Source organism: Anomaloglossus baeobatrachus, chromosome 12, assembly GCF_048569485.1.
Source record: "Anomaloglossus baeobatrachus isolate aAnoBae1 chromosome 12, aAnoBae1.hap1, whole genome shotgun sequence".
NCBI lineage: Eukaryota > Metazoa > Chordata > Amphibia > Anura > Aromobatidae > Anomaloglossus > Anomaloglossus baeobatrachus.
In genome coordinates, this window is record NC_134364.1 from 99,931,136 (window position 1) to 100,002,857 (window position 71,722).

The window sequence follows — 71,722 nt, forward strand, 5'->3', positions numbered from 1 at the left end:
CCCCTCACCGGGCCCCGGGACAACCAACCCCCTACCCACGGAGGGGAGAACCAACATCCAAGCTGCTCCCCGTCATCGCTCCCGGGATCCCCGTCCAGAGCAGCGGTGGTGTCACCAATCTCACCACAACCGTGGGTGGCGTCACGGACAATATCCCTAAACCCAAACCACCCCCCTTTCACTCACGGGCGAGGAACGCCGCTCGAGTCCCCGGGATCTGCCCACCGCTCGAGCCACCACCGAGCAGCAGCAGCAGCAGCAGCTGGACCCGAGCAGTGGGTGAGCGCAGCGTCCCCTCCTCCGCCCGCGGCAACTTGGCGTTACAAACAGGATCTTACCGCTCTGCCGTCTGGTAGAGGTGCGCCTTGTGACCGCCGGAGGTGTCCGGCCGAAAAATTGGAGAAGCCGCCATTTTGGGCGCGAAAAGTCCCCGCTCGAGCGTCTGCTCGAGTAGTAGAGGCGCGAAAGCCGAAACCCCGCCCCGATAGAGGAGGAGCCGGAAAAAGACTAAGGGGGACGGATGGCGTCTGGCCGCATTTAGCTCGCGGATATAAAAGCAGGGACGCCAAAACTCTGCAGCGATACTGGGTTCCTGGAAAACCTCATTGCCGAGATGCACAGTCCAACCACCAACAGTGAAGCCCTCGTGCCCGGCACAGCGGCGTGGGTGAGGGACCGGACCGCCCCGCTGAGTGACCGTCTGCAGGCCCGCATGCAGCTCCTCCTGGAGGAGTGGGAGACCGACATGGCGGACGTGGTGGCTGCTATGCAGAGACGCGAGGTGGAGGAGGATTTGGAGGAGCGGGTAAGAGACCCACGCCCCTGTAGTCCTGAGGGATCGGCCACTGCGGCTGGGGGGCCCGGCCTGCACCCGCTCACCCTGCCTCTTCCCCCGCTACCCGTGTTAGCCGCTGCTGCCCCACCACTAGGCCCGCTACCCGTCCAACCGGTAGCGATACCCTGCCAATCTGCCCCGGCGGACCGACCGGCTGCAGACACCCAGGGTCGCCCTGAACCGCTCCGATGGGAGCCGCCAAGACCACAGTCCCTTGACGAAGATGTATCAGAAGCCCTGGCAAGGATAGCACCAGGTGCTGTGCCCGAGCCCGGGACCGTGGCGTGGATGAAGGCCAGAGTAATTGAATTCAACCAACGCCAACAAAATCAGATATACCTCATGATGGAGCAGTGGACCAGGGAGGTGGAGATGCTGGTTGCGACTGCCCCGATGTATGGGATGGAAGCCGATGTGATGGAGCCGACAGGTAACCCACGTCCCCATGTCCTATAAGGACCAGCCACTGCGGCTGGGGGGCCCGGCCCGGTCTCGGCCCTCGTATCGTCCCTACCATTACTTATGGGGCGCCTCAGCGTTAACCAACCTGCCCTGCTACCCTGTGCTACGACAGAAGGATCTGATGTGCTGGGTGCTGGAAGCCTGGAGGCTGCGGCAGCTGGCGGAAACCCGCCTGGCACAGAAACAAGTGACAGTGACTCCAGCTCCGGCGCCGAGCCCACCTCTGAATTCGAAAAGGCGAGTGAGCGTCTCCACTACGAGGGAGAGCCGGTGGTTTATTACATCCCGCGCACCGGTGGGAACGGATACCGGGCACCCCTCTCCCAGTAGGCCTGTCACTGCATGTTCGATATGTTGGTGGCAGAGGATGAGGCCACCTCAGTGGAAAGTGAGCAGTGAAAGTCAGCGGAGCTCCGCTGCAAGTTGTCCCCGTTGGGACCACCAGTTTGAAAGTTTTGTGAAAGATAAGCAAATTAACCAAAGATTTGACTTGATTTACTACTTTGATTGAACCGGTCGTTGCCGGCAACTGTTGTCCCCGTGGGGACTGTATGCAAACCAATGCGTAGAAACTGCTACGGACAAGCCCGAGAACTAGAAGGGAAACCACGAACTTGTGGTATGTAAATAAAAATGTTGTTGGCTTGAAACCGTGACCGCCTCCGGAGAGGCTGATTTGGGAGGATGGGCCTGGAGGAAAGGGATGGCCCGGGCCCGCCACTACCGTAACCAGTGGCGATCCTCTGGGGGTTCAGGGGTTCCCCATGGACGTGGGTCCACTGAAAGGGACAGAATCCGCTCGGGCAACTTGGTGCTGGACTGGGGTCAAGGGGTGCTGCCCATTTCCTTAGGGGCAGCATCAGGGCCAGGTTGCTTGGGTGGGAGAGAGCGGAAGTTTTACCGTTTTATCTTTTCAGTTAAAATAAAACCGGTGATGGACGGGCAGCCCGCGGACGGTCTGCATTTTACTAAGGGGGAATGTGGCGCCCTGGACAAGCCAGGTCATCACAGAACTACACCAACACACCCCATACCCCGGTTAGGCACACCAAAGCCAAGCACAAAATCCTTGTTGCCTTCCTCCAGGAGCTGATGTCCACACCAGGGGGTGGGCCAGGCGGTTGGTCCCGCCCACCGAGGAGTTCACAGTCCTGGAGGCGGGAAAAGGAAGAGAGAGTAGAGATTAGAGTTTTGAAGTGAGAGGAAGTGAAGTGGTAGTGGACAGACTGAAGTCGGTCCGGGTGTGTGGCCCGGACGGTACAGCAAGGTTGGCAGACGGTGGTGACCGCCTGCAGGAGAGGCCGATTAGAGTGAGCTGTAAGGACCGTGGACGGGCGGTGGCCCGGCAGTACCGGACCGGTGAACAAAGAGAAGCCAGCACCATCCGGCAGGGCTTACGGACCCCGACAAGGCTAGGAGTCGCCGTTGAAATTGTCAAATCCATTAGCAAAGGGAACCTCCGGGGTTTCCCAGCAGCCAAGACCCGATTGAAGGCGACAGCTCAAACCGTAAAGGGAAACACAGTCACCGCCAAGGCTACAGTTCCCAGGGCCAGAGCCTGCGGGCAAAAGGGGCTCCTTCAGCACCCATCCAAGCTGGGGAGCCGGTTACCGGTGGGAACCCATTGGAACCGTACACACTACACAGGTGCATGGAAAGGCAGTCACCATCAACCTGCCGGGAGGAGAAACACCGCAGCCGTCTGTGGGACCCGTCCATCCAGCCGTTTGTTTTACCGGAGAATTTGCATTCATCATTGGCTGAGTGAGTACCACCGTGCCGTGCGGCACAGCGCTGCCCCCGCGACCCTGCACCTCATCAGGCCCCGTAGCCCGCCTGCCATCCATCCCTACCTCCCCTCACCGGGCCCCGGGACAACCAACCCCCTACCCACGGAGGGGAGAACCAACATCCAAGCTGCTCCCCGTCATCGCTCCCGGGATCCCCGTCCAGAGCAGCGGTGGTGTCACCAATCTCACCACAACCGTGGGTGGCGTCACGGACAATATCCCTAAACCCAAACCACCCCCCTTTCACTCACGGGCGAGGAACGCCGCTCGAGTCCCTGGGATCCGGCCCACCGCTCGAGCCACCACCGAGCAGCAGCAGCCGGACCCGAGCAGTGGGTGAGCGCAGCGTCCCCTCCTCCGCCCGCGACATATCTATAAGGCCATCACCACCAATGGTTCACAAGTCTTGTCCCTCACAGTCATCGTTATCACCGTCACCCCTGATTCGGCCTCAGATTGGACATGGACTCAACTCCCCACTCTTGGGTATAAAATTTACTGCTTCATTTTTAGTTTTAATATTTTTTTTAATATTAAACGAAAATAGGTATACAGAAATCAACTATACATGAGCTAAATCCTGAGCTATATCCAACTGTACCAGTAGGTGGCCTCCTCCTGTAGCAATAGCTGGATATATGGATATTGCGCAGGGTGAGGATCACATGGATATTACGAAATGCCGGCCCGTACTGTACAGTGGGAGTAAGGACTGGTTGTTTATAAGTATGATGGTTGGGTGTGATTTATCCCTGACAACGCAATATTATTAGTAATTGGTATATTTTATTGTGTTTAACAGCATGGAAATATTACTGTATGTTACCTGAGATGTTACATAGGACTGCAGGTTACATCTACTTCATTATCTGTACTCAGGGAGCTATCATTGTGTTATCTGTGGTGTTACATAGGACTACAGGTGACATCTACTACACTATCTGTACTCAGAGAGATATCACTGTGTTATCTGTGGTTTTACATAGGACTGCAGATGACATTTACTACATTATCTGTACTCAAATAAAGTTGGCAGTCCTGCGTCAGATTGCAGGAATGGCTATTTTTTCCGTCTTCCTAGTTCTCTCTGAAGTTAATTCTGAAAAGTTGCCAGGTCTGCCATTAATCAAGTGATTACCGATGACGTGGACACGGCTGTGGATTATTACTTACCTGCCTGCACTTTACTAACAGTATTTGCAGCTAAACAGTATTGCTACGAGGGTTTATTGGTGTTTCTCACTTTTCACCACTGGCATTTGGTGGTCTTCTGTTACATAGGACTACAGTTGACATCTGCTTTCTTTGTACTCAGGAAGTCATCACTGTGTTATCTGTGATTTTTACATAGGACTGCAGGTGACATCTACTACATTATCTGTACTCAGGGAGTTACTACTGTGTTATCTGTGGGGCTACATAGGACTGCAGGTGACATCTACTACATTATCTTTACTCAGTGGGTTATCGTTGTGTTATCTGTGGTGTTACATAGGACTGCAGGTGACATCTAATACATTATCTGTACTCAGACTACAGGAATGGCTATTTTTGCGGTCTTCGTAGTTCTCTCTGAAGTCAGTTCTGAAAAGTTGCCAGGTCTGCCATTAATCAAGTGATTACCGATGACGTGGGCTCACTAGGCAAAACACCGGGCTTAGACTCTGGCTGGGGTAAATTGGCGCACGCATGCGCACTAGCTGCCTCTCCACACTTAGACGTGGTGGAAGGAGCAGCCAACTGGACGACCCGAGGCACGGCCAAGAACGGCAGCCGCTGCCTGGGCGCAACAGGAATCGCAGCAGGCTGCTTGCGGCTATGGCGGCGCCGGTTCGTAACAGTACCCCTCCTCTAGCGGCCCTCCCACTCGAATGGTCTATAGTCGCCACAGATACCACTGAGCGACGGGCGGAAGATGGAGACATGCAGTGGAAGCTACAAGACTCGCTCCACCGCGTAATCACCCCAGACGACCAGTCGATATGTGGGGAATGCCGCTTCAACCAAGGAATACCCAGCAGAATATCATCTGCACCCTTAGGGAGAACCAGAAATGAAATGGTCTCCCTATGCCCAGATGACATGGCAAGGGTAATGGGCACTGTCCGCTGGTGAATTACCTTGGGCAACAAGGACCCATCCACCACACGGACTCTCACTGGCCTTGGCATTTGCACCAGTGGGATGACATGCCGCCGGGCAAAAGAGGAGGAGATGAAACTATCCCCAGCACCTGTGTCCACACTTGCCCTTGTGGACCATGTTGACCCCTTAAAGGAAATGGACGCGGGAAACGTCACCCTAATGGATGACGCAGAGTCCAGTCTACCTCCAGCTATGGTCACCAATCGCGGTCGCATAATGACCATACTGCCCACAAGCGAAACAGGAAATGCCCTTGCGAGTCGAAGACCTAGCAACACCAACCCTAGCGATGTCCATAGGGACAGAGATGTCCTCTAAGGGAGGTGCAGTAGGAGAGACCACTACAGTGGCTGAACGACCCTCTGACCTGCGCTCCAGCTGACGTTCGGAGGTCCGCAGGTCAATGCGGGTAGCCAGAGTCATGAGGCCCTCAAGGGTAGTTGGTACCTCACGCAACGCTAATGCGTCCTTCACGTGCGAGGCTAATCCCCTCCAGAACAGTGGAATGAGAGTCCTCTCTGACCACCCCAGTTCTGCAGCAAGTGTCCTGAAACTCACAGCATATTGACTTGAGGAGGTACGCCCCTGCTCCAAAGTCAGTAGCTGTAGGGCCAAGTCGTGAGTGACCTGAGACCCCAGGAACACTTGTCGCAAGGACTCCAAAAACTCCTTAGAGTCCTGTAGTACGGGGTCATTCCTCTCCCACAATGGTGTAGCCCACTCCAGTGCTCTATCAGAGAGCAAGGAGATGATAAACACCACCTTCCACCTCTCTGTAGGAAACTGTGCAGCCAACAGCTCTAGATGGACTGAGCACTGGTTCACGAATCCCCTACATGCCTTGCTGTTTCCCGTAAACTTGTTGGGCAGCGAGAGGTGAGGGAGGGTTGGAGTAGGCTTGGTGACGGACACCATTGCAGCCGCTTGAGCCACCACATCATCCATATCAGCAGCAAGAGCAGACTTCTCCAGAGACCTCACTCTGGCATCAAGCTTCAGCATGAACTGACGTAGCTGCTCCATCTCCGCCATGCCAGCCAGACCCTGGCGCAGTCTTACTGTTACGGGGGGACTGGCAGATTAGGACCAGGGGTATATATCCCAATCGCCAGTCAGGGCCCACCGTGCTCCAGATGGTAATGGAGCTGCTGGCACCCTGTGGGTTAGGCGGAGACTATAGAGCTGGATGGCTCTGAGATAACTCAAGGAACCGGTCACGTGTGTAGGGACACGTCAGACCAGGCGACAACCCAGTTAGCGTTTCGGTGGAGTGGACGCTACTCCGATCACGTGTGTAACAACATGTCAGGCCGGATGGTAACCAGTTAGCGTTGACCGAGAAGACCGCTGCGACAGCGCCCTGTCGGCCACGTGTGTAAGACACGTCAGGCCGAGCGGTCCTCCGATTAGCGTTTCTGGCCACCACTTGACTGGCCACGTGTGTAAAGGACACGTCAGACCAGGTAGTTACACCAGCAGCATTTGACTGGGAAGCCGAGGAGGATAATAGGGTTCACACACCCAATCCAGGAACACCCTGTTAACTTCACAGGGGTTGTGGGGTGCGCTGTCCGTGCACGTAGGGGGCACAACCGGACAGGTGGCGCAGCAGGTACACTGTCCGTGTGCGTAGAGGGCACTCTCGGACAGGTGACGCAACAGGTATTCTGTCCGTGTGCGTAGGAGGCACAACTGAACAGGTGATGCAGCAGCCGCAGCCCAGTTAACGCCACTGGACTGCTCTAGCACAACAGGAACGGTAGCAAGGAAGCAAGGCGCCTGACCCTCATGTGCTGAGCCACGAATCTTGGCGTGACAGGCACCGTTCGCCTAGCCCTACCTACCGCTTCCAACAAGGCTTATGCCACCAAGAACTTTAAATGAAGACTGCACACCTCCATGTTGTCTCCAGCCCCTTTTATAACCTGGGTCCGCCCCAAACCCAGGGTGGAACCACCAATGTCCAATAGCAGAGTGCCATGTCATCAGTGACGTCACATGCGACCTATCCGGAACCGCCACGTCATTGATGACCTCATGGCAGCCACGCCCCAAACACTTCACCAGTCATCATCTGACGACCAATATTGAGGTGCCAGATCATAGGGGCGGGCCTCTGCGAGCCAGTCCGGAGTTGCCACGTCATCAGGACACCTGACACCCTCTGCCCTATCAGGGCCTGCCACCTCACGGACATGCTCAGTGAGGTCCTTACTGGACCTAGCCTCTGATGCACTAAGTGCCTGAGCAGTAGAGAGAAAAAGAAAATGTGCATAAAGTGGGATCACCAATATAGCAAAAAATATCATTTATTAAATTAGACACAAAACAAAACCATGGACAACATTAAAAACATTTAAAAAGCATAAGCTCATATATTAACACATATTTGGTGCCAAGATATAAGACACCAAACACGCCCCACACTCTCCGCCGGCCAAAACCACCAATATATACTAATAGTGAAGGCGTACACTTGCGAGACGATATTATAAATACAAACAGGGGATTGAGACAGAAAGTACAGATGCCCAGACAAAAAAGACCAACTGTCAATGCATAGCAATAAAGCACCTGAGTGACCTGGGCCACAGAAATCACCTGAAATAAACTTGTTAAGCCAGAAGGCAAGTGCAAACGCCAGTAAAGATAATGGTAGGAGGCCACAAAATGAAGGAGGGGGTGGGGTGGTGATCCCACGCGTATCGCTACAGCAAAGTGTAGCTTCCTCAGGGAAAAGTGAGGAAAGCCATGGTTAGCGTGTCTTAAGTACATGTCGTAATTAGAACAAAGATTGCTTACCAGCATGTAATTAGAGAACTGTGGAGATTTTTGCATACAGGCCGGGGTATACCGATGGACGCCGCCATATTCGCCACCTGATCTAGTCAGGTGGACTCATGACGTGAGGGTACCCTCTACCGCGCAGGCGCCGGAGCCATAGTAACCATGAGCGTGGAGCGTCACATACGCATGCGCAATGCTACAGACCAAGGGAGCACACGTCATAGATCACATGACCGTGTGCTGTATGTGTATCCTTACGGCAAGTGTGAGGCCCCGCAGGTGTTGTATCAGTGCATACCTTCAGGGACTCCACGTAGCTGGTGCTGGTCACAGGTAGGGAATCTTCAGTTTTGATCGTGACGCCACTCTCAGATTTGCGGTCAGAGGGGACCGCCACTGCAGATTAGGAGGCACCTGGGGCTGATGGTGGGTGCAGTCGGGTGTAGTAGCCTCCTGAGAGTGAGGCAAGCCCCAGGGCCCTTTGTAAAGCTGTAGTACCACAAGTCGCAGAATGACCACACACAGGCAGAGTGTCTTTCAGGGTTTTTACTCACTTCAGGTGGCAGGGTGAGTAACCCGGGCGTAGCTGGGATGAACCAGGTGGGAACCAGGTATCCTTCCGGCTGACTGTATGAGGGTGACTACAAACTCGCCTTCCTTAGCCCTTGGTGGTTTGGGGTGACCCCGACTTTGAGTCCCTATGGGGGTCACCCAGGGAAGATGCTCCAAGCCTCTCTCCCCTTCTTGTTTTGCCGTGTGCTTGTTCCCCGGGCCAGGCCACTCCAGCCTCTTGCCTCCTGTGACCTATGGGCCCTACTTGCGGTTACGTGGCTGCGGCTTTTGGTTGTTGTAGTGTGGGCTGTAAGAGCCCCACACCGGCAGGTTTAGCAGGGAAAGGTGAATCTATCCTCGCTTCGGGATCTGCCGCCCGGTTGGGCCTGGTGCTCTCTAGAAGTCTCCTTACTTCCCACTCCGTGCACTCTCTAGCTGAAGCTGGCTTTCAGGCAGCACTTCTAGTTGACCGTTCTCCCCCGTCTGTAGTCACTGCGCGGGCGCTGTTAGACAGCATCAGCCCCACAGGTCTGCTCCTCACTGAGCCCTCTGGAGTTCTGCTCTAACTGACTCACTGCTCCTCCTCTCCTGTTCTTGCCTACGCCACCTAGCAACCAGATTCTCCACCACACCCCTTGAGAGGAGATGGAGGCTTTTTAACCCCCTACCACTATTCCAGTGGAGGTATAGGCTTTGCCCCCTCCTGGGATCCCCAGGGGTCCTCTCATGGGTACATGTGTGAGACCTGATCACTATGCGCCTGTGTTCCACACCCCTGTCAGCCTTCTGGATTACCTGTATTGTACTGTCCCCAGCATGGGTGCAGTACTCAGTGGTGCCTGACCAGGTCAGGGGCGCCACATTCCCCCTTAGTTATCACCAGCACGTCCTCGGGCTGCAAGACAACATTTTAAAATGCATAAAACATTAAAACATGTAAAACATTTAAAAGCACCAGATATCAGACATCACCACCCTCCACCCACAAGTCCGTTAACCCACCCAAAACCCTCTCACGTTGGCCGCGGCTTCAGCCACTTCTGGCAGGATGTAGAGGCGGCTTTCATGGGCTGGTGGTTTCAGGGTATACCTGGCCTGGTGGATCCGCGCCGTCAGCCTCTTCTGGCAGGATGCAGAGGCGGCCTCCACAGTTGGTGCTGACCAGGTACCCTCTTTGTGGTGGTGAGCCAAGGCCCCATAAACAGGCGTGCTCTCTGGTCGCAGGTGAGCCAAGGCCCTTTTCTACGGACGGGCCCCCCTGGTTGCAGACGAGCCAAGCCCCTAAACAGGCTGGCCCTGGTGGTGGTGCCACTGGTGTAACTATTTACACTGCGAGAGTTTGTGGCTATAGCAAGTTCATAGCCTTAAGTTTATTTCTCACAATAGTTTTTGTGGGCACATTACTTGAACTTGAACGTTGCAAACAAAACTTTTCAAAACTTTAACTTCTGTACTTCTTTTCTGTACTTTACTTTACTCCTCTTTTTCACTAGGGCGAGGGCACGTTGGGCACTGGCACCTGTGACTTTCCTGCTCTTTGTCTCTTTCTTCATCTGTGGTTGCCTCATCTATAGGTTCTGTGTCTTTCCTTTCTTGGTCTGCATCTGATTCCTTTTCTGTATCTGTTTCTTTATCTCTGTCTTGTCTTTCTTGTCTTTCTTGTCTTTCTTGTCTTTCTTGTCTTTCTTGTCTTTCTTGTCTTTCTTGTCTTTCTTGTCTTTCTTGTTGCAGGGGATGGCTGTAAGGTTTGTTGGGACATAGCGTTACGTCCAGAGCATACAATCCTCTTTCGCCTTGATGCAGGGTGAACTGAACGGAATCTCCCATCTTTAGATTTCTGCAAGGGTGTCCTCTTGGCAGATGAGCGTTCACATCTCTGCGGTTTACAAATATCCCTTCTTTTATTCCTGGTGCTACAATGAAGCCATAACCACTTTTCAAGTTGAAATCTTCCACTACGCCATAACACAAGGGTCCTCTAGCCTGGGCTTTGGACTCTCTCAACAAACGCTTCTCCTTTAGGTCTCTGGCGGTGACTGCTCTCTGTTCAGGAGACTGTGGTGCTGGAGCAAACTGTGTTCTTCTGCGCCGTGTCTTGCGGGCTGGATCCATGCTTGTGGGCTCCCAGGTGAAGCTCTTAGGCAGCTCTTCTTCTGCAGAGGGGGTCAGGTCCTCCTCGTCCCAGCGGGAGTATGGCAGCATTTCCGGCTCTGAATACACAACTGCTACTGGTGGCACTGGAGTCGGAGTCAACCCTTCTGCTTCCTGGCCTCCTCTCCCCCTTAGTTCTTCCTGGCACTCCAGCTGTGGCAGTGCCGGGGATGGATGCTCTTCAGCCGGCCCAGGTGAGGGACTCTTTGGTGTAGCTGCTGCAGGAGTTAGCAGGAGACTCTTTGGGGTATGCGGAGGGGGTATGTATTGGCTCACCAACCATTGTGGAAATTTGACCTCCAGGTCAGCCTTCAGCTGCCAATATGCAGGGTCTTCACCCACCGTGGGCTGCCTATCAGGGACCTCTGTGGACCGGGGAGCGGTATCTGCTCTGGCCTTACAGGCCGGGGTAAATGCTGAGGTAGTCTTTTCTTGGCGGGCCGCGCCTGGCATGGCGGCGGCCTGGTCTTGGCGGGCCGCGCCTGGCATGGCGGCGGCCTGGTCTCGGCGGGCCGCGCCCTGTTTGGCGGCGGCCTGGTCTTGGCGGGCCGCGCCCGGGATGGCGGCGGCCTGGATCAGTGTCGCTGTTGCAGGAGGCTCTGTGCAGGCTGGGCTGGACGTCGCTGCAGCAGTCTGGGCTTGGCGGGCCGCGCCCTGTATGGCGGCGGCCTGGTCTTGGCGGGCCGCGCCCAGGATGGCGGCGGCCTGGTCCTGGCGGGCCGGGCAGGGCATCGCTGCAGGGACTGGGTCTTGGTGGGCCGAGCAGGGCATCGCTGCAGCCGCTGGGGCTTGGAGGGCCGCACCTGGCGTGGCTGCGGCCTGCTTCAGCGTCGCCGCACCGGACGCCTCTTCAGGGACCGCGGACGTGGCAGCAGGGGTCGGGGCACTTGCGCGGGCCGGGGCATCATTCGACTCACCCGTTGTTGGTAGCACTGGGGTCTGCGTCGTCGCCGTCCCGCCTGACACCCGGCGCGCAGCTCTCCCTTCATAGGCCCGAACCGCCGCGGTCATCTCCTGCAGTTCCATCCGTTCCTCCCGAATCTGCTCCACGACCCGGGTCTCCAGCCGGTTGCAAAACTGGGCCAGCTCTCGGTACCACCAGGCAGCGGAGCCTGGTTCTGGGTTCCTGCGGTCAGACGCCATTTCTTCTGCGCCGTCTTCTGCACGGTCTCCCAGCAGTGGACTCTTCGCTGCCTCCTGTAACAAGCTGTCCAGTTTCTGCTCTGCCTCTTTCAGCAGCTCCTCTCCCAGCAGCAGGCTTGTGGCTCCCTTTCTGTTCCGCCGTTTCTCGACGCTTCCACTCTCATAGCTGGCTAGGTCAGAACTCTGCAGGGGATCTCTGGGTAGCCACACCTCTTCGTGGGCGGTAACTTCTTCCAGCGCGGGCTGCTGTTGTTTTTCAGCGCGCTTTTCATGGTGGCAATATGGCGGCGCTTCCAATTTTTCAAGCGGACCGCCCAGGCACATGGTCACCTGTCTGAACAGGTCTAGTCCTTATCCTGTTCGTGACGCCAGATGTGAAGCCCCGCAGGTGTTGTGTCGGTGTCGGTGCGTTACCTTCAGGGACTCCACGTTGCTGGTGCTGGTCACAGGTAGGGAATCTTCAGTTTTGATCGTGACGCCACTCTCAGATTTGCGGTCAGAGGGGACCGCCACTGCAGATTAGGAGGCACCTGGGGCTGATGGTGGGTGCAGTCGGGTGTAGTAGCCTCCTGAGAGTGAGGCAAGCCCCAGGGCCCTTTGTAAAGCTGTAGTACCACAAGTCGCAGAATGACCACACACAGGCAGAGTGTCTTTCAGGGTTTTTACTCACTTCAGGTGGCAGGGTGAGTAACCCGGGCGTAGCTGGGATGAACCAGGTGGGAACCAGGTATCCTTCCGGCTGACTGTATGAGGGTGACTACAAACTCGCCTTCCTTAGCCCTTGGTGGTTTGGGGTGACCCCGACTTTGAGTCCCTATGGGGGTCACCCAGGGAAGATGCTCCAAGCCTCTCTCCCCTTCTTGTTTTGCCGTGTGCTTGTTCCCCGGGCCAGGCCACTCCAGCCTCTTGCCTCCTGTGACCTATGGGCCCTACTTGCGGTTACGTGGCTGCGGCTTTTGGTTGTTGTGGTGTGGGCTGTAAGAGCCCCACACCGGCAGGTTTAGCAGGGAAAGGTGAATCTATCCTCGCTTCGGGATCTGCCGCCCGGTTGGGCCTGGTGCTCTCTAGAAGTCTCCTTACTTCCCACTCCGTGCACTCTCTAGCTGAAGCTGGCTTTCAGGCAGCACTTCTAGTTGACCGTTCTCCCCCGTCTGTAGTCACTGCGCGGGCGCTGTTAGACAGCATCAGCCCCACAGGTCTGCTCCTCACTGAGCCCTCTGGAGTTCTGCTCTAACTGACTCACTGCTCCTCCTCTCCTGTTCTTGCCTACGCCACCTAGCAACCAGATTCTCCACCACACCCCTTGAGAGGAGATGGAGGCTTTTTAACCCCCTACCACTATTCCAGTGGAGGTATAGGCTTTGCCCCCTCCTGGGATCCCCAGGGGTCCTCTCATGGGTACATGTGTGAGACCTGATCACTATGCGCCTGTGTTCCACACCCCTGTCAGCCTTCTGGATTACCTGTATTGTACTGTCCCCAGCATGGGTGCAGTACTCAGTGGTGCCTGACCAGGTCAGGGGCGCCACACAAGCGCGCTGTGCTAGCACAAAAAGCCCAGTGCAAATGTCTATATAGACACAAGAACACATATGGACGCAAAATATAGCGCTACCCATGCCATGACCCAACATTATACAAATAAGTCTCCATGCAACACATGCACAGAGTTAGTGACACCCATCATACCAGAGTGACCAAAGGTATAAACTCTGGAAGCAAGGTGTAATGTAAGACATGGCATTATTTTATACTTTTTATGACAAACAAGAGAATGCAGATATGATAGCGATAGCAGTCACCAGAGATGCAGATTCTAGAGGCAAGTGTGACGTTTGAATACAGCATATTTTAGATCAGGGCAGAAAGGACCTGCAATTTATAGTAACAGTGACACAGATAGAACTAATCAAATCACAAAAAAGTGACAAATAGTTATATTTGTCACCTATAAGTGATGTCAAAAAAGCCAAATGACAAATATTCAAAGATGTCCCAAGAACATACATAGCCGTGAGTGTAGAGCCCCCATGAAGGGCAATACCAACCCCGGACACCAGCGGGCAAACCTATTGAATAGTTGTTCAAATGGAACTCCTAACATAAAACAAGCATAGTTATATCTTTGTTTTTCCGTTTTCCCCCCCCCCCCCCGTTTTTTTCTCCCCAACCTGCAGGGGTTATAAACCCCAATGTGTAGTTATGCGAAAAAAGTCACAAAAAGATAACATAGCAATAAGTATAGAGCTCCCATAAAAAGGTAAGCCCAACAAAAAGGACCCAAGGGGCATCTTTGCAAAATACTGAAGCATACCGAGCTCATATACACATATGCATACACATAGCGCATGATCTAACAAAAAAAAAAAAAAAAAAAAAAAAAAAAATGCAAAAAGGAGTCTCTGTAGAGGAAAAAATCCCTTCTTGATGGGACAGGGAACACACACTTTCACAGGAGAAAATAAGGGGAGGTCAAAAAGAAAGACATTGACAGTCCATAAGTCACAGGTTGCTGGATACGTGACATAGCCAAGATAGAAGAATGGATAGGTCCGTTGAGACATCCGATTCCGTCATTTAGGACATTAGGAAGCATTCCCACACCAGACATGATGTCCTCAAGAGATGGAAAGAAAATCTTCTTCGTTCAGTTTCATCGAGGAGGATCCGGCACACCGAAGGCTATATACATAGGAAGATGTGCATATGTATATAGGTATACCTACAATCAAGGAAAAAGCCACACGTGAGCGGGCAAAAAAAGAGAAACCACAGGAACCCCCGGGTGGTGAGGGGAGGGAGGGAGGAAAGGGATGGAGGAAAAGGGAGGGGGGGGGGGGGAGGGAAGGGGAAGGGGAGAGGGGACCCCTGGGGGGAACCGGATGGCTGAAAATCCAGCCGATGTTAAATTAACTGGCAAAATTTCAGTCAACCATGAGTTCGAAAGGATAACATCCCCCAGGGTATCCAAAACTAATAGACTAGCCCTCATTTCTTGTAGAAGCCACTGAACAACATTTCCTCATTGAGGCCGTTTGGGGAAAGACTCCGAAGTTGATAGATCCACCTGGCCTCCCTTCTCAGTAATTCGTCAGACATTTTTCCCCCCCGAATACTAAGGGGGACAGATTCCAGCACCAATATCCGGACCTTACAAAAAGAGCCATTATGCAAATCAAGGAAATGTTTAGCCACGGAAGTAATGGGCTTACCTTGAGCCTGGTCTCTCTTGGCCCGTCCGATATCTGAGAAATGGTGCTGAATCCGTCGCCGAAGCTCCTGTGTGTACCTATTTTGTAGGCAATTGGTCTTTAAACTTATGTACCATCAACCCGGTATTATTGATACCTTACCTGTGGAGGACAGACAAACGTTCCGAGATTTGTTGGAGCTTTTGGAAGAAAGCAGTGGACCAGGAGGTAAGAAGTTGCCTTTTACATCAAGATTGCCCTCCCAGGCCACACCCTCTTTCTCTTTGTTCCCGGCAGTACAAATCTTTTTTGAGACAGTATGTCGGGATATACAGGGTCTAAAGACTGTACCTTTTCAGCAAAACAATCTTACTGCCGTTGAACAAAGAGCCCTGTCTAGACTTAGAAAAAACACCTCATTCATTATCCGTGAGGCTGATAAAGGGGGAAATGTAGTGCTGTGGCCCATTGAACTTTATACCAAAGAGGCTAGTAGACAACTTGGCAACCGAGTCTTCTATACCATTCTCCCTTCAGACCCCACGGATTTGTTTAAGGCCAAATTGGACAGGTTTTTGGGTCACGCCTTTGATCTGGGCATCATCTCTAAACGGGAGAGGGACTTTCTTACCACACGTTTCCCCAAGATCCCTACGTTTTATATGCTCCCCAAGGTCCACAAATCGTTGGTGGACCCGCCAGGGAGGCCCATAGTATCGGGCATAGGGGGCTTATACGAACGTCCATGCGAGTATTTGGATTTCTATCTACAACCGTATGTGTTTACCCTTGACTCTTATATCAGGGATTCATCGCATTTGATTACCCAATTGGAGCAAGTCGATCTGCAAGATGGTACCCTACTGATCACCATGGACATCGAATCCCTGTACACGTGCATCGATCACGACCTGGGCCTACAAGCGGTTACCTACTTTTTGAATCGTCGCTCGACAGGTGATAGAAAACACGATTCCTTTTTGATAGATTTATTACAACTTGTCTTACGTAACAGCTTCTTCGTTTTTGATCGTGTTTTTTACAAACAGGCGTCCGGGACCGCGATGGGCGCCCGCTGTGCCCCTTCGTACGCCAACCTATTTTTAGGTTGGTGGGAGGAGACACACGTAGCGCCCACCGCGTTGTTCCGGGGGCATGTGTCACACTGGTTTAGATACATCGACGATGTTCTTTTCTTCTGGGTAGGTGATCGGGCATTGTGTGAGGATTTCATTGCCCAGTTGAATGATAATCCGTGGCATATCAAATTGTCCTCTAACATCTCTATCACATCGGTAGATTTTCTCGACTTGAAGATCACGTTGGAGAACAATCGTATTACGACTTCCCTGTTTCGGAAACAGACTGCAACCAACAGTGTGCTACACTACACCTCGTTCCATCCTAAACATGTGCGTGACGGAATACCCAAGGGTCAATTTCTGCGGGTTCGCCGCAACTGTTCTGAAATAACGACATTTAGGAATGAAGCACAGGACTTGACTACACGGTTCCTCAAGAGAGGGTATCCCCGTAAAGTAGTTTCTAGAGCCTTTCAACACTCGGCCAATATTCCACGACCTGACACCTTCCGTGGTCGCCAAAAGACAGAGATGAGCACCATAAACCTTGTGACAGCCTATAACAACCAGTGGGAGGAAGTACGACGTGTTTTGGCAAACAACTGGAATATTCTCCTCAGTGAACCCAGGTTGGTCCCCTTTATCAATACTCGTCCGAAAGTGATCGCCAAACGCGCAAAGAACCTAAAGGACCTCCTCTCCACGAGTCATTTTAAGAGACCTACTGTCCCTTTGGGTCGAGGGGAGAGACTGGTCGGTTCTTTTCCTTGTGGGGACTGTTCTATATGTCCCTTTCTTGTTGCTGATAGGTCTGTCCACATTTCTATCTTTCCAGGGACCATCACGACTAGGGTTTATGCCAACTGTCGCACCAAAAATGTTGTGTACCTTTTGATGTGTGATTGTCCCAAACCGTATGTCGGACAGACCACACAGGAGCTTCGGCGACGGATTCAGCACCATTTCTCAGATATCGGACGGGCCAAGAGAGACCAGGCTCAAGGTAAGCCCATTACTTCCGTGGCTAAACATTTCCTTGATTTGCATAATGGCTCTTTTTGTAAGGTCCGGATATTGGTGCTGGAATCTGTCCCCCTTAGTATTCGGGGGGGAAAAATGTCTGACGAATTACTGAGAAGGGAGGCCAGGTGGATCTATCAACTTCGGAGTCTTTCCCCAAACGGCCTCAATGAGGAAATGTTGTTCAGTGGCTTCTACAAGAAATGAGGGCTAGTCTATTAGTTTTGGATACCCTGGGGGATGTTATCCTTTCGAACTCATGGTTGACTGAAATTTTGCCAGTTAATTTAACATCGGCTGGATTTTCAGCCATCCGGTTCCCCCCAGGGGTCCCCTCTCCCCTTCCCCTTCCCTCCCCCCCCCCCCCCTCCCTTTTCCTCCATCCCTTTCCTCCCTCCCTCCCCTCACCACCCGGGGGTTCCTGTGGTTTCTCTTTTTTTGCCCGCTCACGTGTGGCTTTTTCCTTGATTGTAGGTATACCTATATACATATGCACATCTTCCTATGTATATAGCCTTCGGTGTGCCGGATCCTCCTCGATGAAACTGAACGAAGAAGATTTTCTTTCCATCTCTTGAGGACATCATGTCTGGTGTGGGAATGCTTCCTAATGTCCTAAATGACGGAATCGGATGTCTCAACGGACCTATCCATTCTTCTATCTTGGCTATGTCACGTATCCAGCAACCTGTGACTTATGGACTGTCAATGTCTTTCTTTTTGACCTCCCCTTATTTTCTCCTGTGAAAGTGTGTGTTCCCTGTCCCATCAAGAAGGGATTTTTTCCTCTACAGAGACTCCTTTTTGCATTTTTTTTTTTTTTTTTTGTTAGATCATGCGCTATGTGTATGCATATGTGTATATGAGCTCGGTATGCTTCAGTATTTTGCAAAGATGCCCCTTGGGTCCTTTTTGTTGGGCTTACCTTTTTATGGGAGCTCTATACTTATTGCTATGTTATCTTTTTGTGACTTTTTTCGCATAACTACACATTGGGGTTTATAACCCCTGCAGGTTGGGGAGAAAAAAACGGGGGGGGGGAAAAAACGGAAAAACAAAGATATAACTATGCTTGTTTTATGTTAGGAGTTCCATTTGAACAACTATTCAATAGGTTTGCCCTCTGGTGTCCGGGGTTGGTATTGCCCTTCATGGGGGCTCTACACTCACGGCTATGTATGTTCTTGGGACATCTTTGAATATTTGTCATTTGGCTTTTTTGACATCACTTATAGGTGACAAATATAACTATTTGTCACTTTTTTGTGATTTGATTAGTTCTATCTGTGTCACTGTTACTATAAATTGCAGGTCCTTTCTGCCCTGATCTAAAATATGCTGTATTCAAACGTCACACTTGCCTCTAGAATCTGCATCTCTGGTGACTGCTATCGCTATCATATCTGCATTCTCTTGTTTGTCATAAAAAGTATAAAATAATGCCATGTCTTACATTACACCTTGCTTCCAGAGTTTATACCTTTGGTCACTCTGGTATGATGGGTGTCACTAACTCTGTGCATGTGTTGCATGGAGACTTATTTGTATAATGTTGGGTCATGGCATGGGTAGCGCTATATTTTGCGTCCATATGTGTTCTTGTGTCTATATAGACATTTGCACTGGGCTTTTTGTGCTAGCACAGCGCGCTTGCCGTAAGGATACACATACAGCACACGGTCATGTGATCTATGACGTGTGCTCCCTTGGTCTGTAGCATTGCGCATGCGTATGTGACGCTCCACGCTCATGGTTACTATGGCTCCGGCGCCTGCGCGGTAGAGGGTACCCTCACGTCATGAGTCCACCTGACTAGATCAGGTGGCGAATATGGCGGCGTCCATCGGTATACCCCGGCCTGTATGCAAAAATCTCCACAGTTCTCTAATTACATGCTGGTAAGCAATCTTTGTTCTAATTACGACATGTACTTAAGACACGCTAACCATGGCTTTCCTCACTTTTCCCTGAGGAAGCTACACTTTGCTGTAGCGATACGCGTGGGATCACCACCCCACCCCCTCCTTCATTTTGTGGCCTCCTACCATTATCTTTACTGGCGTTTGCACTTGCCTTCTGGCTTAACAAGTTTATTTCAGGTGATTTCTGTGGCCCAGGTCACTCAGGTGCTTTATTGCTATGCATTGACAGTTGGTCTTTTTTGTCTGGGCATCTGTACTTTCTGTCTCAATCCCCTGTTTGTATTTATAATATCGTCTCGCAAGTGTACGCCTTCACTATTAGTATATATTGGTGGTTTTGGCCGGCGGAGAGTGTGGGGCGTGTTTGGTGTCTTATATCTTGGCACCAAATATGTGTTAATATATGAGCTTATGCTTTTTAAATGTTTTTAATGTTGTCCATGGTTTTGTTTTGTGTCTAATTTAATAAATGATATTTTTTGCTATATTGGTGATCCCACTTTATGCACATTTTCTTTTTCTCTCTACTGACCTAGTTTTCTAAAATGTGCTAGTGGTGTTTTGATCCCTCTGCTTTGATTCATACATGTTATTTACAGTTGGTGCCCTCCCACACTCCAGTGTTTACTCTAAGTGCCTGAGCATGCTCAGTAGCCTGAACAACAGGCTCAGAAAGCAGACTATCAGTTTGAGCATGCTCAGTAGGCACATCCCAGAACTTAGACACAGCACGAAGTCCAAGTACCTGTGCAAAGAGGCTGTTAGGGTTAATTGTGGGAGCATGCTCAGTAGCCTGAACTGAGGACTTAGTCTCAGACATAACACAATCAGGCTCAGCATGCTCAATAGACAAAAAACACCGGGCTTAGACTCTGGCTGGGGTAAATCGGTGCACGCATGCGCACTAGCCGCCTCTCCACACTTAGACGTGGTGGAAGGAGCCAACTGGACGACCCGAGGCACGGCCAAGAACGGCAGCCGCTGCCTGGGCGCAACAGGAACCGCAGCAGGCTGCTTGCGGCTATGGCGGTGCCGGTTCGTAACAATCTGTGTTATGTATCAGTAAGACCATCACCACCTCACCACCAGCGTCTGGCTTCCAAGTCCTGTCCCTCACAGTCATCATTATGTCGTCATCCATGATCCGCCTGACAGCTCTGAGGGGTCATGGTGGACTGAGCTCCTCGTTCTTGAGTATAAAATTGACAGCTTCGTTTTTGATTTTAATATATTTTTTTATATATTTTAGAAGCTAAAATTAAAATAGCTATACAGATAACTATAAGTGAGCTAAATTCGGCGTTATATCCAATGGTACCACTAGGGGGCCACCTCCTATAATGAGAGCTGGAGATATGAAGATTTCGCAGGGTTAGGATCACATGGATATTACAAAATGCCGGACCATATACCGTGTTTCCCCGAAAGTAGGACCCCCCCGAAAGTAAGGCAGGGTGGGGGTTTCGGGGGGGTCCGCCAATGTAGGGCACCCCCCGATTGTAAGGCAGGGTAGCGGGGGGGGCCGGGGAATGTAAGGCCGCCTATGGGTGGTGGTCGCGGCGTAATGTAAGGCCGCATATGGGTGGGGGTCCCTGGGGAAAGTACAGGAACTTACCGCTGCCGCTGTTCCCTCGCTCCATCCAGGCCTTCTCCAGTCTCGTGCCACCCGTGGTCCGCCTCCGGTGAATGGCCCCCGCAAGGCTCCCTGCTGGCCATCAGCTCGAGCTGTGATTGGCCAGTCAGCCGGCTCGCAGCTGATTGGCCCTCAGCTCGAGCTGCGATTGGCCAGTCAGCCGGCTCGCAGCTGATTGGCCCTCAGCTCGAGCTGCGATTGGCCAGTCAGCCGGCTCGCAGCTGATTGGCCCTCAGCTCGAGCTGCGATTGGCCAGTCAGCCGGCTCGCAGCTGATTGGCCGAAATCAGCCGCGACGTCACCGCCTGCAGGCTCGCTCCGATTTCGGTAAGTTCCGAAACTCTGTGTGTGTGTGTGTGTGTGTGTGTGTGTGTGTACGGTATGTGTATGGGTGCCGTATGGGGCTGTATGTGTCAGTGTGTGTGTGTGTGTGTGTACGGTACCGGTACGATATGTGTGTGGGTGCCGTGTGGAGCTGTACCGGTACCGTATGTGTCAGTGTGTGTGGTGGCAGAGTGGGGGGCAGAACCACTGTATGGGGAGGCTGCAGGGGGGAGGATGGGGTGGATGCCGGATCTCAAACAATGGGGAGGCTGCAGGGGGGAGGAAGGGGTGGATGCCGGATCTCAAACAATGGGGAGGCTGCAGGGGGGAGGAAGGGGTGGATGCCGGATCTCAAACAATGGGGAGGCTGCAGGGGGGAGGAAGGGGTGGATGCCGGATCTCAAACAATGGGGAGGCTGCAGGGGGGAGGATTGTCATTTTTTTTCCAATGTAAGGCCTCCCCCGAAAGTAAGGCAGGGTGGGACTTTTGGGGGTAAAATTAATGTAAGACAGGGCCTTACTTTCGGGGAACCACGGTAGTAGGTGTAAAGACTAGTCGTTTATTCGTGACATCTACTACATTATCTGTACTCAGGGAGTTATCACTGTGTTATCTGTGGTGTTACATAGGACTGCAGAATGATTGATTGCTCTCAGTGAGAGAAACAAAATTAAAATTTTGTAGTTGTGATACCTTTTAATGGCTAACTAAAATAAAATAAATGTTATAAAGCAAGCTTTCGAGACATCTCAGGTCTCTTCCTCAGGCATGGTATGACAAAATAGGACTGCAGGTGACATCTACTACATTATCTGTACTCAGAAAGTCATCAATGTGTTATCTGTTGTGTTACATAGGACTGCAGGTGACATCTACTACACTATCTGTACTCAGAGAGATATCACTGTGTTATCTGTTGTGTTACATAGGACTGCAGGTGACATCTACTACACTATCTGTACTCAGAGAGATATCACTGTTATCTGTCGTGTTACGTAGGGCTGCAGGTGACATCTACTGCATTATCTGTACTCAGAAAGTTACTACTGTGATATCTGTGCTGTTACATAGGACTGCAGGTGACATCTACTATATTATCACTTTGCAGTACCCACGGGGCAAGGGTTTAACTTTACTCGTCGCTGGGTCGGTGATGTCGGGTCTGGGATGTCACGGGTGGCCCTGCCCGGCTTCGTGGCCCTGAGGTGTACAATAAAAAGGGTTAAAAAATGGAGGATGGGTGATGGGAGTTGTCTTGTGACGCCACCTGAGGTATACGGCCAGGGATTAGCCGCCTCTGCGGTTGCTGTCCTCTGGGGCGGATAGTGTCACAGCTAGGATAGTTCAGCTTCCCGCAGGTGAAGCTAGGCCCCAGGGAGGATGATGGAGGTGGTAGTGGCCGCTGGCGCTGAAGCACGAAGCGATGGCACTGGCAATGAAGGAGTAACACAGCAAATGCAGTTCCAGGTCTTTTACTCACAGTTCGTGGGCTGCCCGGAGGCACCGGTCTCTGCTGCGATTGAGCTCCAGACGATCCTTTGTAAGTCAAAGGTCAGAACCGGTGCGGTAGTCTGTGGGCCCTTCCTCTTTGCGCTTTTTAGTGTGGATCCCCGTGCCCTGAAGTGCTTGGGGACCCCGGTGTAGTGTTACAGTTCCTGTCCCATGTGCAGGTGGCGCGGATCCGCTGTGGGGCCTGACTGCAATCACGACTCCGGACCCAATGTGCCACTGTGCTCCAGGACCTTGAGGTGGCCAAAGGAACATGGAATCCCCCTGTCAGGCAGGTTCTGGTGGTCCAACATAGAGTACGTTCCCCCTAGGGATCTGCACCCTGAACAGCGCCGGTTCCAAGGAAACAATGAAACTCGGAAAAACCCGTTGTTATGGTAACCACCTTTAGCCCAGTTTCAGAGGGAAAGCACCTGAGCTGTGTGTGTGTGTGTTGTGTAAGTGAAAACCAGTGGTTAACCTCTTCCTTACCCGGGATGAGTATTGCACCTTAAGTCAGATGCAATACCCTGTGGCGACTGAGCCTCAGGGGCGCCACATGTACTCAAAGAGATATCACTGTGTTATCTGTGGTGTTACATAGGACTGCAGATGACATCTACTATATTATCTGTACTCAGAGATATCACTGTGTTATCTGTGGTGTTACATAGGACTGCAGGTCACAGCTACACTATCTGTACTCGGAGAGTTATCACTGTGTTATCTATGGTGTTACATAGGAATGTAGGTCACATCTATGTGACGCCCCTGGACTATCAGGTCGTCTCAAGGTACTGCCCAAGCTGCCCTCCCGTGCAGTATTCCGCCTCCCTCTTGGTTCTGGGTCCCTAACTAAATGGTGTTGCCTCAAACAGCAAATCAGATCTTAGATACACCCTGCACCAGACACACCAGTGGACGGCTTGAGTGGAATAGAGACGCCCACCTGGGGGGTCAGGGAGGGGAGGAGTGTAGTCAGTAAGTGTGGAGTAGAGCTAGAGAGTAGAAGGAGGCTGGTTGGGAAGTAGCCCTCGAGCTGTGAGGGCTCTAGGTTGCAGACGATGGTCTGGGCCTAGAGGAGTCGGACCCCGGTCGCAGGGGATTGTGGCGAGGTGCTCGGACCTGTTGAGGAGGACAGCCAGCAGCCTAGCACTATCACCAGTCCGGGACCGAAGGCACGACGGCGTACACGGACTCTGGGTCGGGGAGTAGCTTCAGGCAACCCGACAATTCACCTGAGGAGAACTGAGCCTTTATGATCTATTCCCACCCACTCCAGAATCGGGGCATTAGCGCAACGAGGGGAATAGGACTTTCCAAATCCAAAACGGTCCAGAAAATCCCAAACGTGAGCCCTGAGAGCAAGCTCCCACACTTAGCCACAGTGGGGAGCGAGGCCCGGCTAGTTCCATGCTACCGGGCCATCAAGTTAAAGTCAAACTAAGTGCCAGGAGGCAGGTCACGGATCATCAGGCAGCACCATTGGGGACGGGACCAGGACGAGCTCCCCTTAGTGGCAGCGGTACCCAGAGACTTGGTTTACCCGGTTGTCAGTGTTTACTTATGAACTGAGTGAGTACGAGAGTGACCCCTGCACCCCACGGCATCCCACACTGAGTTCCGGGGCATCCCACCTACCCGTGGAGGGTTACAACACCTTACTGCCCCACTTCATCACCCCGGGTACTCCCAATGGCAGCGGCGGTATTCCCTAAATTACCGAACTCCACGGGTGGCGTCACGAACTACATACCGACTCCACTGTAAACATCCCCCTTATATTTGAGTGGCCGTACGAGCCCCGGTGACCCTCGAGCCACAGCGAACCCGGATCCGAGCAGCTCGGCTGCTTCCACGGGGGTGGCACATCTACACTATCTTTACTCGGAGAGTTATCACTGTGTTATCTGTGATGTTACATAGGACTGCAGGTGACATATACTACATTATCTGTACTCGGAGAGTTATCACTATGTTATCTGTGGTGTTACATGGGACTGCAGGTGACATCTACTACATTATTTTTGCTCAAATAAAGTTGGCAGTCCTGCGTCAGACTACAGGAATGGCTATTTTTGCCGTCTTCCTAGTTCTCAATGAAGTCAGTTCTGAAAAGTTGCCAGGTCTGCCATTAATCAAGTGATTACCGATGACGTGGACGCGGCTGTGGATTATTACTTACCTGCCTGCACTTTACTAACTTTATTTGCAGCTAAACAGTGTTGCTACGGGTTAATTGGTGTTTCTCCCTTTTTACCGGTGGCATTTGGTGGTCTCCTGTCAGCTACGGGGGCAGAACATTTGGGACAATTGGCACAGATTGGATAAAACAGTAGAAAAGGGAAACAGTAGTGTTTCCAGGCTATAACGCACGGCAGGGAGAACAGTATTGTCCCATCACCTCCGGCCACATCACCCAGCACTTCCGTCCAACATTTAAAGAGACAGAAAACTATACAAATGACACTTGTTTCCCTATTACTAATGTGGCGCCCTGGCCTAGCCAGGTCGTCACAGATAACACACAAACACCCCCACCCCCATTAGACAGGGACACCAGCCAAACACAAAACCCTTGTTGCCTCCCTCCAGTGTCTGATGTCCACACCAGATGGGGCGGAGCCAAGCGGTTGGCCCCACCCAACGAGGAGTTCACAGGCCTGGAGGCGGGAAAAGTGTCAGTTAGAAGTTAGGAGTTAGAGTGAGGAGGTTGAAGTGAGAGGAGCAAGCACTTGGGTGTCTGGGTTGTGGCCCAGGCACTGACAGCAAGGTTGGCAGACGGTGGTGGCCGTCTGCAGGAGTGGTGAAGCAACGCGGAACCGTAGGCTTGGAGCCGCCGATAATAGTCAAATCCGAATGTGACCGGAACCCCAGGGGTTTCCTAACAACCAAAGACCCGATAGAAGGCAACCACCCACACCGTGAGGGTATACAGCTACCGCCTAAGGCTAGAGACCCAAGGGCCAGCGCCTGCGGGCAAACGGGCTCCTCCAGTATCCATACACCGGGGAGCGGACTACCGTTGGGGATCCATAGTAGTCAAACAAATACATCAAGGTGCAGGGAAAGACAGCCGCCATTACCTGTCTGGGGAGAGACACTGCAGCCGGCTGCGGGACCCGTCCATCCAGCCGTTTGGTTTACCGAGGACTTTGTGTATCTCTTCCTGAGTGAGTACACCCGTGCCATCTGGCACCGCGCCGCGCTGTCCCTGCAACCCTGCACCTCACCAACCCTGCCTCCCCGTCACATCACCGGGCCCCGGGACCACCGACCCCTACCCACAGAGGGGGAAACAACATCCCTACCATCGCTCCCGGGATCCCCGTCACCAGCAGCGGTGGTGCCCATCTTCACCACGACCCGTGGGTGGCGTCACGGACTAAATCCCCCAAACCAACCACCCCTTTCACTGACGGGCGAGGAGTGCCGCTCGAGTCCCCGGATCTGGCCCACCGCTCGAGCCACCGAGCAGCCGCAGCAGCGCCGGACTCGAGCGTTAGCGAGCGTGCGGCAGTGGCGCCCTCCCCGCCCGCGACACTAAACATATCATACAAAGAAGCCATATAGTAAACACAAAGCAAACATCAACATAAGCACTCCCATCATGGAAGTGATACCGTATGGGAAGCCAGTTTAGCTGCACAGAGACCCATCCAGGAGTGTGGTCCCAACATATCAAGTACAGCACACATCCTGTACGGTAACATGTAGACAGAGAGGAGAGGCCCTCGTCATCTGAATTCATCCTCATATGAAGACACAATCATTCCTAGCATCTGAATGTGCCTAAGAGCTAGTGTGGTGCCCCTGAGGCTTCAGTCGCCAGAGAGTATTGCATCTGTCTTAAGGTGTAATGCTTATCCTGGGTAAGAGAGGGTTAACCGCTGGTGCTTGGAGCTTACACAATACACTTACATAAACACCCAGTTAGTGAGCCAGCACTTACATTACTCAGGAAGCCAGGCTAAAAAATTCCAGGGCTGGATGAATCATCAAAAAGGTGGGGGCTGCCTGGGAAGTGAGTGAACACACTTAGTTTCACTTTAGAAGTAGTTTTACCGGAGAACAGTTTGGCCACAGAAAAGAGCAGACAGCCTTAGGAAAGCAGCATTTAGCAGACTGGTCTTGGAACGAGAGGCTGGAGGAATTAGTCCCAGGACCAGGGTCCATGACACCACACTGAGTTTGCACAGGACAGACTGGGAGAAGCAGGAGACAACCAAGTGGAGCTGTGAGACAGAGGAGCAACTCGGTAGCTGGAGGGTGAGCCCCCAGCAGCTCCTTCGGGACCAGAGCCCTCGGTTAGGGGAACCTTCATGGACTCTAACAAATCTGCAGGGAAAGGGGATTTCACGTCCCATTTCCCACCACCAAAAGTCCTAGGGCACAGCAGCAGATAGAGACAGGAATCACGGTCACAGTCGGGTCCATAACCAGTTTCGCGCTGCCTGTGTACAGGATGGCAACTAAAGCCAAGGACACTAGGGTCCCTAAGCAGCTTCACGCCATGGGGATCCACACTACAGGACACAAGGAGGAAGGTCTCACACGCTTCACTACACTAGTGGTGACCTCTGCTTCATCCGGGATTGCCCATCACGGCAATGACCGGTATTCTGCGGGCGCAGCACACGAACTGTGAGTAAAAACACCTGGAACCGCAGCTCCTGTGTGAGATTCTGATTTGCCGGTGCCGCCTCCCCGTGCTTTGGCACCAATAACCCATCCCATGTCACCATCGTCCCCCCTGGGGCTCACTTCACCTATGGGGAGCTGGACTATCTGAGCTGCGGTAACATCAGCCCCGGAGGAGAGCAACATCTCAAAGCGGCGGCTAATCCCTGGTCACGCACCATGGGTGGCGCTGTAAAGCAAATCCCCATTTCCCCCTTTTTGACTATCTTTTTGCCTGTAGCTAATGGGGCCACGGAGCCAGGTCAGGCCATTCACAGCAACCCCACAAAACCACTGGCCCGGTGACGAGTTATGCCATGCAGGTGCCGTGGGGTGCTACACTAGCATCTGAATGTGATTAATAGCTTTTAGTTTTCTTGCAGCAATGGTTGCCCAGGATCCAAACTTACAACCTCTAAAAGGATCTCAAGCAGTAATTCAATAGCTACAATGTTACGTATGAGAGAATTTTCTCTGCCTAAAGATCAAAATTGTATTATTCTTCTTTACAAGCAAAATGTACTGGTAGATATTTGTAAAGAAAAGCTGCAATTTAAATGCCTTCCTTCTATACCATTCCTGTTGTTACTCTTGTGTTGCGCTGCACTCTGAGTGGCTGTACACTCTGGTGTGATATTAATATGAATGACCAGCTATGGGTCACCCAGACTGAGTTAGTGTAGCTGGTGAACAACACAAAGACAGTTGTATCTACGCAGCAATATACAGTTTTGTGAACAAATGTTTGCCCCCTTCCTGATTTCTTATTCTTTTGCATATTAGTCCTGTTGCCCAGGATCCAAATTTACAACCTCTAAAAGGATCTCTAGCAGTAATCCAATAGCTGCAGTGTTAAATATAAGAGAATGTTCTATTCCTAAAGATCTAAATTGCATTCTTCTTCTTTACAGGCAAAATGTACTGGTACATATTTGTACAGAAAAGCTATAAAGTATAGCGGGCTTTACACACAGTGACATCGCTAGCGATGTCACTGGTGAAAGCACCTGCCCCGTCGATTGTGCATCACGGGCAAATTGCTGCCCGTGGCGCACAATATCGCTAAGACCCGTCACACGTACTTATCTGCCTAGCAACGTCGCTGAGGCCGGCAAACCGCCTCCTTTCTAAGGGGGCGGTTCATTTGGCGTCACAGCGGCGTCACTAAGCGGCCGCCCAATAGTAGCGGAGGGGCGGAGATGAGTGGGCAGAACATCCCGCCCACCTCCTTCCTTCCTCATTGTGGGCGACTGCAGGTACGGTGAGGTTCCTCGTTCCTGCGGTGTCACAGATAGCGATGTTTGCGGCCGCAGGAACAACGAACAACCTGCGTCCTGCAACAGCAACGATAATCGGGATTAGAACGATGTGTCAACGATTAGGTGAGTAATTTTGATCGCTAACAGTCGTTTGTGCGTTTCACACGCAACGACTTTGCTAACGAGACCGGATGTGCGTCACGAATTCCGTGACCCCAACGACATCTCGTTAGCGATGTCGTTGCGTGTAAAGCCCGCTTAAATGTCATATTTTTTTTTCCTACAAAGTTACAAAAAATAATGGGACACTATACAATTTTTTTAAATAAACAGTATAAATCAGTAAATATCATGGACATATTCGGTATTCTTCTAATCATACCAACCCTTACCTTACAGTCCTCATATTACATATGATTGGTAAATGGCCTAATTAAAAATGCTGCAATATATTTTTTCCTCTATTTACACATTGTAGTTGGATGGTTGTCTTTCAAGTGGACCATTGTCCCCGTAATGTGGGAGAAATTCCTACAGGCTGCGAGATTGAATTGTTGTAGAGGTATCGCCAAGTCACTGTAAATACAGAGAAAGATTCGGATAAGATCCATTTGGAGACCTGAACCAAGTGGAGAACAAAGCCTCCCTGCAATGAGAGTGGAGAGCGATTCTTCCAACGTCAAGAATAGAGAGGTCCATGTAGAAATAAGACCTGAGGACAGAGTGATTACGATTGGTGGGCTGGAAAAACTAAAATCGATCATACAGATTGACAAAAGTTGGTAGAACCAGCCAATTTGGACAAGATCAGTGGACCATCTAATGTGTATCGGTGCCTCCCGACAGATTAGATATTAGGAAATAAGGATCAGATGGTTGGAATTTAATTGCCTTATGGTTTTGTTCTCTTGAAGATAAGCAGGGAGTTTGTGTGTCTGGTTGGGGAGAGAAGTTGACTGACAGACAAATGAACAACAGTTACAGTGCCTTGCAAAAGTATTCGGCCCCTCTGAATTTTTCAACTTTTCCCCACATTTCAAGCTTCAAACAAAGATAAAAAAATTAAATTTTATGGTGAAGAATCAACAAACAAAACTTCAATTGTGAAGTTGAACGAAATGTATTGCTTATTTTAAACTTTTATAAAAAATAATAAACTGAAAATTGGGGCGTGCAATATTATTCATCCCCTTTAAGTTAATACTTTGTAGCACCACCTTTTGCTGCGATTACAGCTGCAGTCTCTTGGGGTATGTGTCTATCAGTTTTGCACATCGAGAGACTGAAATTCTCGCCAATTCTTCCTTTGTAAACAGCTGGAGCTGAGTGAGGTTGGATGGAGGCGTTTGTGAACAGCAGTTTTCAGCTCTTTCCACAGATTCTCGATTGGGTTCAGATCTGGACTGTGACTTGGCCATTCTAACACCTAGATACCTTTATTTGTGAACCATTCCATTGTAGATTTTGCTTTATGTTTTGGATCATTGTCTTGTTGGAAGACAAATCTCCGTCCCAGTCTTGGGTCTTTTGCAGACTCCAACAGGTTTTCTTCAAGAATGGTCCTGTATTTGGCTCCATCCATCTTCCCATCAATTTTAACCATCTTCCCTGTCCCTGCTGAAGAAAAGCAGGTGCAAACCATGATGCTGCCACCACCATGTTTGACAGTGGGGATGGTGTGTTCAGGGTGATGAGCTGTGTTGCTTTTATAACAAACATATCGTTTGGCATTGTGCCCAAACAGTTCGATTTTGGTTTCATCTGACCAGAGCACCTTCTTCCACATGTTTGGTATCTCCCAGGTGGCTTGTGACAAACTTTAAATTACACTTTTTATGGATATCTTTGAGAAATGGCTTTCTTCTTGACACTCTTCCATGAAGGCCAGATTTGTGCAGTATACGACTGATTGTTGTCCTATGGACAGACTCTCCCACCTCAGCTGTAGATCTCTGCAGTTCATCCAGAGTGATCATGAGCCTCTTGACTCCATCTCCGATCAGTCTTCTCCTTGTTTGAGATTAAATTTTTGAGGGACGGCCGGGTCTTGGTAGATTTGCAGTGGTATGATACTCCTTTCCGAATATGATATGATACAAATCCGGCTTTAAACTTCTCCACAACAGTATCACGGACCTGCCTGTTGTGTTCCTTGGTCTTCATGATTCTCGCTGTGCTTTAAACAGAACCCTGAGGCTATCACAGAGCAGGTGCATTTATACGGAGACTTGATTACACACAGGTGGCTTATATTTATCATCATCAGTCATTTAGGACAACATTGGATCATTCAAAGATCCTCAATGAACTTCTGGAGTGAGTTTGCTGCACTGAAAGTAAAGGGGATGAATAATATTGCACGCCCCAATTTTCAGGTTATTCTTTTTTAAAAAAGTTTAAAATAAGCAACAAATTTCGTTCAACTTCACAATTGTGTCCCACTTGTTGTTGATTCTTCACCAGAACATTACAATTTTTATCTTTATATTTGAAGCCTGAAATGTGGGAAAAGGTTGAAAAATTCAAGGGGGTTGAATACGCAAGGCACTGTATCTAATTGTGTCTTATTTTGAAGAGACCTCTGGCGAGTCTGGGACCAGAAGGTCACAACGCCTTATTATGTGCATGCCTACAACTAGTATTTGAGTGACTCTACTTTCATTTAGTACTGTAGGATTTAGGACTCTTCCCTATGTGGTTGTCCTTTGTAGCCTTAATTTCAGGTGCAGCTCTTTTATGACTACTCCCCTTGCATATAAAATGTAACATATCTTACATCTGGTGTGGGATTCTCAATCTATGCTGACAACTTTGGAAGCAGCCTGTCTCTGGAAGAAGCTGAGGAGTTGTGACTATGGCAGCTGTATTGTTTATCTGCATTGGAGAAGCTTGGAGTGCTTTCCTTTTTTGTGTCTACTTTCCCCATGTCTGACTCCCTTACCTTGTGTTGTATTATAGAAGTGGTGAAACTAGTGTTCTTGCCAGCCATCTCACTAGCCAGGGTGAGTTAAGGACAAGTGAAAGCCTAGACATGTGACAGCGACGGGGGGAAGGACCCGTATATGGATGTTAGGGTACAGACTCAAGTGAGCTGCAGAAGGTGTACCCTCTCCCTTTCGCCAGGCCCTTCTTATGATACCGTTCCCACTGTTAACCTTATGTTGCACTGCATATTGAGTGGCTGTACGCTCTGGCATGACACTAATATGAATGACCAGCTTTAGGCTTTGGGTCACCCAGAATGAGTTGGTATACTTGGTGTACACCACAAAGCCAGTATACGGTTGTCTGCGGATCACTATAGGGTCCCCCTTTGTGGCCCCATACCATAATTTATCCCCTTTGTGCCCCCATACAATTATTATGTCCCTCTTTGTGGCCCCATACCATAATGTGTCCCTTTTTCTGCCCCCATACAATAATTATACCCACATTGTTGCCCCATTCCATAATTATGTCCCCTTTTGTGCCCACCATACAATAATTATGTCCCCCTTTGTGGGCCCCATACCATAATTATGATCTACTTTGTGGCCCCAAACTATAATTATGTCCCCCTTTGTGCCACCATACAATAATTATGCCATCTTTGTGGCTTAATATAATAATTATGTCCCCCTTTGTGCCACCATACAATAATTATGCCATCTTTGTGGCTTAATATAATAATTATGTCTCACTTTGTGCCCCCATACAATAATTATGCCATCTTTGTGGCTTAATATAAGAATTATGTTCCCCTTTGTGCCCCCATACAATAATTATGTCCCTCTTTGTGGCCCCATACCATAATTTTTCCCCTTTGTGGTCCCTCCATACCATAATTATGTTCCCCATTGCAGCCCTATACAAAAATGTATCACTCTTTGTGACCTCATACAATATCTATGCCCCTCTTTGCTGCCCTATAAATAAGTATATCCATCTTTGGGCACCATACAATAATGGTCTCTGTGCCCTTACACAATGATCATGGTGCTCTTTGTACTCTCATATAATTAATATTTATGTCCCCCTTTATGGCCCCATACAATAATAATGCTCCCTTTACAACCCTATACCATAATAATAATGACCCCCCCCCCTTGACTTCATACACAAGTAATTTTCCCTTTCTGCCGTAACAGACTACCGATGACCCCCCCGTGTGCCCTGCTATAGTATCTTCTTTAATTTAGCAAATTAATTCACACTTCCCTCATCATGACATCATCATGCGGCCTATAACTTCTTCCGTGTATTCTTGAGCCGTAGTTGGCCTGAGGCCTTAATCTGTGGCTAACCAATGCTAATGGCGGTGCAGGGAGCCAAGGAATCTCTTCTTCATATTTTTTGGGGCGACTCTAAGGGAAGTATATTCTGTTTTGGGGGCTCTGGGGCATAATAGTTTGTGGGGGAACTGTGGGGACATTAACCCCTTCACGCCTAGGCGATTTTCCGTTTTGTTTTTTTTTGCTCTTCTTCTTCAGAGAACTGTAATTTTTTTTATTTTTACGTTAATCTTGCCAAAGAAGGGCTTGTATTTTGTAGGATAAGTTGTACTTTTAAACAAAACCATAAGTTTTATCATATAGTGTACTGGAAAACGCCATTCCAAGTGCGGAAAAATTGCAAAACGTGCGATTACATGATGGTTTTTGGAGTATGTTATTCACCGTGTTCACCATATGGTAAAACCGATGTATCAGTGTGATGCCTCAGGTCGGTGCGAGTTCGTAGACACCAAACAAGTATAGGTTTACTTTTATCTAAGGGGTTAAAAAAAAATTAAAAACCTTGTCCAAAAAACATGGTGCACGTTTTGCGCCATTTTCTGCAAACTGTAGCATACTCATTTTTTGTGATATGAGTTCAGTGATGGCTTATTTTGTGTGTCTCGAGCTGACGTTTTTAACAGTACCATTTTTTCGCACATGCTACGTTTTGATCGCCTGCTATTGCATTTTGTGCAAAATTTGCGGAGACCAAAAAACATTGTTTTTGCATTTGGAATTTTTTTGCCGCTACTCCGTTTACCGATTTAATTACCGTTTACCAGTATAATTAATTTTTCATAGATCGGGCATTTCTGATTGCGGCGATACCAAATGAGTGTATATTTTTATTTTTTTAACCCTTTAATTTCAATGAGGAGAATAAGGATCAGCAGTCTGATCGCTCATTCAGTTCTCCTGATCAGAGCAGCTTTGCTCTGATCAGAATAAATGCTGCGTTCCTGTTCCAGCTACTGCTCTGCCGGCTGCAACAGGAACTACATCATGATAGCGACAGGAGTCATCACATGACCCTGTGCTACCATGTCAACCATTGGTTTCCTGTGATCACATCACGGGCTTCCGATGGTGGCAGGGAGAGACGCGTTCCCTGCTGCAGCACTTTAAATCATCCTGTCACATTTTGACAGCGCGATTTAAGGGGTTTAACAGGCTTAGGTGGATCGCGGATTCACCTGCGAGGCACACATGTCTGTTGTACAAATCAGCAGACATGTGCGAGGATCACCACCGGCTGACTCACCGCAGCAGCCAGCAGTGATCACCCCTGCATGATTTAGGACGTCCTAGGTCATAAAAGGATTAAACTGTGTGAGGGGAAAATGTGCTGGTTGAGCTTCAGCATTCCCACCTCAGCCATACAGTGCTGGCCAAAAGTATTGGCACCCCCGCAATTCTGTCAGATAATACTCAGTTTCTTCTTGAAAATGATTGCAATCACAAATTCTTTGGTATTATTATCTTCATTTAATTTGTCTTCAATGAAAAAAAAAAATTGTCATAAAGCCAAATTGGATATAATTACACACCAAACATAACAAGGGGGTGGACAAAAGTATTGGCACTGTTTGAAAAAATCATGTGATGCTTCTCTAATTTGTGTAATTAACAGCACCTGTAACTTACCTGTGGCACCTAACAGGTGCTGGCAATAATAAATCCCACTTGCAGCCAGTTGACATGGATTAAAGTTTACTCAACCTCTGTCCTGTGTCCTTGTGTGCACCACATTGAGCATGGAGAAAAGAAAGAAGACCAAAGAACTGTCTGAGGACTTGAGAATCCAAATTGTGAGGAAGCATGAACAATCTCAAGGCTACAAGTCCATCTGCAAAGACCTGAAAGTTCCTGTGTCTACGGTGCGCAGTGTCATCAAGAACTTTAAAGCCCATGGCACTGTGGCTAACCTCCCTAGATGTGGAAGGAAAAGAAAAATTGACTAGAGATTTCCACGTCAGATTGTGCGGATGGTGGATAAAGAACCTCGACTAACATCCAAACAAGTTCAAACTGCCCTGCAGTCTGAGGGTACAACAGTGTCAAGTAGGATTATCCGTCAGCGTGTGAATGAAAAGGGACTGTATGGTAGGATACCCAGGAAGACCTCACTTCTTACCCCGAGACATAAAAAAGCCAGGCTGGAGTTTGCCAAAACTTACCTGAGAAAGCCTAAAACGTTTTGGAAGAATGTTCTCTGGTCAGATGAGACAAATGTAGAGCTTTTTGGGAAAAGCCATCAACATAGAGTTTACAGGAAAAAAAAAGAGGCATTCAAAGACAAGAACACAATCCCTACAGTCAAACATGGCGGAGGTTCCCTGATGATTTGTGGTTGCTTTGCTGCCTCTGGCACTGGACTGCTTGACCGTGTGCATGGCATTATGAAGTCTGAAGACTACCAACAAATTTTGCAGCATAATGTAGGGTGCAGTGTGAGAAAGATGGGTCTTCCTCAGAGGTCATGGGTCTTCCAGCAGGACAATGACCCAAAACACACTTCAAAAAGCACTAGAAAATGGTTTGATAGAAAGCACTGGAGACTACTAAAGTGGCCAGTAATGAGTCCAGACCTGAATCCCATAGAACACCTGTGGAGAGATCTCAAAATGGCAGTTTGGAGAAGGCCCCCTTCAAATCTCAGGGACCTGGAGCAGTTTGCCAAAGAAGAATGGTCTAAAATTCCTGCAGAGCATTGTAAGAAACTCATTGATGGTTACCGGAAGCGGTTGTGCGCAGTTATTTTGGCTAAAGGTTGTGCAACCAAGTATTAGGCTAAGGGTGCCAATACTTTTGTCTGGCCCATTTTTGGAGTTTTGTGTGAAATGATCAATGATTTGATTTTTGTTTCATTCTCTTTTGTGTTTTTTTCATTGCAAGCAAAATAAATGAAGATAATATTACCAAAGAATTTGTGATTGCAATCATTTTCAAGAAGAAACTGAGTATTATCTGACAGAATTACAGGGGTGCCAATACTTTTGGCCAGCACTGTATCTCTGAGAACTGAATATCTTGTACTTCTGGGCTTCCAGGGAGGCTGCATTTCTGGAATTTGACAGTGTTGGATGATAATGGTTTCCTGGTTGCTTCACGCTTGATTCTTCTCAAATCTTTGTCAGTTATTGTTCTCCTTTATTTCTCAACACGTTTTTGCCACCCTGTTGACTATAAAACTTGGATGGCTCTGTGATCACGCACCATTATCTTAGCAATTTAAAAAATGCTGCCTTCCTCTGTAAGACTAAAATTTGTGACTTTTCAGAGCCAGTTAAATCTCTTTTTTGGCCCATTTTGCCTGAGGAAAACAAGCTGCCTAATAATTCCATCTCAAAGCTGTGTAGCTTAAATCTGCATAAAAATAATGATATGGTATCACGCTACAAGATGGAGAGGAGAGAGGGGCATAAACCCACTGCTGCCTGAACCAGGCTTTCCTTGGAGGGGCATGAGTAAGTACCTACCCAGTCTTCACCAGAGCCTCTGATGGTGAGGTTGGACTTGTCTGATGATAGGCACCAGGTACCACTCCAGGGAAGCTCCTAGTTGTTGTGCTCCACCAAGGGGCTGGTCGGCACATGACGTGATGTGAAGAAGGATGAACTGCCACTAGGGAAGAATAGGGAGGGACAACCCCTGACATTTTTCCAAAGCTCCCTGACATTCCTAGACGGGTTCTTTCACCCCGTATGGTGATCACGTTCCTATCCCTGTCTTTCCCTGAGAACAATCCTGTTTATTGCGAAGGGAAGCGGGAACACTAATCCCGCTCTAGGATAAAGACACAAAGGGGAAAATATAGACAAGGATAAAAGAAACAGCAATCGCACAAAGAACACCAGACAACAGGAAAGAGTAAAGGGAAAGGATAAGTGAAACAAACTAAAAAGGGATAAAAGGTAGGGAAGACACCAAACAAACTTCCAAGCAGCAATCTCCAGATACGGCTCCTTAAACAACTTGTTTGTGTGACGCCCTGGCAAAACCAGATTGTCACAGAGGCTGCACAAATCTTCCAGGTGCAGGACTCCATCCTCCATGGCATACCAACACAAACCCACAACCAGGTACATGACACCAGCCAGCAAAGCCTAGTCACCCCCACGACAATAGGGACACACCAGTGGGCGGGACCAGGCAAATGGGAGCGCCCACCTAGGGGTCCTGATGTGTTCTGGGAGAGAACAAGACGGTTGTGTTCTGACAGTTGAAGTGAGAGGAGTGTGGAGTGACAGCGGAGTCAGGGGTTGGGGCCCCTGGACTACTGGACTACTGACTAGGTGGCAGAAGGCAAGCAGGACCACAGCCGACGGAGATCCAGTAGCGGGAGACCTTAAGTGGACCGGGCAGGGTTGTAGCCCGCCGGTGCAAACAGCGGGAATCCGGTCCAGAGGCCATGCACAGTCGGGGTGCCTGGACCCTAGGACAAGGAAGGTTTCAAGCCCCTTGTCAATTAGCCAACCGGGGACAAGATTCCACCTCTTGTCACACCAGCAATCCCAGAGAGCGAAACTGAAACGGATAGGGTTTCCGCCAGAACCCACAGAGATCCCACGGGTCAGATTTCGCGGGTCACAGCTCCCAACATACAAAGTTTCTGGGAGTGGACTTCCCCATTCCAAGTGGAGTCGTCCTGTTGAAGACACAAACACTGAGTGCAGGAGGAAGGGACCCCTGTTTGCTGTACCAGGGTGTGGAACCCGAATACACCCGCCAGAGGTTACCGGTCACTGGCAATTTGGTTTACTATTGGACTCTGTGTGAAATTCTTTGGAACTGTGAGTGCGCCATCCTGGCTCAGTCCAGCCTTGCATGACACTCTCTGCAGCATCCTTTTACCGCACACCTGGGCCCTGGGACAACATCTCCCCTACCCGTGGAGGGGATATCATCCTGCTGCCCCACTCTATCAGCCCCGAGCGTCCCATATCCAGGCAGCGGCGGTGCTACCAGCTCTAACTGCAACCCATGGGTGGCGTCACTGACAAACTTTCCCCCCTGTATATATACCCATCCTACGGTTGTGAGGATGGACGGCCGCACGAGCCCGGGTTCGGCTACCACTCGAGCCACAGTATCAAACCCGGATACGAGCAGCCTTTGCAGTGGTCCAGCCCCCGTCCGCAACATTTGTGCACAGCTCACACCTCCACACCAAGACCAAGGTTTAGTCAGCTATCACTGGCAACAACCCAAGCTGAAGGAAGAGTACTTACAGCAGAGTGAAGTGGACAAATCAGAGCAGCTGAGGTAACTCAGGAAGGAAAGCCTAAGGAGACCGAAAGAACTGCTTAACCCCTGCAGCACCGGACCAAAGAAAATATGCACAGCGAGCTGGAAATCAAAGCAAATCCAACCAGTCCAACTGTGCTTGTGTTATTCTGACATCTGAAACATAGGAGACCACTCTCTATTGTGGTACCCCAGTGACATATGGTCGAAATACTCACTTGCCTAATAATTGTGCACACGGTGTATAATATATTTTAGACTTATTTATATGTAAAATTTAAATGAAATAATAAGAATATTTGATTTTAAAAGATTTTAATGACACAAATTACTTTATAGAGTTAAGTGTTAATTCTTCTGTGAGTGAATCAGATACATTTCGCTGAATTTCAAGGACTCTAAATTTCTCCACGATGGCCAAGACACATATGACCTCCAGTACAGATGTTCTGGTGCTGCGTGCCAAGCGCCATTCAGATTTGCCAATCCGCAGGCGTTAAACCACCAGCCTGCTTCGTATAGTTGACTGCAGCTCTGAAACTTTATGTCAGTAAGGCCACACCTTTGGTTACACTTGTCGTGGTAATTATCCCAAGTGCTGAAATAGCTGCCATGCTGGTTATGTCTGGGAATTTTTGCAGATCCAAGGAAAGCATCTCCTACAATGGAAAATATGGGATATGTTCTTCATACTTGACAATGTTTTTTGCCTTATAAAATATGGTTTTCACAATTTTTACCGATTAATCCGCTCACCTGCTGTACCCGAATAATTTTTTGCCGACAATTTATAGAAATTATTAGCATTTCCAATTGTAAAGGATCCGTATTCGGCATAGGCTTCAGCCCCAGAAAAGTCCCCCAGGCTGATGCGCAGTTTGCAGGGTCTGTCTGTCTGGTGCGTCATGGCACGAATGTGCTTGAGTCCAAGCCAGTGTTCACCTTAAACAATAAAAAAGTCAATTTGTTGAGTAATTTGCCATAATTTTAACTCCTTACCGAGACATACCAGCTCCCCGTTTTTAATGCGGGCTCAGGAACTGAGCAGATGACAGCTCCATTCAGCCTGACGTATCAAAATATAAAATTAACCCAATTAGTAAGTGGTGTAAATCAAAAAGCCTGATTTGTGTTTTTTGGCAACAATGCCCAAAAACCCCCAAAAACTACTGAAAATAAATACTATACAGGAAAATATCTTTTTGTACGAATTTCCTTTTTTTCCCCCTTTTGAAGTAAGAAAAAACTAAGCATGCTTGGTATCATTCATAAAATGAATGATGTCCTTCAAAAATGCAACTAGTTCAGTATAAAAAAACAGCCTTCATATGCTAAGTGGAGAGGAAAATAAAAGAAGTTGGAAAAAGAAGAGAAAAAGCAAAGGGGAGTTATCACAGTCAATATAAAATATTCGGCCGATAAGACGTCAGAGCGCACTGCTTTCAGTGCTCAAGTAGATTGAAAATGGGAGTGATAGTCTTAAGGGTGCTTTACACGCTGCGACATCGCTAACGATATATCGTCGGGGTCACCTCGTTAGTGACGCACATCACAGCGTGTGACACCAAGGAGCGACGATCAACGAGTGCAAAAACGTGAAAAATCGTTGTTTGTTGACACGTAGCTCCTTTTCCAAATATCGTTGCTGCTGCAGGTACGATGTTGTTCGTCCTTAATGCGGCAGCGCACATCGCTATGCGTGACACCGCAAGAAAGACGAACATCTCCTTACCTGCGTCCACCAACAATGAGGAAGGAAGGAGTTGGGCAGCATGTTCCGGCCGCTCATCTCCGCCCCTCCTCTGCTATTGGACGGCTGCCGTGTGACGTCGCTGTGACGCCGCACGAACCGCCCCCTTAAAAAGGAGGCGGGTCGCCAGCCAGAGCGACGTCGCAGGGAAGGTAAGTCCGTGTGATGGGTGTTAGCGATGTTATGCGCCACGGGCAGCGATTTGCCCGTGATGCACAACCGACGGGGGCGGGTATGCTCGCTAGCGATATCGGTACTGATATCGCAGCGTGTAAAGTACCCTTACGTCTTTGAGTAATACAGTGGAACCTTGGTTTACGAGAACAATTCGTTCTGGGAGTGTGCTTGTAAACCAAGTTACTCATCTAGCAAGGCAAAATTTCCCATAGGAAATAATGCAAGCTCAGACAAATCGTTCCACAACTTGTTCAATGTCCCATCCTGGTCGCCTATTGTGCCATTCCACACACACACAAACACACACACACACACATTATGCTCACCTTACCTTCCATTCCATCGCTGGCCTCCTGATTCTTGTAGTCCGCAGGTACAGGATGTGTATCGGGTAACCATCGCGACCAACGCCGGAGCATCCGCTGCCAGCGCACTGACGTCAAAGGCATGAGCCGCTTGCCTCTGATTGGTTAAGCGTGCTGCCTTTGTGAAGCAGCTGACAGCGGAAGTTCCTCTACCCGATACACATCATGTACCTGCAGATAACAAGAACCAGGAGGCTGGCGATGGAAATGAAAGTAAGGTGAGCATAATATGTATGTGTGCATGCGTGTTTGTGTGTGTTTGTGCATGTTTGTGTGCTTTTGTGTGGACGTCAAGAGCGGGTCAGAACGCGGTAAAAGTACGGAACCGGAAGTGTGTGCGGTGAGTATTTGCTCGTACAGCAAAGCTTGCTCGTAAACTGAGTTACAAATTTACAGCAAGCTTTGCTCATATAGCGAAATACTAGCACAACAAGTTACTCGTAAACCAAGGTTCCACTGTAATCCAAAGATTACTCAGTATGATACATAGGGAAATGCTGTAGCTGCATAATCTGTGAATTCCATAGTCTAACATATAGACCACTCACAAAAAGTTAGGGATGTTTGGTTTTCGAGTGAAATGTCAGGATGATCCTAAAATGCCCTCTAACTTTTCAGGTGAACTTAATGTGACCTTCTCAAAACTTTTGGATTCACATGTCCAACTGTTCAATGTTTCAGGACTTTTTTGCATAACTTGTTCTCTAACAAGGAGCTTAATGGCAAAATTCACAACAGGTGTTTGACCCATGAAGCACCCAATACATTTCAGGGATTCAATTAGAATTGATGTTAAACAGTCCTTTTCATCACGCTGTTCACATTTTCACATCAGGAGACCAAGTCTAAACCAACAATTGATCAGCTTTGCGAGGCTTCAAGCAGGATTTTATCAGACGCAAGTGGCCACTGAGCTTAGAGTGTCACAGAATGTGATCAGCAGGTTGTATAGAGACACAGAGAGACTGGAAGAGTCACAGAAAGGCATAGAATTGGACATCTTTTGGCCACATCTCACACTGATGACTGCTTCATAATGAACAATGCCCTGCAGAACCAGATGATAAATGGCACACAACTGCAAGTATAAGGTGGCCATAAAATAACCTAAGGTGTTTGGAGCCATGTGCAGACTGAACCAGTGGACAGAATTGGCTGAAAATTAATATGTATGCTATTCAAGGCTTGGGGAAACGGAAGGCATCTTAAAAAAAAAAATTACTAGCTTACTTGTTCAATATGGCTGCCATCATGCATGGTGATCATGTTCATCCTATGCAGAACATGCTCGACGCTTGCATGTAAAATGTCTGGTGGGATGCTGTGCACTTCCAAAATGATGGAGTTTTGAGGTCAGCCAGGGTGTCGACATTTCCCCTATAAACACGGTCTTTCAAGTGTCCCCACAACCAAAAATCACAAGGATTGAGATCGGGCGAATGCAGTGGTCATGTGTGACGCCCTGGACTAGCCAAGTAGTCACATACATAACACCATACACCCCCCCCACCCTAGACAGTTACAACAGTTAACCAAAACCCCTTGTTGCCTCCCTCCAGGGTCTGATGTCCACACCAGGTGGGGCGGAGCCAGACAGTTGGCCCCACCCACCGAGGAGTTCACAGGCCTGGAGGCGGAAAAAGGCAGTCAGTTGAGAGTTCAGTTTAGGAGTTGAGGAGAGTGGAGCTGAAGGTGACAGCTGAAACACTGCGTGTGCCTGGGTAGGAACCCAGGCACTGACAGCAAGGTTGGCAGACGGTGGTGGCCGTCTGCAGGAGTTAGCGGAACTCTGCAGAGCCGTAGGACCGGAGTTGGGCGGTGGCCCACCGGTACCGAACCGGGGAGCGTAGTGAAGCTAAGCACACAGGCAGGGCCATCGGACCCCGACCAGGCTTGGAGCTGCCGACAATAGTCAAATCCGAGTGTGACAGGAACCCCAGGGGTTTCCCAACAACCAAGTCCCGTTAGAAGGCAACCGTCTGCACCGAGAGGATATACAGCCACCGCCACAGGCTAGAGATCCAAGGGCCAGCGCCTGTGGGCAAAACGGGCTCCTACGGCACCTATACGCCGGGGAGCAGACTACCGGTGGGCAACCACAGGAGTCAGAACATTCTAACAGGTGCAGGGAAAGACAGCCACCATCAGCCATCCGGGGAGAGCACAACAACACTGCAGCCGTCTGCGGGACCCATCCATCCGGCCGTTTGGTTTACCAGAGACTCTGTCATTGATTGTCTGAGTGAGTACACCAGTGCCGGCACCGCGCCGCGCTGACCCTGCAACCCTGCACCCCCAGCCATCCAGCCTCCCCGTTACACCACCGGGCCCCGGGATCACCAACCCCTACCCACGGAGGGGACAACATCCTAGCTGCTCCCTACCATCTCTCCCGGGATACCCGTCACGAGCAGCGGTGGTGCTAATAATCACCACGACCCGTGGGTGGCGTCACGAACAATCTCCCAAACAAACCACCCCTTTTCACGCACGGGTGAGGAGCGCTGCTCGAGTCCCTGGGTCCGGCCCACTGCTCGAGCCACCGAGCAGCAGCAGCAGAAGCCCCGGACCCGAGCGAGGCGAGCGCGTCCCCTCCGCCCGCGAAAACTTGGTGTCAAGAACAGGATAGAACCAATCTACCTACCGGTAGAAGTGCGCCTTGCAGTCCCCACCGGTGGCGTCTGGCCGAAAATTTTGAAATTACGCCATCTTTTGGCGCGAAGATTTCCCGCTCAAGCGTCTTCCCCAAGCAGGGAAGGCGCGAAAGCGAAGCCCTGCCCCCAAAGAGGAAGTGCTAAAAAAGAACCAAGGAGGGATGGGAAAAAGATGTCTGCGCCCGACAGAGCAGTCGGAGGAGCGGCGGTCGCAGCCGCGGCGGCATGTAACTAGTGCTGCAGCGTGCAGGGATGCCAGGACTCTGCCAAAACACGTTCCTGGATCTAGTCGCAAGATGTGCCAGGAGCTCCAGGCCCAAGTCCACTTCATGCTGGCGAAGGAGATGAAGGGTCTGGTCGCAACCGTTTGGGCATCCGGAGTGGAGGTGGTCTCAGAGGAACGGGTAAGCGACCCACGCCCCTATGTCCCTGAGAGATCGGTCGTTACGGCTGGGGGGCCCGGCCTGCTGCCGTCCACCATGCTACCTCCCTCACTGCCCATGCCCATGGCCAATGCCCCGACCGACCTGTTACCCCTGCTACCGGTAGCGGAGCCCGCAGCGTCTATGGGAGAGGGCCCATACCTGGGGCCCCCGGGCCTTACCTTTGTCACCACCCTGGCACCCGTCCCGGCTTCCATCCCGGCCGCGACGGAGATGACGACGGCCCCAGCAGCCCGCCCGGCCGCAATGGAGGCGACCCTCGCACAGAAGCCAGCACCGCAAGTCCTGCTGACCGCTCCCAGACACCCGGCCTCGGCTGAGGCACGGCGGGGATGCAGCTGCCAGGAGGCAGAGCAGGCCACGTCACAGCGGGGTCCCTCATTACCGAAGGTACCGGTCATTGCTGGCACGGAGGGCCTCTGTCTGGGCCCATCCCCCACTCCGCCTGAACTGGAGCAAGCAGAAGGTGCTCCACACCGGGAGCGGCAGCAACAGCAAATGTGCCGTGGGATTGCTGTGTAAAGAAGAGGAAAATAAAAGCCTTTGTCCCCGTTGGGATCCCCAGCACCGTGTTTCCGTTGAATAATCAATCCGAAGTTTCACCTGATTATTCCGGTCATTGCCGGCAAATTGTCCCCGGAGGGACTCTATGTGTTTTACCGCCCACATGAGAAACTGCTCATGGACATGGCCGAGAACTTGCAGGCCACCCACGAACTTGTGGGCTTGTAAATAGTTTTGTGGGCCGTTTTCCGTCCGTGCCGTCTCCGGAGAGGCAGATTGGAGGAGGGACCCGCAGCGGAGCAAACTGGGGTCCGGCCACCACTGGGACCGGTGGCCATCCTCCGGGGGTCAGGGGTCCCCCTGGACGTGGGGTCCCCTGAAGTGACAGCCGGGTGCGAGATACCGTACCCGTTCCCGCTCGGGTAACCTGGACCAGGACTGGGGTAAAGGGGTGCTGCCCATTTCTTAGGGGCAGCATCAAGGTTTAGGTTAATTGGGTGGGAGAGCGGAAGAAAATGAACCCGTCCGTAATAAAAATGTTAATGTTTGAAATGTTAAAATACCGTGTCTTCCGTAAGGGAAGAACTAAAACATGCTTATGTTGAATGTTGATATGTTAATTTATCTTTTGCAGAAAACAAAATAAAACCGGTAATGGACGGGCAGCCCGCGGACGGTCTGCATTTTACCAAGGGGGAGTGTGACGCCCTGGACTAGCCAGGTAGTCACATACATAACACCATACACACCCCCCACCCTAGACAGTTACAATAGTCAACCAAAAACCCTTGTTGCCTCCCTCCAGGGTCTGATGTCCACACCAGGTGGGGCGGAGCCAGGCGGTTGGCCCCATCCACCGAGGAGTTCACAGGCCTGGAGGCGGGAAAATGCAGTCAGTTGAGAGTTCAGTTTAGGAGTTGAGGAGAGTGGAGCTGAAGGTGACAGCTGAAACACTGCGTGTGCCTGGGTAGGAGCCCAGGCACTGACAGCAAGGTTGGCAGACGGTGGTGGCCGTCTGCAGGAGTTAGCGGAACTCTGCAGAGCCGTAGGACCGGGGTTGGGAGGTGGCCCACCGGTACCGAACCGGGGAGTGGAGTGAAGCTAAGCACACAGGCAGGGCCGTCGGACCCCGACCAGGCTTGGAGCCTCCGACAATAGTCAAATCCGAGTGTGACAGGAACCCCAGGGGTTTCCCAACAACCAAGTCCCATTAGAAGGCAACCGTCCGCACCGAGAGGATATACAGCCACCGCCACAGGCTAGAGATCCAAGGGCCAGCGCCTGTGGGCAAAACGGGCTCCTACGGCACCTATACGCCAGGGAGCGGACTACCGGTGGGCAACCACAGGAGTCAGAACATTCTAACAGGTGCAGGGAAAGACAGCCACCATCAGCCGTCCGGGGAGACCACAACAACACTGCAGCCGGCTGCGGGACCCGTCCATCCGGCCGTTTTATTTTCGGTAGACCATATGCGACAGTTTTGTGCATTCACTGTTCCATTTAGATAAAAATGCGCTTTGTCGTGTGACGCCCTGGACTAGCCAGGTAGTCACAGGTAGATCCCCTGCACAAACACCAGCCCCTAAAAAGGTATCATCAGCCAACCTAAAAACCCTGAGTCACCCCTCTCAGGTCTTGACGTTCACACCTGGGGGCGGAGCCAGGCTGTTGGCCATGCCCTCCAAGGAGTTCGGATAGCCTGAGGCGGGAAAAACACAGCAGATCTGTTGGAGAGCCCCGTGAGGGAAGTAAAAAGGAGAGGAGGTGAAGTGAAGTAGAGAGGAGTAACGTCTGCCAGGGATCTGGGTAGGAGCCCGGATACCCTGTGGCCAACAGGCAGACGGTGGTGGCCGCCTGCAGGAGCCGGGAAGACGGCTGGTGGAACTGTAAGGGACCAGGACAGGGTAGTGGCCCGCCGGTACCGAACCGGGGAACCAACTGGAAACCGGAGCACCAGGAGGGGTACTCAGACCCAGAACGATGTCCAGAAGCCACTGGACCACGTCAAATTCACTGATTGAGGTCTGGACCTTAGGTCCTTTCCCGTCCCAAGACCCGAAAGACGGCAACAGCCCACCGAGGGGGATAGAAAGCCACCGCACAGGCAGAGAGATCCCACGGGCCAGCGCCTGCGGGCAAACGGGTTCCCCGACACACATAAAGCCGGGGAGCGGACTCCCGTCGCTGAAGCGAAGGAAGTCAGCATTCTACTACAGAGGTGCAGGAGAAAGGCAGGAACCATCAACCTGAGTAAGGGGCAAAGCGCAGCCGGCTGCGGGCACCGACCACCATCCTTTTGGTTTACCAGAGACTCCAGTGTATTTATAATAGTGAGTACAACAGTGCCCTCGGGCAGCGCATCGCACCGCACCATCCTGCCCGTACCTCACAACCACCGGGCCCCGGGACCATCACACCCTGCCCATGGAGGGGTCAACACCAGGCTGCATAACACCGTCCCCGGGAACCTAGTTAACGGCAGCGGTGGTGTCCACATTCACCACAACCCGTGGTTGGCGTCACAAACTTAACCCCCAAACAACCGCGGCCTCGGCCGTGAACCTCCCCACCGAACACCACCCCTCACGTAGCGCCAGCATCCCTTCAGAGCGACATGACCCCCGGGTCCATGAGGAGTTCGAGCCACCCACCGACGAGCACGGATCCGAGCACCTCGGCAGCCGGCTCCCCGGGGCGGTACAGTCGCACCACAGAACAATCCATGGCCAGTTGCAATCCACTTCCACTCTCGCTAGAAACATGAATGCAAATGTCATGCGAGTATCATTGTCACGAGGAAGAAGTTGTTGATGATAGCTAATTTTGTACGGGTATGCCTGTAAGACTTTTCGGAGGACTTTCCACACTGTGTTGTACGGGAGCCCCAATTGCCTGGAAAAACTGCATGCTCTGCTGTTCCCAGCAGGGTTGTTCGTGCCCTGTTCCATGACGGCAGTGGCAATGTCCTCCACAACCTCTCTGCTTACCAGTCATTGCCCGCACCCTGGTTTAACATCTGTCTCAGTGAATTGACAGCCATTGGACCACTGTGTGTGTGAAGGTCTTTCAACGACAAAAGGCTCTCAGTGCAGCTGTAGCATTCCTGGCATTCTCATAAAACAACCGCACTAACAGTGCACGATCCGGCAAAGAGACAGGCATCTTTCAGACTGAGTTGCAAGGCGCGATCACTGTACAGCATAAAACATTTTTCAAGATGCCTTCCATTTCATCATGCATTGAATAGCATACATACCAATTTTCAGCCAATTCTGTCTGCTGGTTCAGTCTGCGCACAGCTACAAACACCTTAGGTTATTTTATGGCCACCTTATACATTTAAGAGAGGTGAGAGGCATCCAAGTGTCACATTAGACAGTCCAAATCATTTACATCAGTGTGGTCTGCGTGCTAGACGACCTGCAAGGTACCTGACCACACCACCAGGCACACACATCATATAAGCTAGACAAGGAACCAGGAGACCTCAGTGCTATAGCTGTATAGTCACTCAGTGTGATATATAGGGAAGTGTTGTACCTGCATAGTCAGTGTGATATATAGGAAAGTGCTGTAGCTGTATAGTCACTCTGTGTGATATATAGAGAAGTGCTGTATCTGTATAGTCATTCAATGTGATATATAGAGAAGTGTTGGAGCTGTATAGTCACTCAGTATGATATATATAGGGAAGTGCTGTAGCTGTATAGATAAAGGTACTTTACACGCTGCGACATCGCTAGAGATCTCATTAGCGATGTGAAATTCTAGATCGCAAGTACGATCTTTCGAGATCGCACATGCGTAAAATGACCTATGTACGATCTCGAAAGATCGCACTTGCTATCTAGAATTTCACATCGCTAATGAGATCGCTAGCGATGTTGCAGCATGTAAAGTACCCTTTACTCAGTGTGATATACAGAGAAGTGCTGTAACTATATAGTCACTCAATGAGATACATAGGGAAATGCTGTAGCAGTATAGTCACTCAGTGTGATATATAGACAAGTGCTGTAGCTGTAAAGTCACCCAGTGTGATCTATAGGGAAGTTCTGTAGTAGTATAGCCATGTAGTGTGATATATAGAGAAGTGGTGTAGCTGTATAGTCACTCAGTGGGATATACAGGGATGTGCTATAGCTCTATAGTCACTCAGTGTGATATATAGGGAAGTGCTATAACTGTATAGTCATTCAGTGTGATATATAGAGACGTTTTGTAGCTGTATAGTCACTCAGAGTGATATATAGAAAAGTGTTATAGCGCTAAAGTCACTCAGTGTGACATATAGGAAAGTGCTGTAGCTGTATATTCACTCAATGTGATATATATGGAAGTGCTGTAACTGTATAGTCCTTCAGTGTGACATATAGGAAAGTGCTGTAGCTGTATATTCACTCAATGTGATATATATGGAAGTGCTGTAGCTGTATAGTCCTTCAGTGTGACATATAGGAAAGTGCTGTAGCTGTATATTCACTCAATGTGATATATATGGAAGTGCTGTAACTGTATAGTCCTTCAGTGTGACATATAGGAAAGTGCTGTAGCTGTATATTCACTCAATGTGATATATATGGAAGTGCTGTAGCTGTATAGTCACTCAGTGTGATCTATAGGGAAGTGGTTGAGCTGTATAGTCACAAAGTGTGATCTATAGGAAAGATCTGTAGCAGTATAGCCCTCCAGTGTGATATATAGGGAAGTGGTGTAACTGTATAGTCACTCAATATGATATAATGCAAAGTTTTGAAACTGTATAGTCACCCAGTGTGATATATGGGAAAGTTCTGTAGCAGTATAGCCATGCAGTGTGATATATACAGTACAGACCAAAAGTTTGGACACTCCGTCTCATCTCTAGAATAACTATTAAGAGGAGACTTTGTGCAGCAGGCCATCATGGTAAAATGGTTAATCAGCTAGAAGTCCAAATTTAAGTGCACACTTCATTTGAACATGATTACCATAAACTCAGCACTGGGATCAACCCCAGCCAAGTAGGAAGTGAGTAAACACCACAATAAGTTTCAATATATTTAATTTTTATTCTCAATCAATTTCATTTAATTACATATATACACGAGAGAGTCACGCTCCCCGGGCCCCGACGCCGTTCCCCACTCACCGATCCGTTCCCCTCAGCTACACGTCCTCCTCGGCACCCTCCAGGCTCCTGGTCTCCCTTTCCAGGTGCTCCTCTGCGACCCAGGACACCCTGTCTAGCTCCCCTGCATCCTCGGCACCGCTCCCTGCTCTGGCCGCCGGCACTCGGGTATTGCGTAAGCGCATTAGGGCGCGCGCGTGCTCATTGACCTTCTCTTAAAGGGCCAGTGCTCCTGAAACAGGATATTGCCTAAGTCAGGATTAGAGTATATAAGGAGCTTCCTGCCATGAGGGCTGCGTCTGTTCTGTGAGTTCTGTAGCTAGGAGTCCAGGTCCCTCCTTCCTGTGTCTCCTTCTAATCTTGTGTCTTCCAAAGAACCAGTCCTGCCAAGCCTAACCTGGTCCTGTCCACAACCTGTCCGAGAGGTCCTACGGAGACTGTCCTGCCAAGCTATACCTGGTCCTAATCACAACCCGTCCGAGTGGTCCTATGGGGACTGTCAGCTGAGACTCCACCACCTTCTCCAGTCTCAACCCGTTTCCTAACCTCGGCTTCACCCGGTGACCTCTGCCTCCTCTACCGGTTGGACTCTGCTCTCATCTAACGGCTCTACCCGGCACCGGTACCTGGGCACCGTCATCTAACCTGGCACCCGGAACTCTAGGTCCCCAGGGACTTCCTCATTCCAGCTTCTGGAAAGGACTCTGATCTTATTCCGCTCTGTGCTTCGGCAACCGTGTCCCTGGTCCCTTTGGTGAGGTTGCTGGATTATCCCAGTCTTGGGGTAGCTCTGCGCTGCCTCACCGGAGGTGTCCGGGGCATGGCCCAGAGGATCCACCACCCAGACGCAACAGAGAGCCACTTGGGGGGCGCAATGCAATCCAGATATAAAAAATACAATTCTGTCTACCATTAAGTAGAACACTCTATCTATATGTATAATAATCACTATATATCAATAAACTTCTACAGCAAAGATTATTATTGCATATTATGATCTATTCAAGATCAGTAAGTATATAGATTAGTGATTCTAATACCCAGTATTTAGTGGGGAATGACATATACACTGTATATAGTGGAAAAGGATTATATAAATATATCTAATCCATAACCATTTTTGTAAATTCGGCTATATGGAAAGAATCAATTGCCTCAAAACCGCACATATGGTTAAATCACCTATACAATAAGGCCAATAGACACTACTGCCACCTAGTGTCCATTGTATCAATTAAACCTATTAGTATTATAATGCAGGCAGTGGCGGCTGTAAGTTCCATACCACAATCTAACATAGATGTTGAAAATATGTTTCCCAAATCTCGTTCATATTAAATACATGATAAATACCTGGATAGATGAATTCCTAGATAGAGAATCTGTGGCCGCGCGTCCCACCACCCCTGACGTACGTTTCACCGCTCGCTTTCTCAAAAAAGGGTGTGGACACTAGGTGGCAGTAGTGTCTATTGGCCTTATTGTATAGGTGATTTAACCATATGTGCTTAATGGTAGACACAAATGTATTTTTTATATCTGGATTGCATTGCGCCCCCCAGGTGGCTCTCGTGTTTATATGTAATTAAATGAAATTGATTGAGAACAAAAGTTAAATTATTTGTAACTTATTGTGGTGTTTACTCACTTCCTACTTGGCTGGGGTTGATCCCGGTGCTGACTTCATGGTAAAATAGCTGCTAGGGAACCACTGCTAAGGACAGGCAACAAGCAGAAGAGACTTGTTTGGGCTAAAGAACACAAGGAATGGACATTAGACCAGTGGAATCTGTGCTTTGGTCTGAGGAGTCCAAATTTGAGATCTTTGGACCCAACCACCGTGTCTTTGTAGAAAAGGTGAACGGATGGACTCTACATGCCTGGTTCCCACTGTGAAGCATGGAGGTGTGATGGTGTGGGGGTGCTTTGCTGGTGACACTGTTGGGGATTTATTCAAAATTGAAGGCATACAAAACCAGCATGGCTACCACAGCATCTTGCAGCGGTGTGCTATTCCATCCGGTTTGCATTTAGTTGGACCATCATTTATTTTTCAACAGGACAATGACCCCAAACACACCTCCAGGCTGTGTAAGGGCTATTTGACTAAGAAGGAGAGTGATGGGGTCCTACACCAGATGACCTGGTCTCCACAGTCACCAGACCTGAACCCAATCGAGATGTTTGGGGTGAGCAGGACCCCAGAGTGAAGACAAAAGGGCCAAAAAGTGCTAAGCATCTCTGGGAACTCCTTCAAGACTGTTGGAAAACCATTTCTGGTGACTACTTCTTGAAGCTCATCAAGAGAATGCCAAAAGTGTGCAAAGTAGTAATCAAAGCAAAAGGTGGCTACTGTGAAGAACCTAGAATATAAGACATATTTTCAGTTGTTTCACACATTTTTAAGTATTTCATTCCACATATTTTAATTCATAGATTTGATGCCTTCAATGTGAATCTACAGTTTTCAGAGTCCTGAAAATAAAGAAAACTCTTTGAATGGCAAGGTGTGTCCAAACTTTTGGTCTGTACTGTAGGTAAGTTCTGTAGCAGTATAGTCACTCAGTGTGATATGTAGACAAGTGCTGTAGCTGAATAGTAACTCAGTGTGATATAAAAGGAAAGACTGTAGCTGTATAGTCACCCAGGGACGTTCTGTAGCAGTATAGTCATGTAGTGTGATATATAAAGAAGTGCTATAGCTGTAAAGTCACTCAGTGTGACACATAGGGAATTGCTGCAGCTGTATAGTCACTCAATGTGATATATAGGGAAGTGCTTTAACTGTTTAGTCATGCAGTGTGATATATGGAAAAGTGTTGTAGCTCTAAAGTCACTCAGTGTGACATATAGGAAAGTGCTGTAGCTGTATATTCACTGAATGTGATATATATGGAAGTGCTGTAACTGTATAGTCATTCAGTGTGATATATAGGTAATTGTTCGAGCTATATAGTTACACAGTGTGATCTATAGAGAAGTTCTGTAGCTGTATAGCCATCCAGTGTGACATATACAGTGCAGACCAAAAGTTTGGACACACCTTCTCTTTCAAAGAGTTTTCTTTATTTCCATGACTCTGAGAATTGTAGATTCACATTGAAGGAATGAAAAATATGAATTAACACATGTGGAATGAAATACTTAACAAAAAAGGTGAAACAACTGAAAATATGTCTTATATTCTAGGTTCTTCAAAGTAGCCACCTTTTGTTTTGATTACTGCTTTGCACAGTCTTGGCATTCTCTTGATGAGCTTCAAGAGGTAGTCACCGGAAATGGTTTCACTTCACAGGTGTGCCCTGTCAGGTTTAATAAGTGGTATTTCTTGCCTTATAAATGGAGTTGGGACCATCAGTTGTGTTGTGCAGACGTCTGGTGGATACACAGCTGATAGTCCTACTGAATAGACTGTTAGAATTTGTATTATTGCAAGAAAAAAGCAGCTAAGTAAAGAAAAACGAGTGGCCATCATTACTTTAAGAAATGAAGGTCAGTCAGTCCGAAAAATTAGTAAAACTTTGAAAGTGTCCCCAAGTGCAGTGTCAAAAACTATCAAACGCTACAAAAAAACTGTCTCACATGAGGACCGCCCCAGGAAAGGAAGACCAAGAGTCACCTCTGCTGTGGAGGATAAGTTTATCCGAGTCACCAGCCTCAGAAATCGCAGGTTAACAGCAGCTCAGATTAGAGACCAGGTCAATGCCACACAGAGTTCTAGCAGCAGACACATCTCTAGAACAACTGTTAAGAGGATACTTTGTGCAGCAGGCCTTCATGGTAAAAAAGCTGCTAGGAAACCACTGCTAAGGACAGGCAACAAGCAGAAGAGACTTGTTTGGGCTAAAAAACACAAGGAATGGACATTACACCAGTGGAAATCTGTGCTTAGGTCTGATGAGTGCAAATTTGAGATCTTTGGATCCAACCACCGTGTCTTTGTGCGACGCAGAAAAGATGAACGGATGGACTCTTCATGCCTGGTTCCCACTGTGAAGCATGGAGGAGGTGTGATGGTGTGGGGGTGCTTTGCTGGTGACATTGTTGGGGAATTATTCAAAATTGAAAGCATACTGAACCAGCATGGCTACCACAGCATCTTGCAGCAGCGTGCTATTCCATCCGGTTTGCGTTTAATTGGACCATCCTTTATTTTTCAACAGGACAATGACCCCAAACACACCTCCAGGCTGTATAAGGGATATTTGACTAAGAAGGAGAGTGATGGGGTGCTACGCCAGATGACCTGGTCTCCACAGTCACCAGACCTAAACCCAATCGAGATGGTTTGGGGTGAGCTAGAACGCAAAGTGAAGGCAAAAGGGCCAACAAGTGCTAAGCATCTCTGGGAACTCCTTCAAGACTGTTGGAGGACCATTTCCGGTGACTACCTCTTGAAGCTCATCAAGAGAATGCCAAGAATGTGCAAAGCAGTAATCAAAGCTAAAGGTGGCTACTTTGAAGAACCTAGAATATAAGACATATTTTCAGTTTTTTCACACTTTTTTGTAAAGTATTTCATCCCACGTGTTAATTCATAGTTTTGATGCCTTCAATGTAAATCTACAATTTTTAGAGTCATGAAAATAAAGAAAACTCTTTGAATGGGAAGGTGTGTCCAAACGTTTGGTCTGTACTGTATATAGGGAAGTGCTGCAACTGTATAGTCCCTCAGTGAGATATATAGGAACGTTCTGTAGCTGTATACTCAGTGTGATATCTATACGGAAGTGCTGTAGCTGTATAGTCACTCAATGTGATATATAGTAAAGTTTTGAAACTGTATAGTCACCCAGTGTGATATATGGGGAAGTTCTGTAGCAGTATAGCCATGCAGTGTGATATATTGGGAAGTCCTGTAGCAGTATAGTCACTCAGTGTGATATATAAGGAAAGGCTGTAGCTGTATAGTCACCCAGTGTGATAAATAGACAAGTGCTGTACCTGTATAGTCACTCAGTGTGATATATAGGGAAGTACTTAGCTGTATAGTCACTCAGTGTGATATATAAGGAAAGGCTGTAGCTGTATAGTCACCCAGTGTGATGAATAGACAAGTGCTGTACCTGTATAGTCACTCAGTGTGATATATAGGGAAGTACTTAGCTGTATAGTCACTCAGTGTGATATATAAGGAAAGGCTGTAGCTGTATAGTCATCCAGTGTGATATATAGGGTAGTTCTGTAGCAGTATAGTCATGTAGTGGGATATATAAAGAAGTGGTGTAGCAGTATAGTAACTCAGTGTTATATATAGGGAAGTACTTAGCTGTATAGTCACTCAGTGTGATACATAAGGAAGGGCTGTAGCTGTATAGTCACTCAGTGGGATATATAGAGAAGTGTTGGCGCTGTATAGTCACCCAGTGAGCTACATAGGGAAGTTCTGTAGCTGTATAGTAACTCATTGTCATATACTGTATAGTGAAGTGTTGGAGATGTATAGTCATCCAGTGTGATATATAGGGAAATGCTGTAGCAGTATAGTCACCCAGTGTGATATATAGGGAAATGGTGTAGCAATATAGTCACCTAGTGTGTTATATAAGGAAGTGCTGTAGCGGTATAGTCACCCAGTGTGATATATAGGGAAGTGCTGTAGCTATATAGTCACTCAGTGTGATATACAGGGAAGTGTTGGAGCTGTTTAGCCATCCACTGTGATATATAAAGAAGGAGTGGAGCTGTTTAGTCACCCAGTGTGGTATATAGAGAAATGTTGTAGCAGTATAGTCATGCAGTGTGATATATAGGGAAGTTATGTAGCAGTATAGTTATGCAGTGTGATATATAGGGAAGTTCTGTAGCAGTATAGTCATGCAGTGTGATATATAGGAAAGTGATGTAGCAGTGTGACTGAATATTTTTTATTCTTCACATATTTCAAACAAGGCAGGCAATTTTAAACCCCTTGGTGTGCTCTCTCCTTTTTCCAACCAACTAGCAGCTTTTCAGTATTGCAATTGGCAATGAATTTATTCAATGCCATTTGACTTTATGAGAAAAAAATTGCCTATTTTTAAAATATCCACTTATCTCTAACAATAACAAAATAATTCTACAAAAATGTAGTCGATGAATCAATTGTTTCTCTACAATGCCAGCCTTTTAAGTGTTCCCATAGAGTTGCTAATGTTTTCTTCCATTACCTCGAAGATTTCCAAATCCGTTTACATACTGTGCCCATGTTTTAAAAAAGTCTAAATCATCTTCTCCGTTGTGCTTTTGTATAAGAGTCCAGCCACCATTTTTAGACATTTTGCAGTAAACCTTAATGGGAAGTATAAATATAATTAATTGTAAATCTTAGAATGATAAATTAAAAATGATGTCTATCATAAAATTGCTTAGAAAATTCGGTTAGTATAACATTTCTATGTTTTGGTCCCATTGACAACCACCATTGTGCTAAAATAACTTGTCAATCAGAGAATTGGGTGGTGGGTCTGACCTGTAGGACTTACAGTTTCCAACAGAGGGTTCCTGAATACGTTTCTTGGCTGAAGAGTCAAATGAGCATGCTTCACTCTCACCACCTTCAGACTTATCACATACATCAGGAGGAAGTGAGAGAGTGGCATAGGGAGGTTGTCACGCTCCCCGTGTCCCAGCACCACTCCTTACCCACTGATCCAATCCATGTGTCCACCAGTCATGGCTGCCGCTCCCGCTCCTGCTCCCCTGAGTCATGCTCCTGGTCTCAGGAGTCTGACTTTGAGTATTGGCCTCAGGATTCTGTATAGGACCGGGCCGCGCCCACTCTCCTGGTCTTATAGGCCCAGCACACCTGCAGCAGGAAATGACATGAGGCTGTGCTGGGTATATAAGACTTGCCTTTCCATAGGGGCGTTGCCTGATCAACGTGTCCTTTAGCTTGTCTTTAGAGCTAGATGCTCAGGTCCCCTTGTGCTCTCTCCTGTGACTGTTTGTCTTTTGCTACCGGGTACCTCTGCCTGTTTCCTGCATTATCCCATAGAACTCCGTGATCTTGCTGACCCGGTTATAACCGTCCCGGCCACGTCAGTGCTCCGGCTGCCGTGTACTCTGCCACCTGGTGGCGTACTCGGTCCAGTGGATCCACCTCCTGGGCCCATCAGTCCTCCAAGTCCTGACAGATTGATCAGGCCATGGATCCCGCTGGAGCACAAACATCGGAGCTGGCCGAACTACGCCAGGAACTGGTGCAACAGCGTGACACCTTACACCGCATACTAAAGTTCCTGACGTCTGTGGACCACCGGTTGTACACATTACAGACTGCCGCCTCGTCTCGGTCCACGCAGCAAACGGCGTCCGGATCTGAACCTGCTGTCTCCGCAACCTCGCAACTTCGCCTCGCTGCTCCGCCTCGCTATGCTGGGGACCCCAAGAACTGCCGGGGGTTTTTGAACCAGTGCTCCCTGCATTTCAAGTTACTTCCTCATTTGTTTGTCTCAGACCAGGCTAAAGTGGCGTTCCTGATGTCACACTTGGAAGGCGAAGCTCTAGCCTGGATTAACCCCCTGTGGGAGAATGAGGATCCAGTGACCACTGACATCCGGGAATTCCTGCACGCTTTCCGAGGTACATTCGATGAACCCGGACGTGCCACCACGGTGACCTCTTCGCTCCTCCGGCTACGCCAAGGGACCCTGACCGTCGGCCAATACGCCATCCAGTTCCGCACGCTCGCCTCTGAGCTGGGCTGGAACAATGAGGCCTTGACGGCGGCCTTTTGGGAAGGACTCTCTGGCCGCGTCAAAGACGAGCTTGCTGGCCGTGACGTTCCACGCACCTTGGACGCCTTAATATCTTTAGCCACCCGGATTGACCTCCGTTTCCAGGAGCGAACCAAAGAGGTATTCCGGGAGAAGCTACCACCCCGTCACGCCTTGTCCCCGCAGAGGCCTACCGCTCCTTTGCCCCTGCCTTCCTGTGACATGTTCCCGGAACCCATGCAAATAGACCGGCTGAGCCAAGCCGAGCAACGCCGCGCAGAGCGACTCGCCCGGGGCCTGTGTTTCTACTGCGGAAGCGGTTCTCATCTGCTCCGCTCTTGCCCGGAGAGACCAGGTAGACCCCAAGCCCAAGGGATGGTGGGAACCGCCACCCTTGGTACCGGAATTCCTTCAGTCCCGGTTACACAGACTGTCCAGGTCACGACCGAGAAGACCCAGTTCACGGCGGAGGCTCACATTGATTCGGGAGCAGCGGCTAATTTCATCCGACAAGCTACCGTGGATCGTTATCGGATACCGGTCATCCCGCTTGCAAAACCCCTCTGGTTCGCCTCCGTGGACGGAAAACAATTATACGACCCTGTCCGGTACACCACCGAACCCGTGAGACTTCGTATTGGTACCCAGCACACTGAGACTATTGCGTTCTACGTCATCCCGAGAATGACTCCTGCGCTCCTGCTGGGTCTGCCCTGGCTGCGACTACATGACCCTGACATCAGTTGGCGCTCTGGGGCAATCTCTCGCTGGAGTCCCTCGTGCCATGATACCTGCCTACAGCCTGTTCCTCGGTCCCTGTCACCTGACCCTATCATGGCTCAAGAAGAGGAGAATCTGACACAGTCCAGCGCTGTACCACAGCTCCTGGCACTTGTGCCTGTGGTGCCACCAGAACCGGAAGTGACGGCGCTCTCCAGCGTCGTTCCACCGTCCCTGACGATTGAGACTCTGATGCCAACGGCTGCCGGGGATGAGTCCCTGTCCTGTGTCCGGTCCGAGACGCCCGGGCCGGTTGTCCTCGCTGCCAGTCCTGTTTCTGACGGTCCTCCTCTTCCCGTTGCCCCCGTTGCCACTGCTGGGAGATCGGCTACGCGCCGTGCAGCTAAGAAGGCGGTACGGGGTCAGCGGTCCTTCCCCGCCTTTGCGTTGGGTCCCGATCCGGTGTCTCGATCCGGGGTGCCCCTGGGGTTCTGTGCTCGGAGGGGGGGGCTTAGAGGGGGGGGTACTGTCACGCTCCCCGTGTCCCAGCACCACTCCTTACCCACTGATCCAATCCATGTGTCCACCAGTCATGGCTGCCGCTCCCGCTCCTGCTCCCCTGAGTCATGCTCCTGGTCTCAGGAGTCTGACTTTGAGTATTGGCCTCAGGATTCTGTATAGGACCGGGCCGCGCCCACTCTCCTGGTCTTATAGGCCCAGCACACCTGCAGCAGGAAATGACATGAGGCTGTGCTGGGTATATAAGACTTGCCTTTCCATAGGGGCGTTGCCTGATCAACGTGTCCTTTAGCTTGTCTTTAGAGCTAGATGCTCAGGTCCCCTTGTGCTCTCTCCTGTGACTGTTTGTCTTTTGCTACCGGGTACCTCTGCCTGTTTCCTGCATTATCCCATAGAACTCCGTGATCTTGCTGACCCGGTTATAACCGTCCCGGCCACGTCAGTGCTCCGGCTGCCGTGTACTCTGCCACCTGGTGGCGTACTCGGTCCAGTGGATCCACCTCCTGGGCCCATCAGTCCTCCAAGTCCTGACAGAGGTGCAGAACCTGCATAATCAGTGTTATTGTGAATTGATCTGTGATATACTTCAACACAGCACATTAATAACAACATTTTTTCATTTCTTCCTCCAGGTGTAAGTGATTTATCTGAAGGCAGAGGAGAGTGAGTTCCGACACTGCTGGAACAGCACTGGCACCGCTGGAACAGCACTGACACTGGAGGTCAGTATAAGTGTTATTATTTTATAAAGCAGTACAAAACAGATTGAGAATGGGTAGTCCAAGTAGTGGACAACCCCTTTTACACAAAGACAGCATTGGATATAGGCGTAATATTAAAAGGAGTTAAACTCTAATTTTCTATCCTTAAAAAAGGGCAAGAATTCTATTGACCGGAAAACGAAATGTAGTATTTCTTGGGTTTATCGTGTATATTCCACTGGTAGCGGCATTATTTCTTTCCCATATATCTGAGCAGTCATATCCTACAGGAATGAAATACAATGTATTAGGAAAAGTCAAATTATCCGCAAATCAAAAACATAATAATTTACGTATATTTTACTTTTGAAATCTACATACTAGAAAAATGAATTTCAGAATTTCTTGATTTTCAATATCTTACCTTGAGCCACCGGAGATGGAGCCTAAAATTGCAAAACATGATTATTTAACAATTTAAAAGATTGTCATAATTCAGAAAATATTTTTTTTTACCTTATTTGATAAAACTATCCAAAGACTTTTTTATGATTCTAAATATAATTGGCACATTTATATTTTTAAATAATTTTACATATAATTGTCTGACAAATTTAGTTTAAATTTGGGGGGAAAAAGGACTCACCTTGGATATAGTTTGGAGGCAATAAAAGCTTATAAAAAAGAGATATCTGAATAGGTTTATGGATCCCATGTTTCTGTTCCTAAAAAATATAAAAAAGTTTTGTTTTTTAAATTACTGCTGCATTGAAAATAAGAGTAGTTTCAGTTTGTGAATAATTATCCAAAGATACAAGTGAAAGGGAGGTGCAGAACCTGCAGAATCAATGTGATTGTGAACTGATCTGTGATATACTTCAATACAGCACATTAATAACAGCATTTTTTTCATTCTTGATGCACTGTGAAAAATAAGGGCAGTTTAACGTCTTCATGACATATGATGTACATTATTTGTCATACAGTATGTCAGTTCCCTGACTTTCAAGCGGGCTTGCATGCCAAATCCGCATCTTTCCCAGAAAATGATGGCTGATTAATTCAGCCATTATCTGCCTCTAACAGGCATGGGTGGAGCTCTTGAATATCACTGTTAGAAATGACAGTGCCATTTAATGCACTATAGCAGGGGGGCACATCATTCCAGTGGGGTGCACCCATGATATGATTGCGGGGCATCGACAGGTTGCCATAAAAGCCAGCGATCTGCTGAAGACCCCTGTGCTTATCATGCTGATTCCCCTTTTAAAGCTAGCATTAACTGGCATTGATAGGACACCATGATCTTCACTATACATAACAATGCTGATACACTGTGATGTAAAGTAAAAACGATCAGATGATCGCAGGTTCAAATCATCCCCCCATTTTGCCCAATTAAAAATAAAACAATTTAAAAAAATATACACATATTTCGATATGTTGCATTTGATAAACAGCAAAAAGAGAAAAAAAATTCAGAATTGTCCCAAAAGTCTCAAAACAATTGTGAAATTGTACTTTTTTTGCCATTGCAACATACTTGGAATTTCCCAATTTCCAGTACATCTCATGATAAATATATGATGGGGCTCAAAAGTACAACTCCTCACACAACTGTGTCGATGGAAAAATTAAATGAAAAATGAATAAAAATATGGCTCTCGGAGTAAGGGGAGAAAAAACAAAAGCACAAAAATGGAAAATAATAATATGAATTAATTTTGGCAATAAGTTTCTTTACAATATTTCAAAATTTGTTACAATTTAAAAACTGTAAATTCTAATTCTTGGACAATAATTTGATTTATTTTGCAATTTTTTTATTTGGAATTTTTAGTCACTAAGACCATGTCACTAATTGGCCCAAAATTGCCCTAAGCTAAGTCTTATTCCATGTGCTTAAAGCTACAGAAACAACAAAATCTTGAAGACTGTCTTCCAGACAATAATTTCCCGTCTAGTCTCGGTTTGTGTCTGCGCTGAACTAAGGAAAAACGATTATGACCCTTCCAAGACGAGATTAAGGTGAAACCTACACAATATACAACACAAAGGTAAGGAGACCGGGCACCGCTATTCCCCTGGTAACAGTGGCAGGGAAGGAAGGGGCAGGGCAGCCTAGGTGGGGAAGGAAGGGTTCTGAATGCAGAGTCCAGTGTGCAGTGAGATGTGACTGGAGAAAGAAGTCTGAGGTGACGGGGCAGAGTGTGTAAGTGGTGCAGTGGCAGAAGAAGTGGAACAGGGTTCAGAGTACAGCTACTAGGGGGTTAACGTATGTCCCCTGCAGGCAAGGGCAAGTTACCGGGGAAGGAGGAAACCGTCAGCAAGCAGTGTAACCTGCAAACTGAAGTGTAACCTGTAAACTGAAGTGACTTTCTGCTGGAAGGTGTAACGAAGAATAGAAGCTGTGTTAAATAAAATGTTCCTTGGTTCATCAACTGCCTGCCTGTGGCTCTTTACTGGGAGTAATGAAGGAGCCAGCGCGCTGATAGAAAAAGGTGTCACCGAGAAGCAAATTGTCCACATGCATGTGTCCCTGCCACCTACACTCTGCCCCACAAGCAACACCTCTGTTTTAACAGTGACGGCCGGGCCGGGGGTCAGCCTGCCGCCCCGTGGGCGGGAGACTGCGACTACATCCCCTGAGGCGCCCCCTGCCCCCGTTACACCTGCACTGAGAGCCCCACTGCCAGGAGCAAATTAGTTGTTTTCCTCCAGACAACGTTCTGCTTTCAGTCATAGGGGTGGCACAGGTGCAGCTTTAGTCATCACTTAGTATTTAGTCAGCGGCAACCAAGCTCCTGGCAGTGACATCTAGTTCTGCGTTAGAGCATCAGTGAGGCATGGCTTCAGTCATCGCTCAGTGTTTAGTGAGCACTGGCTGTAACCACACCCCCGGCAATGACAGCCGGCTTTGCGTTAGAGCATCGGTGAGGCAATGCATGGCTTCCGTCATTGCTCTGTGTTTAGTGAGTGCGGGCTGTAACCACGCCCTGGCAATGACATCCTGCTCGACATTAGAGCCTAGGCGAGGCACTGCGTCAGTCACTGCTGTCACGATTCCTCCACTCAGTGTCTCTTATCAGTGCTGTTCTGAGATGTCAGTTTGGTTCGTGACAGCTCAGTTGTCCAATGTGTAGACTGCCTGTGCTTCAGCGACCGGAGTCCGTTCCCCGGCTGTGTGTATGTCGGGAGAGCACGTTTTCCCGAAGACGCTGGCCCGTGGGATCTTTCTGCCTGTGCGGTGGCTTTCTATCCCCCTCGGTGGGCTGTTGTCTTCAGTCGGGACTTGGGTGGGAAAGGACCTATAGCAGGACCGCAATCAGTCAATTAACTCAGTCCAGTGGATTCTGGACCTCGTTTCAGGGTCTGAGTACCCCCCTGTGTGCTCCAGTTTCCAGTCAGTTCCCCGGGTCGGTACCAGCGGGCCACTACCCTGTCCCGGTCCACCACGGTTCCACCGAACTGTCTTCCCGGCTCCTGCAGGCTAGGCCACCATTTGCCTCCTAGCCAAAGGTGCCCGGGCTCCAACTCCGGCACCTGTCAGACTCCTCCACTCCACTTCACTCACTAAAACTCACTGCTCTGTTTCCTGCCTCAGGCCCTCTGAACTCCTCGGTGGGCGTGGCCAACCGCCTGGCTCCGGCCCCTGGTGTGTTCATTAAGCACTGAGAGAGGTGACTAGGGTTTAATGGTTGGCTGATGTTACCTTATTGAGGGACAGGTGTAATGCGGGGGTCTACCTGTGACTAACTGGCTAGTCCAGGGTGTCACATTCCCCCTTGGTTAACTACAGACCGTCCGCGCGCTGTCCGACCACCACCGTTTATTTGTAACTGAAAAAGATAAGTTTTAGAACAGTTACAAATATAATAACATATTTACGTTATGAAGGTTTAGGATTCATCCCTTGACGGGAGGCATTTTGCTTAAACGTTACCAACATTTTTATTAAATCGGAAACGGGACGGGACCGAGTCCTTTCAGTTGCCCACCCAAGCAAACCTAAACCTTGTTAATGCCTCTAAAAACAGGTAAGCACCTCTTTTCCCCAGTCCAGGAATCGGGTTCAGGTCCGGATATTGCCCATACGGGCCGGGTACAAAGTTCCATACCCGGCAGTCTCTCAGAGGCCCCACGTCCAGGGACCCCTGACCCGGAGTGTTGTCACCGGTCTGCATGATGACGGGACCTCGGCCTCCACTGCCGCAGGCCCTTCCTCCAACCAGCCTCCCTGGGGACTGTAGGACCTGAAAGGGTGGTCCGGCATTATTTACATGTTAGCTCTGCTGCCGGCGCAGCTTCCTCTGCAACTTTCCCACAGTCCACCACAGGGCAGAACGGGTCCCCAATGCCACATTCACTCACGGTGACACTGTCCAGAAAGACCCCGTCTTCCACTGCCTGCTGTGCGGGTACGGTAAACCGGGCTCTGTAACGGGAACTGTCCTCGCTACAATTAACTGGCTTGCCGTCCTCCACCAGAAGCGTTCAACAAGTCAGGCAGCTTCTCTTTCCCTTCCACCCAGTGTGCTGGATGGCATCTCCCGGGGAACTTTGGGACGTTCAACAAAGGGTTAAGAGTCTATTTTAGCAGGAGAAGGTGCTGTACTTAAAACTTTTTCAACTTTTTAACTTTCAACTTCAGGGGTTAACTTACAAATGCAGCTACCATTGTAGGGGACCGTACTGCGCCATCTTCGGACGGGTTATCGGGCTCCCCTTCCAGGTGCAATAGATCCCTGGACTATGGACCTCAATTGGGAATGGCGGCGGGGGCAGCGTACACGGTACCTCTTCTTCCATGAGTTGCGCTACTCCAGGCTCACTTGTCACGGTGCTGGCAGGCTCCAGCTCCCAGCTGATCAGGGACGATATGGGGGTCTGCATAGCTTTGTCCCGATGCTGCACAGCTGCGGCAGCCCTCTGCTCATGGGCCCACACCACGGCAACCATTCTCCGGACCTCTGCCTTCCAGTCGAGCACCTGCTACAAGGTCTGTGCCCTTACCCGGATGCAGAATCGGCCCAGCTCCCGCTCCAACCAGGCAGCGGTTCCTGCGGGGATCTCGTTCGGGTTGCGGTCCTCTGGATCAAAAGCCACTTCGCCTCTGCCGCTTCTGGGTCCCGCCACTCCGGTGAACGCCGACATCTTCCATCCGCTCCCCCCTGGTCTTTTCGCGGCACTGCCTTCTCCGGCCGATCAGTTTCGCTTTTCGACCGCTCGCTTTGCTGTACGGCCGCGTTCCCAGGGGGCGGGGCTTCAGTTTTTCGCGCCCTTTCTGCAGGGAAGAAGACTCTGGCGGGAATCATCGCACCAAAAGATGGCGGCAAGATGGCGGATTCTGAGAATTTCACAAGGGATCACCGCTGACTTCGCTTCAAGGCGCACTTCACTAGGTAAGTGAATAGGTGAGTATCCTGTTCGTGACGCCAGAAGAGTCAATGTGTACCGCCCCGCACTTGGCTGCAGCCGAGCCGCTCAGATCCGGGCTCGTTGGTGGGTGGCTCGAGCGTCTCCGGACCCGGGGTCACTTCTCTCTGAAAGGGTGCTGGCGCTACTTAGGGGGGTGGTAGGTAGGTGTACGGCCGGAGCCGTGTTTAAATTCGTGACGCCACCCACGGGTTGTGGTGAAGGTGGACACCACCGCTGCGGTTACTGGGCACCCGGGGCAGATGGTGATGCAGCAAGGTGTTAACCCCTCCGTGGGCAGGGGTGGTGGCGGGACCTGTTGGGGAGAGCTGGGCGGTGCGCGGCCGGATGGCACTGTTGTACTCACTGTTATTGACACACACAAGTCTCTGGGAAACGAAGTTGATGGTGGTCGGTGCCCGCAGCCGGCTGCGTCTGGACCCCCTCCCAGTTCGGTGGTCTTTGCCTTTCTCCTGCTCCGTGTAATGTATGTGTAGACTGCCTGTGCTTCAGCGACCGGAGTCCATTCCCCGGCTGTGTGTATGTCGGGAGAGCCCGTTTTCCCGCAGACGCTGGCCCGTGGGATCTTTCTGCCTGTGCGGTGACTTTCTATCCCCCTCGGTGGGCTGTTGTCTTCAGTCGGGACTTGGGTGGGAAAGGACCTATAGCCAGACCGCAGTCAGTCAATTAACTCAGTCCAGTGGATTCTGGACCTCGTTTCAGGGTCTGAGTAACGCCCTGTGTGCTCCAGTTTCCAGTCGGTTCACCGGGTCGGTACTGGCGGGCCACTACCCTGTCCGGGTCCACCACGGTTCCACCGAGCCGTCTTCCCGGCTCCTGCAGGCTAGGTCACCATTTGCCTCCTAGCCAAAGGTGCCCGGGCTCCTGCCCCGGCACCTGTCAGACTCCTCCACTCCACTTCACTCACTAAAACTCACTGCTCTGTTTCCTGCCTCAGGCCCTCTGAACTCCCTTATTGAGGGACAGGTGTAATGCGGGGGTCTACCTGTGACTACCTGGCTAGTCCAGGGCGTCACACTATCTTGGTGTCTAACCCCAGAATGTTTTATTACCCTGCCTCACGGCTTGTTCATGTACTGACTAGAATCACATTTCAACTGTCCCTATCTTTTTTTTTCCCCACCAATGCATCCAGTTCATAAACTCTGTGATCAGGTGGCGAATCTGACCTAGATGGTTCAGGATCTGACCATGAAACACCACAATTTAGAATCCTTACAGTTCAAGCGGTAGGGTCAGTTTTCTAGTACTATGTTTGCTTCCCAAAGTTCTCCCCCAACAGCTGTATAAAGAGATACTGCCGCATTCCCCCTTGAAGACATGCCTGGGGTCATTCTTTTGAGTATTTTTTGAGAGGCAGAATCCGCCTGAAAAATGTTATGTTCACATACCCTAAATATATAGGACTGCCTTTTTCACTTTAGCCTAATAAACTGTCTGGTGGCAAGCTAAAGGAGAACTTCCACACACAAGATGTCCACATGTACTGCTCGTGACCACTGCTTTCCAGCTCTGTGGAGCCTCCTCCAACATGTGGCATGACCTGGTCCACACCGGACCACAGAATAAGAAGATATAACCCTAAAGGATCTTTCACTTTCACATCATCTGTGTTACGGGGGGACTGGCAGATTAGGTCCAGGGGTATATATCCCAATCGCCAGTCGGGGCCCACCGTGCTCCAGATGGTAATGGAGCTGCTGGCACCCTGTGGGTTAGGCGGAGACTATAGAGCTGGATGGCTCTGAGATAACTGAAGGAACCGGTCACGTGTGTAGGGACACGTCAGACCGGACGACAACCCAGTTAGTGTTTCGGTGGAGCGGACGCTACTCCGACCACGTGTGTAACAACACATCAGGCCGGATGGTAACCAGTTAGCGTTGACCGAGAAGACCGCTGCGACAGCGCCCTGTCGGCCACGTGTGTAAGACACGTCAGGCCGAGCGGTCCTCCGATTAGCGTTTCTGGCCACCACTCGACTGGCCACGTGTGTAAAGGACACTTCAGACCAGGTAGTCACACCAGCAGCATTTGACTGGGAAGCCGAGGAGGATAATAGGGTTCACACACCCAATCCAGGAACACCCTGTTAACTTCACAGGGGTTGTGGGGTGCGCTGTCCGTGCGCGTAGGGGGCACAACCGGACAGGTGGCGCAGTAGGTACACTGTCCGTGTGCGTAGAGGGCACTCTCGGACAGGTGACGCAACAGGTATTCTGTCAGTGTGCGTAGGAGGCACAACTGAACAGGTGATGCAGCAGCCGCAGCCCAGTTAACGCCACTGGACTGCTCTAGCACAACAGGAACGGTAGCAAGGAAGCACGGCGCCTGACCCTCATGTGCTGAGCCACGAATCTTGGCGTGACAGGCACCGTTCGCCTAGCCCTACCTACCGCTTCCAGCAAGGCTTATGCCACCAAGAACTCTAAATTAAGACTGCACACCTCCATGTTGTCTCCAGCCCCTTTTATAACCTGGGTCCGCCCCAAACCCAGGGTGGAACCACCAAGGTCCAATAGCAGAGTGCCATGTCATCAGTGACGTCACATGCGACCTATCCGGAACTGCCACGTCATTGATGACCTCATGGCAGCCACGCCCCAAACACTTCACCAGTCATCGTCTGACGACCAATGGTGAGGTGCCAGATCATAGGGGCGGGCCTCTGCGAGCCAGTCCGGAGTTGCCACGTCATCAGGACACCTGACACCCTCTGCCCTATCAGGGCCTGCCACCTCACGGACATGCTCAGTGAGGTCCTTACCGGACCTAGCCTCTGATGCACTAAGTGCCTGAGCATGCTCAGTAGGCACATCCCAGAACTTAGACACAACACGAAGTCCAAGTACCTGTGCAAAGAGGCTGTTAGGGTTAATTGTGGGAGCATGCTCAGTAGCCTGAACTGAGGACTTAGTCTCAGACATAACACAATCAGGCTGAGCATGCTCACTAGGCAAAACACCGGTCTTAGACTCTGGCTGGGGTAAATCGGCGCACGTATGCGCACTAGCTGCCTCTCCACACTTAGACGTGGTGGAAGGAGCAGCCAACTGGACGACCCGAGGCACGGCCAAGAACGGCAGCCGGCGCCTGGGCGCAACAGGAACCGCAGCAGGCTGCTTGCGGCTATGGCGGCGCCGGTTCGTAACAATCTGTGTTATGTATCAGTAAGACCATCACCACCTCACCACCAGCGTCTGGCTTCCAAGTCCTGTCCCTCACAGTCATCATTATGTCGTCATCCATGATCCGCCTGACAGCTCTGAGGGGTCATGGTGGACTGAGCTCCTCGTTCTTGAGTATAAAATTGACAGCTTCGTTTTTGATTTTAATATATTTTTTTATATATTTTAGAAGCTAAAATTAAAATAGCTATACAGATAACTATAAGTGAGCTAAATTCGGCGTTATATCCAATGGTACCACTAGGGGGCCACCTCCTATAATGAGAGCTGGAGATATGAAGATTTCGCAGGGTGAGGATCACATGGTATTACAAAATGCCGGACCATATAGTGGGTGTAAAGACTAGTCGTTTATTCGTGACATCTACTACATTATCTGTACTCAGGGAGTTATCACTGTGTTATCTGTGGTGTTACATAGGACTGCAGGTGACATCTACTACATTATCTGTACTCAGGGAGTTATCACTGTGTTATCTGTGGTGTTACATAGGACTGCAGAATGATTGATTGCTCTCAGTGAGAGAAACAAAATTAAAATTTTGTAGTTGTGATACCTTTTAATGGCTAACTAAAATAAAATATAATGTTATAAAGCAAGCTTTCGAGACATCTCAGGTCTCTTCCTCAGGCATAGTATGACAAAATAGGACTGCAGGTGACATCTACTACATTATCTGTACTCAGAGAGATATCACTGTGTTATCTGTTGTGTTACATAGGACTGCAGGTGACATCTACTACACTATCTGTACTCAGAGAGATATCACTGTGTTATCTGTTGTGTTACATAGGACTGCAGGTGACATCTACTACACTATCTGTACTCAGAGAGATATCACTGTGTTATCTGTTGTGTTACATAGGACTGCAGGTGACATCTACTACACTATCTGTACTCAGAGAGATATCACTGTTATCTGTCGTGTTACGTAGGGCTGCAGGTGACATCTACTGCATTATCTGTACTCAGAAAGTTACTACTGTGATATCTGTGCTGTTACATAGGACTGCAGGTGACATCTACTATATTATCACTTTGCAGTACCCACGGGGCAAGGGTTTAACTTTACTCGTCGCTGGGTCGGTGATGTCGGGTCTGGGATGTCACAGGTGGCCCTGCCCGGCTTCGTGGCCCTGAGGTGTACAATAAAAAGGGTTAAAAAATGGAGGATGGGTGATGGGAGTTGTCTTGTGACGCCACCTGAGGTATACGGCCAGGGATTAGCCGCCTCTGCGGTTGCTGTCTTCTGGGGCGGATAGTGTCACAGCTAGGATAGTTCAGCTTCCCGCAGGTGAAGCTAGGCCCCAGGGAGGATGATGGAGGTGGTAGTGGCCGCTGGCGCTGAAGCACGAAGCGATGGCACTGGCAATGAAGGAGTAACACAGCAAATGCGGTTCCAGGTCTTTTACTCACAGTTTGTGGGCTGCCCGGAGGCACCGGTCTCTGCTGCGATTGAGCTCCAGACGATCCTTTGTAAGTCAAAGGTCAGAACCGGTGCGGTAGTCTGTGGGCCCTTCCTCTTTGCGCTTTTTAGTGTGGATCCCCGTGCCCTGAAGTGCTTGGGGACCCCGGTGTAGTGTTACAGTTCCTGTCCCATGTGCAGGTGGCGCGGATCCGCTGTGGGGCCTGACTGCAATCACGACTCCGGACCCAATGTGCCACTGTGCTCCAGGACCTTGAGGTGGCCAAAGGAACATGGAATCCCCCTGTCAGGCAGGTTTTGGTGGTCCAACATAGAGTACGTTCCCCCCTAGGGATCTGCACCCTGAACAGCGCCGGTTCCAAGGAAACAATGAAACTCGGAAAAACCCGTTGTTATGGTAACCACCTTTAGCCCAGTTTCAGAGGGAAAGCACCTGAGCTGTGTGTGTGTGTGTTGTGTAAGTGAAAACCAGTGGTTAACCTCTTCTTTACCCGGGATGAGTATTGCACCTTAAGTCAGATGCAATACCCTGTGGCGACTGAGCCTCAGGGGCGCCACATGTACTCAAAGAGATATCACTGTGTTATCTGTGGTGTTACATAGGACTGCAGATGACATCTACTATATTATCTGTACTCAGAGATATCACTGTGTTATCTGTGGTGTTACATAGGACTGCAGGTCACAGCTACACTATCTGTACTCGGAGAGTTATCACTGTGTTATCTATGGTGTTACATAGGAATGCAGGTCACATCTATGTGACGCCCCTGGACTATCAGGTCGTCTCAAGGTACTGCCCAAGCTGCCCTCCCGTGCAGTATTCCGCCTCCCTCTTGGTTCTGGGTCCCTAACTAAATGGTGTTGCCTCAAACAGCAAATCAGATCTTAGATACACCCTGCACCAGACACACCAGTGGACGGCTTGAGTGGAATAGAGACGCCCACCTGGGGGGTCAGGGAGGGGAGGAGTGTAGTCAGTAAGTGTGGAGTAGAGCTAGAGAGTAGAAGGAGGCTGGTTGGGAAGTAGCCCTCGAGCTGTGAGGGCTCTAGGTTGCAGACGATGGTCTGGGCCTAGAGGAGTCGGACCCCGGTCGCAGGGGATTGTGGCGAGGTGCTCGGACCTGTTGAGGAGGACAGCCAGCAGCCTAGCACTATCACCAGTCCGGGACCGAAGGCACGACGGGGTACACGGACTCTGGGTCGGGGAGTAGCTTCAGGCAACCCGACAATTCACCTGAGGAGAACTGAGCCTTTATGATCTATTCCCACCCACTCCAGAATCGGGGCATTAGCGCAACGAGGGGAATAGGACTTTCCAAATCCAAAACGGTCCAGAAAATCCCAAACGTGAGCCCTGAGAGCAAGCTCCCACACTTAGCCACAGTGGGGAGCGAGGCCCGGCTAGTTCCATGCTACCGGGCCATCAAGTTAAAGTCAAACTAAGTGCCAGGAGGCAGGTCACGGATCATCAGGCAGCACCATTGGGGACGGGACCAGGACGAGCTCCCCTTAGTGGCAGCGGTACCCAGAGACTTGGTTTACCCGGTTGTCAGTGTTTGCTTATGAACTGAGTGAGTACGAGAGTGACCCCTGCACCCCACGGCATCCCACACTGAGTTCCGGGGCATCCCGCCTACCCGTGGAGGGTTACAACACCTTACTGCCCCACTTCATCACCCCGGGTACTCCCAATGGCAGCGGCGGTATTCCCTAAATTACCGAACTCCACGGGTGGCGTCACGAACTACATACCGACTCCACTGTAAACATCCCCCTTATATTTGAGTGGCCGTACGAGCCCCGGTGACCCTCGAGCCACAGCGAACCCGGATCCGAGCAGCTCGGCTGCTTCCACGGGGGTGGCACATCTACACTATCTTTACTCGGAGAGTTATCACTGTGTTATCTGTGGTGTTACATGGGACTGCAGGTGACATCTACTACATTATTTTTGCTCAAATAAAGTTGGCAGTCCTGCGTCAGACTACAGGAATGGCTATTTTTGCCGTCTTCCTAGTTCTCTCTGAAGTCAGTTCTGAAAAGTTGCCAGGTCTGCCATTAATCAAGTGATTACCGATGACGTGGACGCGGCTGTGGATTATTACTTACCTGCCTGCACTTTACTAACTTTATTTGCAGCTAAACAGTGTTGCTACGGGTTAATTGGTGTTTCTCCCTTTTTACCGGTGGCATTTGGTGGTCTCCTGTCAGCTACGGGGGCAGAACATTTGGGACAATTGGCACAGATTGGATAAAACAGTAGAAAAGGGAAACAGTAGTGTTTCCAGGCTATAACGCACGGCAGGGAGAACAGTATTGTCCCATCACCTCCGGCCACATCACCCAGCACTTCCGTCCAACATTTAAAGAGACAGAAAACTATACAAATGACACTTGTTTCCCTATTACTAATGTGGCGCCCTGGCCTAGCCAGGTCGTCACATATAACACACAAACACCCCCACCCCCATTAGACAGGGACACCAGCCAAACACAAAACCCTTGTTGCCTCCCTCCAGTGTCTGATGTCCACACCAGATGGGGCGGAGCCAAGCGGTTGGCCCCACCCAACGAGGAGTTCACAGGCCTGGAGGCGGGAAAAGTGTCAGTTAGAAGTTAGGAGTTAGAGTGAGGAGGTTGAAGTGAGAGGAGCAAGCACTTGGGTGTCTGGGTTGTGGCCCAGGCACTGACAGCAAGGTTGGCAGACGGTGGTGGCCGTCTGCAGGAGTGGTGAAGCAACGCGGAACCGTAGGCTTGGAGCCGCCGATAATAGTCAAATCCGAATGTGACCGGAACCCCAGGGGTTTCCTAACAACCAAAGACCCGATAGAAGGCAACCACCCACACCGTGAGGGTATACAGCTACCGCCTAAGGCTAGAGACCCAAGGGCCAGCGCCTGCGGGCAAACGGGCTCCTCCAGTATCCATACACCGGGGAGCGGACTACCGTTGGGGATCCATAGTAGTCAAACAAGTACATCAAGGTGCAGGGAAAGACAGCCGCCATTACCTGTCTGGGGAGAGACACTGCAGCCGGCTGCGGGACCCGTCCATCCAG

At 49.7% G+C, this 71,722-nt stretch overlaps 1 protein-coding gene across 1 annotated transcript; it reads right to left on the reverse strand.

Annotated features, from left to right (window-relative positions):
* Positions 1–38,278: 38,278 nt before the first annotated feature.
* Positions 38,279–59,334, reverse strand: LOC142257860 (fibrinogen-like protein 1). The gene is made up of 6 exons (XM_075330111.1): positions 59,257–59,334; positions 59,035–59,056; positions 58,803–58,894; positions 55,123–55,243; positions 38,724–38,909; positions 38,279–38,626 (listed from the first exon to the last, which is right to left on the reverse strand). Exons 1-6 carry the CDS (start codon positions 59,323–59,325, stop codon positions 38,316–38,318), a joined length of 801 nt encoding a protein of 266 aa, XP_075186226.1. The 5' UTR covers positions 59,326–59,334; the 3' UTR covers positions 38,279–38,315.
* Positions 59,335–71,722: the final 12,388 nt, after the last annotated feature.

What these genes read in the sequence shown, in the direction of transcription:
- LOC142257860 (XM_075330111.1), bottom strand. Translation starts at nt 59,325, where the DNA reads ATGGGATCCATAAACCTATTCAGATATCTCTTTTTTATAAGCTTTTAT. An exon ending in TCCATCTCCGGTGGCTCAAG is followed by an intron (nt 58,895 to 59,034) that starts GTAAGATATTGA and finishes TCATTCCTGTAG; the next exon opens with GATATGACTGCTCAGATATA. An exon ending in ATACTACATTTCGTTTTCCG is followed by an intron (nt 55,244 to 58,802) that starts GTCAATAGAATT and finishes CTTCCCATTAAG; the next exon opens with GTTTACTGCAAAATGTCTAA.